This window comes from Miscanthus floridulus, chromosome 8 (assembly GCF_019320115.1).
Source record: "Miscanthus floridulus cultivar M001 chromosome 8, ASM1932011v1, whole genome shotgun sequence".
In the NCBI taxonomy this organism is placed as follows: domain Eukaryota; kingdom Viridiplantae; phylum Streptophyta; class Magnoliopsida; order Poales; family Poaceae; genus Miscanthus; species Miscanthus floridulus.
The window spans coordinates 195,905,843-195,977,931 of NC_089587.1; the positions used below are offsets into that span (position 1 = coordinate 195,905,843).

The 72,089-nt window shown below is 44.1% G+C and overlaps 3 protein-coding genes across 4 annotated transcripts in view; all 3 read right to left on the reverse strand.

The window, feature by feature from the left end:
- The window catches only part of LOC136474465 (salt tolerance receptor-like cytoplasmic kinase 1), a 1,677-nt gene extending 1,560 nt beyond the window's left edge, over nt 1-117 (reverse strand). Inside the window, exon 1 of the mRNA XM_066472033.1 lies at nt 1-117. This exon is cut by the window's left edge and continues 458 nt beyond it. The gene's annotated coding sequence lies outside the window, so the exon portion shown is untranslated.
- Nucleotides 118-4,376: 4,259 nt separating this feature from the next.
- LOC136470457 (uncharacterized) lies at nt 4,377-4,910 on the reverse strand (the record flags this gene model as incomplete). Its single annotated transcript, XM_066468299.1, has 1 exon — nt 4,377-4,910. A coding segment is annotated over exon 1 (534 nt), but the record flags the coding sequence as incomplete, so codon positions are not given.
- Nucleotides 4,911-9,795: 4,885 nt separating this feature from the next.
- LOC136474466 (trihelix transcription factor GTL1-like) lies at nt 9,796-13,956 on the reverse strand. 2 transcript variants are annotated; one of them, XM_066472035.1, is made up of 4 exons: nt 13,815-13,956; nt 13,084-13,524; nt 10,566-11,922; nt 9,796-10,475 (listed from the first exon to the last, which is right to left on the reverse strand). In XM_066472035.1, exons 2-4 carry the CDS (start codon nt 13,491-13,493, stop codon nt 10,149-10,151), a joined length of 2,094 nt encoding a protein of 697 aa, XP_066328132.1. In that variant the 5' UTR covers nt 13,494-13,524; nt 13,815-13,956; the 3' UTR covers nt 9,796-10,148. The 2 variants fall into 2 exon arrangements, with proteins under 2 accessions (XP_066328132.1, XP_066328131.1); XM_066472034.1 differs by having other exon boundaries at nt 13,811-13,951.
- Between the last annotated feature and the right edge of the window lie 58,133 nt (nt 13,957-72,089).

Genomic DNA, 72,089 nt, shown 5'->3' on the forward strand with positions numbered 1-72,089 from the left:
CTGTTCTTCCAGGCGCGAAGCGGGAGGTAGGTCGCGCTGAGCTAAGCTGTGCTGTGGTGCTCGATCTGCCTGCCGCTTGGTGCGCGCCTTTTTGGCCGTGCTCGGGTGGCCAGATCACCGAACGGCTACTGGCGCTCGTCGTTATATACGACGCTCGCTCGACGCGGGGCCGGGGACTGGATCGCCCGCCGAGTGCCCGAGTGGACCTCAACGAACCAGTGGCGCGCACATAAAGAAAAGGCGCCGGGCTGAGCACCTCCCGTTGAGATGCGTGATACTTCTCCGTGCTGCCGTCACGCACGCACGCCCACAATTTTATTCTGCCGGAGCGTCGCACCTCGGTTCGGCATGTGTTTTCTTCTTCTTCTTCTTCACCGGTAAAACTATCAGCAATAATGCGTTCTGCAATCGTCTGAGGCCGGAATGTTGATTTGGCTAGTAGTATTTTCTCCGCGTCAGCAGTGGGGGCGCACCGGATCGACCGTGGAGGTGGAGTGCGACGTGCTACCGGCACCAGTTCGAGGGCTTCTTTTCCGCTGCTGTCAGAGCGTCCTTTCCTGCAATTCATGGCCATGTTCATAGCTAAACGTCTCCAGTCAGTGGATGACTGCATGGAATCCGATGGCGAGTAACGTCCCAAATGGAAATGTCCAGCGACAGGTGTCCCACTTTTTCAACGGGCCGGCGTGCTCTGCTCTGCCCAGTGCTCACTTACCGCGCGGCACAGGAGGTGAAAAAACACCGTGGACCGTGGTGATTGTGAGCGTGGCTGGCGGCTGGCCACATGCCCCCACTGAGATTCCTGTAGCAAGATCACGTAGCTCGTCTCCCCATTGGAGGAGCGCGGCGCCCATTACTAGCTGGGAGCATGGCGGTTAGTGGTTTCTTATTCTTAGTGTACGGTGTGGCACATGTTTTGCAGGGTAAATGCAGAAGTGGAGATCACATTCACACACGGATTTCGCCACGGCAAGCTGTACCTGTCCTGCTGGTGAGGAATATGGGCGGCGGAGGATTCACAAACAGCAGGACGACGCCACGCCCAGCATCTGCAGACGCGCTTCAGATGTTGACTGCCCGAACAACTCCCTGAGACTCAAACTGCAGGCGCTGGAGGAGTAATTGACTAATGACTACCCGCGCCCCACGGTACTTGAACATGCTTTGGACTTTCTTCAAAAAAAAAAAAAACTTTGGACGAATTAAACGCGTCTGGCCTTTGCAGGCTACTACCAATTTTCAAGGTTTACCGGACGGCCGGAAGCTGAGTACAGGGAGCCCAGGCCGAGAGCTCGGGGGACGATGTCAACTACTCTGATTGGGACATGTAGCTTGAGCTAGGTTACGTCCATCATTTGGAGTTGTTTAGTACTTTACCTGATGATGAAGAACAGATCAAGAGGGGAACCAGCCACGGCATAGACGATCCCATCACGAAGGAACCAGCTACGGCATAGGCGATCGCGTAAAAATCGTTTGGTTTCGTCGTGTAACGATATTTGTTACTGCTACCATGTTGAGCCGGACAGCGACCACGGGCCCGTTGGCTTGATATTAAAGCCGACTAAAGTTGTTTTTGTTGCGATAGAAAAATATTTTAGATCCTAGCTGATAAGTTCGAACAAGCCGGGACATCCGCGCTCCCTGCAGCGGCAAAACCAGCGCACGAATCAACCGCGACCGAACACCTTGTCTGTTGCCACCTTCAGCACTGTCACTCATGTGACGCCGCAGACTCGCCCGAGATGCCGCCAACGGTGGTGTGGCGCCATTGGAGAGCCTGTGACGCCGCGGACACGCCGTGGGGTGCGCGTGGTCCCATGGAGCCATAGTGAGCCGGGATGCCACCGATGGTGGTGGCACCACTGAAGACTGAAGAGAGTGACACCGTAGTGGCGAAGTTCTCCCATGCGCAATGTCCATCTCGAGGATACCAACGACCGGTGACCAATGGCGACCGCACCGTAGTGGCGAAGTTCTCCCATGCGCAATGTCCATCTCGAGGATACCAACGACCGGTGACCAATGGCGACCGCACCGCCACCGCCGTCGAGCTCGGAGCCAGAAGCGTATGGACTCGCACAAAAACGATGGAAGGTGGTGGAGCAGCAGCGTCATTGTCGCCACTGCTGGAAGCCCAGTCCTAAAGCGAGGGGGATCGGGATTGCCAATAGTTTGGATGCCCATGTTTTCAGCTCAAACCCCGTGTGTTAGAGTGGTTTGGTGTAGAATGTAAACTAAATTTCATGCCAAACCTCTTCAACTCATATGGATTGAGGTGGACAAGGACTAAAAGTGAAAACACCGAAACAGACTACAGTTAACGGGATGTCATTGCAGTGTGATCGGATTACGTCGTAACAGGATTACGTCGTCTCAGAAACTTAAGGGAAAAGCGACTTCCATTTCATTGGCGCATGAGATAGGTTCGTTCGTGTAAGTTGGGACCCCGGTAATTATTTTTTCTTTATATAATAAACCCAGGTAACATTTGATTCTCTTATATATATTATTGAGTTAAATGCAACAGTAGTCCATCAACTTGTACCGAAGTTTCACTTAGGTCCATCAACTCTGAAAGTGGATTTTTGGGTCCATTATCTTTGTCAGTGGCGCATTCCTGGGCCATACCGCTTTGTTCCAGTTTTTTAACTGACGTGGCTGTCCATGTGGCGTCCAGGTTGGATTTGGCGGGAGTTTTGGCGCCAGAATGGTTGGTGGAAGAATGCATTTAAGTCCTTACCTGAGTTATTAAATGGCAACCCATCCTCCTGTCTCTCTTCCTCACTCTCCACCGGCTGACCAAATCGTTCCCCTTCTCTCTGTGTGCCTACCGCCGGCGCCATTCACCATTTCATCCACGAGTATGGAGGTTGGATCCAGTGCAGCAGCTTCAAATCCGCTGACATCAGTTGGTATACCACTGATTATTTGCACCGATTGCAATCGGAGGCGAGTGGTACGCCGGGTTTCAACGAAACCATGGAGCAAAGGAGAGGTGTTCTTCTGTTGTCCAACCCACAAGGTCAGTGTGGATTGTGTTCCTTGTGATTTCCTTCATTTTTGCTGTTTTGGCGCACTGATTTTGGATTACCACTTCGCATTGGTGATGGATCTGGTTTCCTGCAGCCCAATGGAATCGGGTGCCCTTTTTTCTACTGGAAGGATGAGTACATTGCATATCTGGAGCAACTGAGAAGAGAAGGCAAGTTGGTTGATGATTCGGTCAATGTTAAGGACACTGGTGCAGATTCGAACATAAATAAAGCAGCAATGCTTGACATTGGTGGTGACTCAAATATTAAGGACTCAATAGCTGGTGCTTTGACTGAGATAAAGAAGCTGGTTGGCTTGTGCAAAGTGCTGGTTGGCCTGTGCAAAGTTGCTTGCCTTCTCCAATTATGTATCTTGTTTGTGCTTTTGTTGCTGTTGTGTGCCATTCTTATAAAGAACTGAATGAATGTTGTTTGTAACTGAAGGAAGGTCATTGTAACTGAAATCATTTGTGAATGAAACCATATGTTTTAGCATACTACCATAACCAGCAAGCAAATTAGTCTGACAATGCACATTACTGCTGCAAATTAGTCTGACAATGCAAATTACTACTATCCCCAACCATTCTATCTAGGTAGCACTTAGAGTTGCTGCTATCCAAAAGCTATCAGGTAAGCTGTTGAACAAAAGTTAGCAGTGTACTGGCTGATATACAAAAGCTGCTAGCAGTTAAGTTACTGCTGCACAAAAGAAGGAAGCAACAGACAGTGTTTTGCTGCTTTACAAAAGGATTACATATCATACATGCATGAATTTAGTTTTCAGCTTCAGTTGGAGCCTTCTTCCTCCCACCAGTAGCCTTCTTCTGCAGGTGTAGTTCTTATGCCTTCATGGTTGCAATCCTTTTTCTCCCAGATTTAGAAATTGTGGTTAGAGGCACAGGTCTTGCTGCTGGAACGTTAGAGCTAATGAAAGCTGAGTCAGGGAGAGGTTGGTTCACTTGTATCCTGCTCTGGGTTGACTACAACATAAAATTATTTCAGTTAGAAATATAGCTATTGAAAGGCTAAGATGGGCTGGTGACTGACCTCTTGTTCCATATGTGATACCATGGTGGCACTGAGTTGGCTCATCAAAGGAATAGTGGAGTCTGACCACATAACCACCTATACAATAGTGTGCACAAAAATGTCAGTACACAAAGTACCCTTTCACATAGAGCATGGCAAAAAAATTTAATAGACCTGGCTCTGTATTGGCCCATCATCATCCATCTCTTCTGGTTGGCGTCCTCCTGGATGGGCTTGTTCTTCTGGTTGGGCATTGCTTGTCTGCCTTGGTGGCAGGACACCAGCCTTTCTCAGGGTACATCCCTTTTTATTATGGCCTGCATCTCCACAATATCTGCAGTGCATGGTGACACCATGTTTTGACAATCTTGGACCTTGGGGGCCTTGAAACTCATGTGGCTGCTTTTTTCTGGACTTGGGAGGCCTGCCCACCTTCTTGTCATAAATAGGAGGAAGTATTTCTGTTGCTGCCACCTTGTCCCATGTACTTTTGTCCCTGCATGGTCTTATATGTTGTCCATAAGCAAGTAGGTAGGAAGTAGTGGAGTAGCATTCTGGTAGCATAGATTCAGGTGCAACTCTTTCATGCCTCAGACAAGAAATGGCATGTGCACATGGAATTCCAGTTAGGTCCCATCTTCTGCATTCACACTTTTTCTCCTTGATATCCATAATGAATTGGTAGTCTCTGTCCTGAACCTGGAAAATACCTTCTCCAGAAGGCATAGCATAGCATGTGGATGCCCACTCTGTGTTCTTGTTTAGTTTCTTCCTAATCTTGGGACAGGTGTGTCCTAGCCACTCTTCTCCCACCTCCTTCTGCTTTGTATAGTGCCTTGTCATCAGCTGACCCTTGATCTGCTCAAGCATGCTTAGGATGGGCATTTCCCTTGCCTCCAGAATGTATTTATTAAAAAACTCACACATGTTGTTTAGAAGAACATCACACTTTGGAAAGGTACTAAAAAATGCTCTAGTCCAAGTTTGTGGTGGCATCTTCTCTAGCCATTCATAAGCCTTTTTATCTAGTGTCCTCATCTTATCCATGTTTCTGTTCCACTGAGGAACTGAACTAGATCTAGCACAAGACCAGAGTTGGTTTTTTAGATTCTCACCTTTGAAGTGTTGTTGGAAATTTGAGTATAAGTGCCTCACACAGAATCTGTGCTCTAATTCTGGAAACACCTTTTGCACTGCTGGAATGAGGCCCTACATAGCAATAAGATGGTTAGAATTGCAGTGCAATTGATTGTGGCACTTGAAATAAATAGATGCAACTAGTGTCGTCATCACCTTTTGTTTGTCTGTCATTATGGTCCAGGGAAAGGTGTTCGCAATACCAAGATCTGTCTTCAATGTCTCTAGAAACCATGTCCAAGATGAAAGTGATTCAACCTCAACAATTCCAAGTGCGATGGGATACATGCAGTCATTGGGGTCTATGCCTACTGCAGTAAGAATCTGTCCCCCATACTTAGTTTTTATGTGACAGCCATCCAGAAATATCAAAGGCCTACAAGCAAACAGGAATCCCCTTTTGCAAGCATCTAAGGACAAGTATAGTGTACTGAAGATGTTACCATCAAGTGTCAGAAAGAAAGAGGTACCAGGGTTTGATTTTCTAAGCTCATTGCCATAATCCCATAACAACTTGTACTGCTCCACCTCATCACCCATAACTGTTTGCATGGCCAGCCTTCTAGCTCTTTGCAACTTAGACCGTGATGGAGTTAGGTTCCACTCCTTTTGAACAACCCTTCCAAAGTTTGCTATGCTCATCTTCTTGTCAGCCCTGAATGATTCTAGGTACTTCTCTGCTAGCCACCTGGAGGTGCACCTCTTGACAACCCACTTCCTCTGGCAGTTGTGGGTACCTTGGTAGGTTTTTATGACCATTCCATTTGACCTGTTGTCCACTGATCCATACAGCAACCAAGGGCATCCATCTGCACACTGTGCCTTCAACCTCTTCTGCTCATTCCTTGAGAACCAGATGTCCACTCTTTGCTTCACACTATACTCAGTGACAGCCTTCCTAAGTACCTCAACCGATTCAAAGAGCATACCCACCTTGAATATTGGATTGCCCACATCCTGGTCTCTAAAATTAATGAACCTCAAGCCTCCTTCACCTTCTCCATCTGAGTCTAGCAGCTGCAAATCTTCATCATCAGTTGACATATCATCAACAATATTGTGAATTTGTTTGCCCTTCTGTGCCTTCTTCCCTTTCTGTACCTTCTTGCCTATGGCAACTCCCTCATCTGGCACTTGGTCATCCACACAATCTTCTGACAAATCATCATCATCCTGATCAATTTCATAGTCTGAGTCATGGAAGTCAGAGTCATCATCAGTCTCACTGGGAGATCTCAGATCGCAATAGAACTCTGGAAGTTTTTCACCTTGTTTACTGGGAACTCTATCAACATTGCGAGGGCTCAGACCCTTGGGCAAGGATGCAATTGGGTTTACAACTAGGTCATCCCAATCTAGCCCACTGATAGTGTCATCATGGTCTAGATACAGAACAAAATTCTTAACCTTGTGCACTAGTGAAGCCATCACAATTGTGTCTGTATCTGTACTAATTTCTCTAAGTCCTTGTTCAAAAGTCAGTCCTGGTAGCAACCAATAGACCTTCATTACTGGATTCCTTGGGTAATGCAACTTAAAGGCTAACTCATCAAACCACCAGGGAGACCATGTAGCTACTTCACAGTGATCAAACCAATTGACCCTTTCATGAGCATAAGCTTTATCAGAACCTTGACCAACAAAGTACCCACCATGGTGAACCTCAACCGTGAATTCTTCATCATCATCACCTATATTATGAACGTACTAACACATCAGAAAAAACCCACTACAAAACCCCAACCCGTCACCTCAAAAAAATCACAAACCCTAACATCAACAAAATCATGATTTTTCGTATCTAAGCTCAAGCACAGCCAGAGAACAACAATCTACAACCACTGAATCCAAGGATTTGGGCATCGATACAGTACTTACCGTATTGGGGCGGTGCATCCCCTTTTCTACGGAACGTAGCCACCATCTTCTGGATTCTGCGAGATCAGCGTAGGAAGGCGCAAGCGGGAGGCGGATCGGATCCGAACTCGATGGCGAATCGGCGCCGCTCGCCGACGGCCACCGCTCGCCACGCCCGCGGTCTCTCCTACCCCTTCGAGCTGCAACTCCTTGACGACAAGACGAGTGGGGAACGCAAGCGGGAGACGGATCGGATCCGAACTCGGTGGCGAATCGGCGCCGCTCGCCGACGACCACCGCTCGCCACGCTCGCGGTCTCTCCTACCCCTTCTTTCTGCGCCCACGGTCTCTTCTACCCCTTCGAGCTGCACCTCCTCGACGACAAGACGAGTGGGGAAAGAACTGGAAGCAGAAAAGTCTAGAGGGGCTGCCTACAATTTTACCCAATGCCCTCCACCCTCACGTGACGAGCAGATGCTTATTGATCCACCCTGGACGCCACATGGACAGCCACGTCGGTTAAAAAACTGGAACAAAGCGGTATGGCCCAGGAATGCGCCACTAACAAAGATGATGGACCCAAAAACCCACTTTCAGAGTTGATGGACCTAAGTGAAACTTCGGTACAAGTTGATGGACTACTGTTGCATTTAACTCTATATTATTATATTTTTTTAATTATATTTGAGTGATTGCTCACCGCACCTGCCGCACGGTAACATTTGATTCTCTGCAAAATATACTGAACAAAATGAAGCTCAGATTTGTAGCTCGTGATGCCGATCAGTACGAAATCTAACAATGACCAGAAGTAGACGCTTAGTTATATGTTCTTGACTCTGAAATTTAGGATCAACAAATCACAAGCATCTCAAACAATATGATTATGTAATTGGCACACAGCTATGTTTATGTTGCATATAATAAACTCTTAACTATGTTTATTTTGACTCTAAAAAAGCTATGTTTATTTTGCATATAATAAACTTAAGCATACTCTTCCTCTCACTCTTACCATGCAACTTGTTGCCACCTGCAACTGCAACTTGTACTCCCTCCGTCCTATATAGAAGTCATTTTAATTTTAGCCTTTTTACACTTAGAGCGAGTATAATAAGAGGTTGTTAGTAGGTTTTATGACGATGTGGAGGAAAGAGAAGGAGCGAGATGATAGGTAGATTGTAAAGTTTACATTGAGCCAATGCACAAGAACCAAGAAACTTTATGAGAGAGAATAATAATCACAGATAGGCCAACTACCATATGATGAGTGGACTGTAAGTGTACGTACCTTTTTTTTTACAGAGGTATACCTAGCTTTTATAGAAAAGCCCAAAAGAGTCACCGCTGTCCGAGAAGACTTCCTGGTATATCCCTCTTTCTATCTTTCCTTGTTGTTTTCTATGCACCATATCTTTCCTTTTTTTTACTTCTTAAATTTTGTGTTCAAAGGTCACACCACCATAATATGGGACAACTGCTCGCAGCGGCTCGAGCTTGAAATCAGCACTGGAATCATCCGGTCCGACAGGTCAGACCCGAGTATCCTGCTAACCATCTCTTTCTACTATTTCCTTGTTGTTGGACTGCTGCGAGGTAGCGCGTGGTCGCTGCGTGCGAAGGCCCACGCATTCCAGGCGTCGAGAGCAGCGGCCGCACGTCCACAACAGTGTTCACCGATGCCTAGATAGTTTTTTTTTTCTTTCCTTTGTTCCATTTCTTTTTCCTTTGTTCTTTTATTATTTGTTTTCTATGTTTTTATTCTTGTTTTTCCCTACCTTTTTTATTTTCGTTTTATTTCTTTATCTTTTATCATTCTTTATCTTTTTTGTTCCTTCCTTTTTTATATTTTCTTATTTTTATTTCCTTTTATATTTTTACATTTTATTTTACTCTAATTAATTGTTTTTGTTTTTCATGTTTTACTTTTTTATTTTCTGTATGTATTCTATAAGGTATGTAGATGTTTACGCAGAACACTATGTTTTTACTTTTTGTTTATTCACACTATGTTCATGAGATGTTTTAAGGTGTATTCTGTAATGTCTACATAGTATAAACATGATGTTCCATGGTATATCTTTGATTATCTACATAGTCCCATAGGACATTTATTCTATATTTTACATCAATCATCGCATTCGACTGTAGAGTTGTGCCGCCAACTCATTCATACACTGTTTGTCGTGGTGGAAATAAGATTTCCCATGGCATTTGCCAATGCCAAGAAATTGTCATAAGAAAAGGTCAAAAAAGGATTGCATGTTACTCCCTCTATTCTAAACTATAAAATGTTTTGATGTTTCTGGATACACTGTTTTTGTTGTGCACCATTGCAACTAGATATACACTACGTTTAGATGTATAGTAAAATAATGTATATAAGAAAAAAAATCAAAGTGTCTTATAATTTGAAACGAAAGGAGTAATAAACACTCTAGCATATAATGGAACTTGAATCCGGTTCATAGATTCCATGTCTAATCAATGCGATCATCCTAAGTTATTGTTTGGATGCACTCGTATCTACTTCGATCCATATGTATTGTAATACATTGAGATGAAAAGTTAAGTAATTTTTAACTCAATCTATTCCAATATATAGATAGATTTGAATACGAGTCGATACAAACAAGCCTAGCGGGAATACCAGGAATCGGCAAAACGTTATCTGAACAATCGAAAAAAAAAAGAAAAGATAAGGCCATTTGTGGCTGAAACAAATGTCGATTCGCCGCTCCAAATTCCTGATCAATTTCTATCGGAGAAGATTACAGGAAGTTGAGACTGACACATGAATGTACAATTGTTGGCATTAGGCTAAAGTATAACATGACCTATGGTAAGAAAAAAGAAAAGAACTTTCTGTTTAGGCGCCTCTGCTACCTCCTCTGTTCTTCAGTCTTACTACTACTTGTTTTTTTTTTAACCTTTCATGATCTGGTACTTATTACAGAACAAATCAATAAATGCTATACGGATGGTTCAAAGGTAGGGCAAGTATACTGGGTGATTATGGGCCGGAAAAGGTGGTGATGCAGTGGTGCTGATCAGCTGGCACCGGTCCTGCTCCTGCAGCATTGCCCTCTACTGAACGGCAAGGAAGGTGCTGCTCGTTGGGGCAGCTGAACTCGTCGGTGCCGCAGCCGTCGCTGCTGCTGCTGTCGGTGGGGGTGGTGGTGCTGCTGCTGCTGCTGCTGGTGCAGGTACGTTGCCGCTGCTCCCGATCACATAAGTCTTCTGGACGCCCATCTTGTACTTCATTTTGTCTTCGTCGTTGCCTTCTTCAGTGTAGACTGTGTGGTCTCTTGCCATGTTGATGTCGTCGTCGCTGTCCGTCTCGTCCGCACTGAACTCCTGCTGCTGCTGGTGCTGATGCTGCACATTTGTTTCATTCACACTGTCCTCTGCCGTCTGCACAAGGTCAATTCTAAATTTTGGTTAGCTTGCGCAATTAATTGGTTTCCAAATATGGAAAGTTTCACGGTGAATGTGCGATCTTACCTTGTTTTTGGCGCCGTCACCAGGCGGGGTGGTCGTCGGTGCTGTATCGCCGTTGCCGGGAGAAGCCTGCACGTTTCCCTGGTAATCATTCTTCCGGTTGTCGACATCGTTGCTGCTCTTTCCCTCGAGCTCGCGCTGGCTCGGGTTGTCCTGCACGGTAGCAGCGACGGCGACGGCGGTGGCCATGTTCGCTCCAGGTGCAGTTCTGCTGCCTCTGCCGCCGCCACGGTGTTTCTTGAGGTACATGGCGTCGAGCTGGTGGAAGTAAGGGCAGGTCTTGGAGTCCTCGAGGCGCCTCTTGTTGCTCTCCTTCACCTTCTTGTAGTACTTGTTGATGTTCTCCCACTTCTCCTTGCACCGCTTGGCGCTCCGGTTGTACCCGATCCTGCGCATCCCGGCGGCGATGTCCTCCCAAAGCGGCCCCTTGGTCCCCGCGTCCTGGTACTGCTCGTCCTTCTCGTTCCGCATCTGGATCAGCGCCTCCACTTCCTCCTTGGGCCACCGCGACGACGACGAGGACCCGCTGCCCTCGCCTCCCGCCCACGCCAAGGCCTCCACCGCCTTGAGCGGCCCGGGAACCAGCTGCTGAAGCGAGGTGGCCGCCGCGTCGTGCCGAGGCGACGGAGGGGTGCGGTCCAGCATTGGCGGCGCGGGCACGATGCCGGCGCTGTGAGGAGGGAGCCGCACGGGCTGCCCCTGCCCCCCGCCGACGCGCTGGAGGAACGCGATCAGCGCGGCGTCGCGGGAGGCCGCGGCGGCGCGCTCCCTGGCGAGCTGCTCGCGCTCACGGTTCATGCGGGCGACCTCCTGCCGCCGCCACGCCTCCTCGCGCGCCGTGCGCTCCGCCTCCCACCGCTGCAGCGTCTCCAGGAACACGCGCTGCATGGCGTCTTGCTTGTCCGTGACCTGCTTCATCATCCCCTCGAAGATCGCCACCATCTCCCTGTCGCACTCGCCCCTGCCGAGGTCCTGCTCACCGGCATCAGAGTCGTCGTAGTCATCCGAGTAGGAGTCGGAGTCGGACTCTGACCCTGACATCGACGAGAAGCTGAGGTCCAGCAGGCCGGCGCCGGTGGGTGGGCCCAGCGCCGTAGGGCCCGCCGTCCATGCCATTGCCGCCGGCTGATGAGGGCCAGCTTGCACCGTGGTCACGCTCATGCCCGAGGGGGGCGGCAGCAGCTGCGGCGGCGGCGGCGCCGCGGCGTGCAGAGCCTCGAGCTGCGAGAAGAAGCGATAGCTCTTGCCGTCCTGGCGCCCGGCGCGGGCGTCCTTGGTTCGCTTGTAGTACTTGTCCACGTTCTCGAACTTCTCCTTGCACTTCTTGGCGCTCCGTTGGTAGCCCAGCCCTGCAAGCTTCCTGCCAAAAAAATGCGCCCCAGCACGGACGCACTGTTAGCTCTTTCTCGCGTTCACGCCTCAACCAGCATGAGTCATGAAGAGGTGATGACTTGGGTTGTGTGTGTGTGCAGAGGAGTATCTTTCATCTAAGCGAGTGGTCAAAGCTTGCCATCATTCTTCCTCTTTCTCTGAAAAGGACTGGACGGACGCGGAAGGAATTGGGATTTGGAAGCGGATCGGAGACAGACATGTAAAGCGACGACGGTGGAAGCATCAGCCATCAGCTATCAGCCATCAGCAGTGCTAGGAATCAATCAGCACAGAAAGAGATGTGGTGATGATGTCAAGTTGATGGCATCGTGTCCGAGGAACCAACAAACATACTCCCTCTCGCAAAATAGAAGTCATTTTTGTTTCTCGACAAATCGTTTCTTTTAAACTTTGACCGATTATATATAAAAAATATTAATATTGATAATACATAATTAATATCATTAGATAGATCGTTGAATGTACTTCCATAATAGATTTATTTAGAGATAAAAATGTTACACGTATTTTTTATAAATCTTATTAAAATTAAGAAAATTTGACTTACACGTATCTCATAATATCTTTTTTTGGACGGAGGGAGTAAGCTAATCGATGAAGTGGTGATGACAGCGGCAGCCCGCCGGTGCAGCCAGCGAAATGCTTTTCCTTCCTCCCCCCACCCCACCCCCCAACCCCCCCCCCCGGAAAACTTGGTGCATCCATCCAAGTCCAAGTGTGTTTTAAAAGGAAGAAGAGTGGGAATAGAAAAACAGTGCAGTGATAGCCAGCTGCTGCCATGTCTGTGCGGCCTGCGCCTGCACACACAATCACGCCGCGGCATACGGCTGCCCGGGCGCCGACTCAGATCCTTATCGTCCTGCCTGCGCCTGCGCTGGCGGCACCTACCACTTCACTACACTCCAATCTCACAGAAACCGGGGAGCATTACGCCAAAAGCGCTGGGAAAAAAGCAGTGGCCGGGTAAAGATAGACGACAGGATAGCTCGCCATCATTTCACCGTCGACGCAACGCCGGACACGGAGAAGAGGTGAAATTCCGTGAAACCGTTAGCCGCATTCCGCAGCAGCAGCTCGCCAGCAGGCAAAGGAGAGGAAAAGATTACGGCTTGAGAATGTTTTTTCTCACCTGGCGACGTCCTCCCAGAGCGGCGCTTTGAGGGGGGCGTTCCGGAAGTCGGCGTCCATCTCCGTCCGGATCCTGATGAGCGCCAGCGTCTCCTCGCGCGGCCACCGGTGGTGGCCGCCCGAGCCGGACGCTCCCGCGCCGCTGGCGCCGAAGTCGGCCTGCATGTCGTCGTCTTGGATGCTGGCCGCGGCACCGGCGCCGGAGCCGGAGCCGCCCGCTGGCAATTCCTCGAAAATAGCACTCGGCTCCGCCAGCTGCAGCTGCATCGTCGGCGAGGCGGCTGGGATGTCGGTGACAGACACGATGGCGGGCCCCGTCGGCGTCGGCGAGAACGGGGCCGTGCCCGTGCCAGCCGTCGTCGTCGTCGGGGCCATGTACGGGGACCCGGCGCCACCGTGGTGGTGCAGCATGGCCACCACCACCACCACCACCTTTGCTTCCCTGCCCAAAACACGAAATTCCGTTGATCTACCACCTCACAAGACCTAGGGAATAGAAAATTGCAGCATCGCTTAACCAGTACTGCGACTAGCACACAGTCCCTCACTTGGCTCCGGTCTACAACTACGTACTACCAACTACAATTAGACTAAGAAAGCAATTCAGGCACAGAATTGGGGAGAATTCTGGCTTCTACACCCATCTCTCTGGGTCCCCGTTTCCCTCCCGTCTCTCTCTAGGAACAGAGCGAGTGAGTGAGTGCCACAAGCAAGATTTAGAGACTTACGGACCCTCTGGACGACGGGTTACGAGGGAAATTGGCAGCGAGGGGCTGTGCAGCTAGGGGAGGAGGAAGAGGGGGCGGTGGTGAAAGGGATGGGATGGGGTCATGGACAACTGGAAAGGGGCAAAAGAGTGTGGAGGGCTGTGAGGGCAGGCAGAGAAAGCCAAGACCTCTACAAAGGGGGAGGCTGGGGCTGGGGTATGTTACATGTGCAAACTCCACTAGATATATACTAGTGCTATGGGATTTATTGTGAGTATATCTCTCTCACAAGATTTATGAACTTTGGAAAAATATACGCATTTTAGTTTTTTATGCATATTATTAAATATTATAGATACGAGATGCGCTCTTATTACTTCTCCACGAGTAAATGTGTGCGTATCGAGATATTTTCATTTTCGTCCAATAGATTCCTTTCGTAAATGATAGAGATATATGGGTACGTGTATGCCTCCACAGGGGAAATTATATATGTCTCCACATAAGATGCGCGATTTATAAGATAGTCTCATTTTAGTCCATCATTTACTTCTCCACGAGTAGATGTGTGTGTATCGAGATATTTTCATTTTCGTCCAAATGATTCCTTTCGTAAATGTTAGAGAGTGCGTATCTAGATATTTTCATTTTCGTCCAATGGATTCCTTTCGTAAATGTTAGACATATATGCGTACGTGTATGCCTCCGCAAGAGAAATTATATATGTCTCCACATAAGATACGCGACCTGTAAGATATTCTCATTTTAGTCCACCATTTATTAAATAAATGTTGCGGATAGAAATGGGCCATTCAATCCCCAAGAGTAAATATAGGCACCTCCTAGGGAAGTATCCAAATTCCAAGAGAAAATGTCCTCTAGATTTTTTTAATCCCTCTAGTTCATTTCAAATATGATAGAGATAGATAATGTGTGCTATATACCTATATAAATCTATCTTGCGTACCCGCAAAAAAATATCTATATCTTGCATAACTACAACTTTGATGATAAAGAATGATCATTATGATTTAGCCCCTGGATATTGTTTCATCTAATTCTTCAATCTTCACAAGATAAATTCACAATAAAAAAGAACTAATCTATGTGTTCCAATAGGATCCATTTCAAGAATGACATATATTGATGAACTTTACATATCTCTCAATGAAAATATGCTTACAATCAGTCAAAGTGTAGAATATATGCAAATGTTCACAACTTGGATTCTTTCCATTAATATATTGTGATAGTGATTGCACAAGTATTTGTATATCATGCAAGGAAGTAGGTGAATATATTTGGTGATATATTAATAAAAGTGAAGCGTTTTTTGTGCGAAGAAAATCTTTGTCAACATATTTAAAAAAGCTATAGGAACATACTAGTCATGACCAACTTTGAAGTAGCAAGCCTGTATGTGTATGGTTGACAAAATAGCTTTGCTTATATATGCACCTTATATGATGCTTGAAAATGTTAATATATACTCACTCCATTCCAAATTATAAGACGTTTTAACTTTTTTGATGCAATGTTTTTAGTATGTATCTAGACATAGTGTATATCTAAGTGTATAGCAAAAGCTATGAATCTAGAAAAATCGAAATATCTTATAATTTAGGACAAAGGGAGTACTTTTTCTATAAACTTGGTTAAAACTAGACATGTTTGACTTAGGATAAAAAAATAAAACTACTTACTACAATTTGAAATGAAAGAGTAATCTAAGGCTAGTGTTTATGACATATGTAGCGTCCCAGCGTGTCATTGACACCTGGACGGTGGACCCATATCTAATCCTGACATTGGATGCTAATTCCAATGTTTTCGCGCTCCTTTGAAGATACCATGCTAATTTTCACTCCATCTACTTTCTTTTTTTTTTCTCAAATACGCAAGATAATTGCGTACCATTTTCATTAAGTAGAAGAGAGTTTAGGGTGCACAAGGCCGCACTAGTGCATTACGGCCGGAGGATACAGGTATTAGCGATTACGTGGTCTCCATCTACTTTCAGAAAAGCGAGAGTATGTATGCTAAAGTTTTCGGAAGATGGTAGTACTAGTAATTAATTGGATGCTGCACGGTTGCGCTGCACAAGCGCACAATCCACTTGTTTAATGAGCCAAACTTCAATCATAGAGCAGCGAGGGGATGGATAGATGGTCGGATGTGCAGCCTGGTCGACATGCCGCAAATGATCGTATACGGTCGTAGATTATAAGCTAGAATAGTATTTTTCTTTTACACCAAATTAGTAAAGCTAGTTAGCAGTAAATAATTCACGATTCAGCCCAGTTAGCCGAAACAAAACCGTGATCTGTCAGCGGCGCGTGATCCAAGGAAACGCCCCGCTGCAGATGCAGGCGGAGCGTACTACGCGCGCAGCAGGGCAGGGGACACACGTACAGAAGTCAGAAATGCGTGGCACCCTGACCCGTCCAGCGCTAGCGACACCGTGGGGCGTGGGGGGCAACGCAACAGGGGAGGCCCGGCGCACGGCAGCCGCAGGCGCAGGGTGCAATCAATGAACGGGCACCCGCCGCACCGGCGCCGGGCTCGCTGCTAAGGCCGAGGCCAGCGATCGCTTCTCCCTCCGAGCTGGGACTCCCTGTCCCTGGCGACTGGCGTGGCCTTGCCGAGCCGGGCCGCCGTTCCGGGACCCGGCCAGTCGGCCAGCCGGGCCAGGGCCTGCTCTTCTCTGTGCTGGGGCTATAGGAATTTGGACGTACGTCAATCAGGCTCTGGTTCACTGCAAAGTTGGTGACTCGGCGCTGTTTACGTCCTGGTGGTGACTCGCGTCAGTGCTACGTAGTACTCCCTTCGTCCCTAAAAATATATAAGTGTGACCAATTATATATAAAAAATATAAATATTTATAATATAAAATAAATATTATTAAATTAATTACGAAATATATTTTTATAATAATAATTTAGAGTCATAAATATGAATACTATTTATTAGAAACTTGATTAAACATGAAGTATTTTAACCGACATGTAACCTATAGTTACATTTTTTTAGGAACAGAGATAATATAGTTGAATATATTTAAACACTGATGGGACTATACGTGCAGAGTTGGTTTTGCAGATTTTGGGAACCATAAGGTGCCAATGAAAGAGCAACGAGCCGTAATCATGTACGGAGTAGTGCTGCAACGTCTACTATGACCCGACCATGTTTGGATGCATTTGCCTTGCCAAAGTTTAGCTGCTAACCTTTAATCCTGAGTGAGGTGTTTGGATCAATGATAAAAGTTTAGTCTCCCATCCTACAATGTCTGATTTGTCCTCATTTAATTAAGCCATGGGAGAGAAAAGGCGCAGGTGGGTGGGTGGGGGCTATCTGTTGTTCAGTTTTAGCCCAGTTTTACATCACTTGATGTATAAATGGGCAAAACTTTAATCCACCACATTTGCTCACTTTTAGCCCACTTGAATCTCCATGGCAAAAAAAAAAGCTAAAAACGCATGACTAAAATTTTGCCATGGAAAACAGTGCCTATGTCAGCATCCTTGAATGTGTCGCCCCTGCAGTATACGGGACCATTGCCTCAAATCTTTCTCCCAATGCTTTGGATACTACCACTACCGTCCAAGATGTACTCTAAAATTTATTTTCATTCCATTTCTTTCCAGCAATGGTAGGCTAGCAGCCTGTTCGCTTGCTCATAAACGATCGTAAATTTCCAGCCAGAAACAGTGTTTTTCTCTCACACCAAAGCAGCCAGCAGTAAATAATCCACGATCGTTTACGGCCTCCCGAACAGGCTACAGACTCGAGGCCGGATATATACATTTATATAAGCAAGTCCGGCCTCTAAAGTTTCAGGAAAGAGACCATTATCCAATGCTTAAACAACTTTGGATTACCAGGCCTGGATTAAAGCAAATCCGCACAGACGACATGCCTGTGCGTGTAATACTGCAAGGAGCATGAGTTGCTTGTCGTCTTCCAGTTGGGCTATTTTGGTTTATACTCCACCTTGCTACCTCTGACGGTCGAGCGATGCAGATCTGCATTTTAACCCTCAGAGGTAGCAAGATAAAATATAAAGCACTCAATCTTTGAAGAACAAGAGCACCTCACAAACTTGAACCATCTTAAACCTCTCACGTTCCGTGAGAGATTTGAGAGAAGATAAAGCACCTCTAGTCGCTGAAAGATGATTGGCCCACAAGCTTTGTCTGTATCTATTCTAAAGGATTCAAGGAGGAAGAGTGTGTGGAATGAGTCCAAGAGGTGCATCTAGGCCCGGCTTAAATAAGCCAACCTTGAAGATGGAGAAGCAGAACTACGTAAGTCGTTGGGACATTCAACACTCACGTCTGTGTAGCCAAGACAACACTTGAAAAAACAGAGGGAGTAACAAGCATCACAACACAACCATTCAGTTATTAATTGTTTTCTAAAGGCAAAAACTATATGTAAACGACACAGCAACAAAGATCTGTTGAGTACAGGTACAACCCATACTCGATTGATAACCTGTCTAGTATGCATCATACAGAAGATCTACAATCATCAAAGTGCTCTCCTTTTTAGCACGTTGATGACCCCATGAGTACTAGGCTGTAGACAGGGGAGAGCAAGAGCGAAGCAACACCTCACAAAACTTTCACTAGCATCTCTCAGTGAGGTGCTTTACCTTCCTTGCAAATCTCACGGTCGAGAGGCAAGCAGAGGAGGCGTGAGAGAGAAGCGCCGCCATTGGGCTGCTGCTCCAGAGGAAGGAGGATCATCAGGGTGTCGGAACCGATGAACCGGCAACAGCAGGCTACGTAGTGCACAAAGGTGACAACTGTCATATATGATGACATCACCTTCCTAACGGCTGTTGACGGTCACTAACACCAATTATAAACTATCAACATAACCTGCATTTATATTTAATTCCATCACCAAATATAGGTATAGGGGTTTAAACTAATGAATTCCATGAGCTTTGGTGATTTCATGACCGCAGGAGGATTTATCCAGAAAACAGCTTACAGGACCACTGTCATACACTCCAAACAAGCAAACCGGTGACAACAAGTGATTCAACCCGCGAAAACTATGAAAGACAACTCTAGAAGGTTCCAGAAGACACCATGTCGAAGCTTGGGCCAAACGGCCATGAAAGTGGGCCAATCGGCCTAGCCCATAGGCTAGCTGGCCTACCACAGAGCCCACGTGCCCTCCGCTGCCTCGTACTCGTTCCTAAGATCTACATCATTGATTTTAAGGCAGTTTTAGGCCGGTTTATCCAACGATGATCGAGGGAGTTGACACGGATCGATGACGTGGCGATTCCTTGCCCCCTACTCCACCTCAATTCCATGCCCCTACTCCATGTCGACCAATATAGCAGCCCCTCCCTCCCTCCCTAGAGCCATCCTGAAACCCTAATTCATATTCTCCTCGTCAGGATCAGAGCAAGCTATCAAGAGAAGATTCGTCCTCCATATGATCTAGTCCTGTAAATAATAGTGAGATAGAGTGTGAGGGAAGAGTTTAGAGGAAGTGTCGGCCTGTTAGTGCTCTCTCTATAGCTTGTACCCTGGCGGAATCAAGTTCTACTTGAGCTTGCTTCTGAGGATTCTCTGTTAATCGACTTCTAATTCAAGTAAGCATCGTGTTTATATTGTTCATTAGGTTCATAACTCTTTGAGTGCTTTAATCTATAGGACGCTCTAGGTTAAAGTAGTAATTGTAGGTGTAAGCATGGTGCTTAGACCAAGTTACTTATGGATGTACCATATGTTTCGGATCGGTGGTAGCTCACGAGGGTGACTCTTATAGCCTCGTTGAATCCTTTGTAGTCCACCTCCCGTTTATAGGCCTAGCAGGATTTAGTTACTACAGAAAACATATGTGGCAGAACCGCCCGAAATACCATGCTTACGGAGGTGCTCGTCTTCCACCAGACACTAAGCACCCCGAAAGCAAGCTACAGTGGGCGGTATCCGTCGGGCACACACCAAGGGAGAACCCGAAAGATCCACATTTTCCCCAAGGATCCAATAATGAGAATGAGTTACAATACTTATCCATTTCATACATCAGAGTTTCTTAAAATACATTATTACAATACCAAATGTCAGAGTGTGGAATGATAAACAACGGAATTTAAAATAAACATCTAACGATAAGAACGAGGATCCGTCTGAGCCCACCAGAAGAATCCTCCACACAACGGTACTTCTCAAGCATCACCTGCAACATGGGTAAATGAACCTTGAGTACACAATGTACTCGCAAGAATTATCTGACTAGTGGGAATAATTTTCTGACTCCAAGGAGTATGAGAAGTTTTATGGTTTGCTGGTTTTTTTTAAGCAGAAAGCAATACTAATAGTGAGTCCTTATTTATGTTATTATTATCAGCCGTATTAAGTTATTATCTATCCAGTCTATATAAGCACATGTTCTACCTTCAAGCAAGAGTTGAGCAATCAGTTCCATTTCTTCTTCTTTCAACTTTCAGTTCTTACTACGATGCTTGAGGTAAGACAAGCCATACCAACTTGGTGGCGATTCGTGAATCAATATCCCTAGCTAGGTGCCCCAAAAACACATGCCCCATTTGCACCCTAGGCATAAGCAGGACTAACCCATCACCCTCCTGTCCTGGGTGTCCAGGTCCTCGTCCAAACTTGGACTCCAAGCCCCCACTTTTGAGTCCCGGACTCAGTGCGGTGCAAGGACCTCTACCATCCCCGCCTCTAATCAGTCGGTCCAAAAAGAGCCGGATCCACAACAAGAGAGCAACAAATCTTCCCTGCGCCCATACCCAAGTATGTGCTCGGGAAAATAGATCTATAACTTACCTAGCGTCCGTTGCAACGACCGGTCCTTAATTGACACAGACAGGGAAAAAGTGTAACCGAGCTATGCCCTGTTGGCCACAGGACACAACCCTTTACACCCACTAGTACCCAAACCATATCCTTGCCCGATCACTATTTTCTTTTCCACCATTTTATCATGAGTGATCATATTTATCACCTATTTACGAGTAACGGCAGGTTACTCACGCTACCGATATCCTGAGCATGGCAACTACTCGACCTATACTAGTAGGACTTATGGGTAGATATATTTATGCATGTAGTTTCCATAAAATGCCTATAACTTAAATGCACCTCATATAAATATATTCAGTGATCATAAAATAGGGGTTATGTAGTGGGGCTTACCTTGGGCAGGCGACGGGTCAGTGAGGTCAGCACCAAAAGGCTCCGAGGCTCCCTCCTGCATGAGGATCTCCTCATACTCCTCGATGACCTTCTCGTACTCCTGTTCGTCCATCGGCACGAACTCTACCAACACGTGATCTATATGCATGAAATGATAATGCAACACTTAATATTACGGCAACAACAATTCTTAAAATAAGAATACATCTATCAAACTACTAAGTGAGTTGTACCCACTAAAGTGCTAAGCTATGTACTGTTACCACTAACAAGTATGAAGCATGGCATAGATTATTATAGCAACTACAGATATTCTCACTCCCAATGCTGATTTACTCTATATACGATAAAACAAGAATAATAGCTACTTTATTTAGCAACCTACTATAAGGCTAAAAAATTTACAGCAAGTACATAATAATCTAATGAGCCTACTGTAAAATTTTCATAACTATAGCTAACACCAATTTATCACAAAAATTCCTACAATTATTAAGCTACATAATACTAAGCTATCTAGTTTGAATTTATGAACCTACCATTGTCATAGCTAACTGTAATCTAACTACACTAATAGGTGGATGGTATTTTTGTGAATCTAACAAACTTGGTTTCACTATTTTTGAACATCTACACGATTTACTATGATTTATTAAAGTTCAGCTCAAACTAATATTGAATAAACATTCACGAGTTTACTAGAAAATGAAAACCGATTCCTATCCCGCGGCCCAACTTGAGCGGCTCGGCCCAACCGATGCAATGCACGCACGCGCATGGCGTGGCCCACACGAACGACGGCCCACGGTGAGGAGGACCCATGCACGTCGATCAATATGCAAAAACACCCTCGGACTCCTCTGTAGTCCCGTGTGAGCTAAACATACTATTCCGCTAGTCTACCATCTTACAGCTACGCCCTCGGAACTTCCTACCTTCATGACAGCGACACCCCTTGGGCACCCGCGCGTGCCTCGACACGACGGTGCTGGCACCAGGCGGCTACATCGACGAGTACAACCCATCCCCGCCCTAACTATGGGACCTATGCTTACCTAGGAGCGAACACAAGGTGCCGGGCGAAGGAAGCGTGAGCTAGAATGTAGCAGCAAGGTCGGACCATGGTGACGGGGACCCTACAGTCATGGTGGTGGCGTTCTAGTGAATGTCAGCAACGCTAGGGAAAAGGGGGTATATAGTGAGCTCAAGTGACTCGTCCAGAGATGGCTCGAGCTGAGCTGGCCGCTTGCATACGGGCGATGCGGCGGCGCACGGCGATGGCACATCCATGTTAGGGAAGGCTAGGCTACGGTAGCACTTTGGCTGAGGTGTGCAGGGTGCTTAGCAGGTGGAGACGAGGCTAGAAGCGTAAGGAATTGGCGCATGCCCGTCCGGTCTTAAGGACTCGACAGAGCGGCAGCTCCAAATTAGGGCTTAGCAAGGCAAGGTTCGCTACAAGGTGGCTGACTACATAGTGGATCCGAGGGTGGAGTTAATTGCACTGCAGTGGCTCTACTACGGTGAAAATGGAGGAGCGATCCCGGCGACATCGAAACAGGGAAAGTAGGTGGAGTTTGGCTCGGCGCTGTCGTGGCGGAATTGGGCGTCAACTCCAAGTACAAGCGCACACGGTGATGGGGAACAGCGAGGCGTGCACAAGACGCTTGGCCGCACCATCACAACCCACAAGCCGACGATAGCACGGCACTGCGCCACAGTGGACAACGCTGACCCAGGGAAGCAACAGTGCAGCGTTGACGCTGGAGTGAGGGCAGAGCAAGCGACCCTACCACGCGTAGCAAGACAATGTGCGACAGAGCCAAGCGTGGCTACGCAGCAGCGACATGGCACCATCGGTGAGCATAGGATGGTAGAGTGGCCAGCGCATGGTATGGCGGTGTGGGTCCATGCAGCTGTGCGTGAGCATGTGCGTGCATGGCGTGCTAGGGTAGTAACGACGGCGTGGCCTATAGCGTAGGACCAACAGCATGGCTGGCCATAGCGGTGCGGTGACGGTGGCCAGAGGCAGGCCTAATAGCGGTGCGTGAGTGGTTAGTGTGCCAGACGCGGGCTCAGGTGGACATGATGGATGAGGTAGGGCAGCCAAGCTTGCTAGGCCCAACAGGTGCGTGCACGAGCGGTTAGTGTGCCTGACGCGACAGCGGCAGCGTGGCCGACGCGACGGTGCTCGTGGGTGCGCCCAGGGTGAGCAGTGACACCAGCTGGGTCACGGTGACCAAGCCCAGACCCGAAACTGACCGGGGTGCAGTGCCTTGCACGCATTTTAAAGTTGCTACAAAAACCAACTCGATGATCTCGTAACTACACCACTATTTTACGCTGTATCTGGTATATCAGGCTACTAGAGGAAACCCCAAAACCATGCCACTACCTAATCCGATCATTCTACAAAAATTGCCAAACTTTGCTTCGTCGATCCGTTTCTCGACTTAGGAATTTCCACCAAAACACAATCGGATTCACGTCGAATTTGATTTCCAAGCCATTCAATGCACTAGCTAGCGAATCCCGTTCTCGACCGCACGTATTTCATCGCCGCCTACAAAGTTCATACTACAAACTTTATTAAAGTTTTGTCTATGCGTTCTATAGCATTTTCTTCCACTAAAAATTCATCTAGAACTCTAAGCGATAAAACACGACATGAAATATAAGATTCGTTTCTCGTTTTCGATAAACGTTTCAAGTCACAGGAATTTATTTACACATTATATTTCATACACTATCATATAAACATGATGCATATGCAATGTTTTATCAAAAATTGTACAATGTAACACCGATGGTGTTATAAATCTATCCCCCTAAAAACAAAGTCTCGCCCCGAGATTTCATGTGCCTAGTGTGAGATGGAGATAGGAAATACATTTCGATGTAGTAACTAACTATCAAAACCAGAGAGGAGGTGGGGATAATGCTTCAATAGGTAACTCTCTTGTTCCCACGTGGCCTCATCCTCTGAATGGTTTTTCCATTGCACTTTGTAGAACTTTACCACACTGTTCCTCATCACTCTTTCTTTCTCATCTAGGATTTTTATAGGGTGCTCAACATAAGTCAAATCTGGCCGGAGGGGAAGCCCTTCAATTTCCATAGCTTCCTCCAGTACCTACAAACATCTCTTTAATTGCGATACATGAAACACCTTATGTACCATAGATAAAATCTTAGGAAGCTACAGCCGATAAGCAACGGGGCCACATTGCCTCAAAATTTTGTAAGGACCCACGTATTGGGGAGCTAGCTTGCCATGGATACCAAACCCATGTACTCCTCTCATATGAGATACCTTGAGGTACACATAATCCCCAACTTCAAACTCTAAGGGCCTTCTTCGCTTGTCTACATAGGCTTTCTGTCGGCTCTGAGCTGCCGTCAAATGACGCTGGATAAGGACAACTTGCTCTCGAGCCTCCTTGATGAATTCTAGCCCAAAGTATCCATGGTCTCCCACTTCAACCCAATTAAGTGGCGTCCAACATTTCTTCCCATACAGAGCTTCAAATGGTGCCATGCGAATGCTCTCCTGGTAGCTATTATTGTAAGAAAATTAAGCTAACTTTAGGCACACATCCCACTTCTCAGGAAAAGAAATGGCACAAGCTCTCAACATGTCTTTGAGCACTTGGTTCACCCTTTTGGTTTGGCCATCAGTCTAGGGGTGATAAGCTGAACTGTGGAGGAGACTAGTTCCAAGACACTTCTGGAGTTGCTCCCGGAAGCGAGAGACAAAAACTGATCCCCTATCGGAGATGATAGTGAGGGGAACTCCATGTAGTGTCACAATCCGGTCCAAGTACATCTCAGCATACTATCTGGCAGAATATTTAAAATTCACTAGGAGGAAATGAGCTGACTTGGTGAGGCGATCCACAATGACCCAAATAGAGTCATAGCTCTTGGATGTGTGGGGTAAACCCACAATGAAATCCATTAAAATATCCTCCCATTTCCAAACAGGAATGGGCAAGGGCTATAGATATCCTGGAGTACGCATATGATCTGCCTTAACTCTACCACAAGTGTCGCACTCCATGACGTGCCGGGTGATGTCCTACTTCATGTTGGACCACCAGTACAAGTGACATAGATCATGATACATCTTGTTGCTGCCAGGATGAATAGACAACTTTGAATGATGGGCTTCACTCAGAATCTTCCTTCTCAACTCCTCACTAAATGGAACCACCCACCTATCCTTGTATCTCACTACACCTTGCTCATCAACACTAAAGTGAGGGCCACATCCTTCAGCAATCAATTTTCTGATATGGGGAATTTCTTTGGGGTCTTCCCTTTGTTCCTGAATAATCTGCTCTAGCAATTCTGAGGTCAATGCAATGTTAGCCAACACCTCTGCATGGTTGAGAGACAAAGGTGTTTCCTCAACCTAATGTGACTTTCAGCTCAAAGCATCAGCTACCACATTAGCCATTCCTAGATGATAATGGACTTCTAAGTTGTAATCCTTTATCAATTCTAACCATCTCCTTTGCCTCATATTCAGCTCTGACTAAGTGAAAATATACTTGAGACTCTTGTGATCTATAAAAATGTGCACTTTGTTGCCCAACATATAGTGCCTCCAAATCTTTAGAGCATGGACCACGACAGCCAGCTCTAAGTCATGGGTAGGGTAATTCACCTTGTGCTTTTTAGTTGGTGCGAAGCATTAGCTATCAGACACCCATCTTGCATAAGCACACATCCCAACCCCGTCTTTGAGGCATCACAATATACATCAAAAGGTCGGTCGATATTTGGTTGGGCCAACACAGGAGCAGTGGTCAGAAAAGTCTTCAGAGCTTGGAAGGCTTCTTCACAGGCTGGTCTCCAATCAAACTTAGCTTCTTTTTGGAGCAGCTTGGTCATTGGCTAGGCTATTTTGGAGAAATCCAGGATGAAACACCGATAGTACCCAGCAAGACCAAGGAACTGACAAATCTGGTGCATGGACTTGGGAGACTTCCAATCCAACACATCTCGCACCTTGCTAGGATCTACTAAAATGCCTTCAGGTATCAACAGATGCCCCAAAAACTACACTCGATCTAACCAAAATTTACACTTGCTGAATTTAGCATACAGCTTGTGCTCCCTAAGTTGAGCCAGTACTATCCGAAGGTGTTGGGCATGCCCTTCATCATTCTTGGAATATATTAGGATATCATCAATGAATACCACAACAAACTTATCCAACTCTGGCATAAAGAGTGAATTCATCAAGTACATGAAGAAGGGAGGAGCCTTGGTGAGACCAAAAGACATCACTAGGTACTCATATAGCCCATACCTAGTAGAAAAAGCCATCTTTGGTATATCATGTGGTCTGATCTTGATCTGATGATAGCCTGATCGAAGGTCAATCTTTGAGAACACCTTGGCACTAGCTAGCTGATCGAACAAAGTATCTATGCGGGGCAAAGGGTACTTGTTCTTAATTGTTACCACATTAAGAGGGCAATAATCCACACACATCCATAGAGTATCATCCTTCTTCACCAAAATGGCTAGACAACCCCATGGTGAAGAACTAGGATGAATGAAACCTTTTTCCATCAACTCTTCTAGCTGCTTCTTCATCTCAGCCAATTCCCTTAGAGCCATGTGGTACGGGCGTCAGGAGATAGGAGCAGTACCCGACTCTAGCTCAATGGATAATTCTACCTCTCTGTCCGGTAGAAATCTAGGAAGATCTTCAGGAAAAAACATCCAGAAACTCACATACCATAGGGATTGGGGTAAGGTCAGGAGAGGCTTTAGCATGGGCAGCAACAGATAAGACTGGATCTGAGGGTACAAGCAGAGACATCCTATCCTCAAAAGAAGGAAGCCATAACTCCACACTTCTTCGCTTCAAATCCAAGACTACCCCATACACCTACAACCTGTTCATTCCATGAATAGCATCAATACCTTACCCAGGCATTATCATGAACTATAGGTGGTAAGTGTGGGTGGCTAATACCAAGCTTACTATGTCCGTTCAGGTATTGATAAACATTTATGAACCTGCAGTACGGATTCTATAGGCATACGGTATAGCCATAAGTGGTAAGTTGTGCCGATCTACAAATCCCATGCTCATAACGGAATGTGATGCACCAGAATCGAACAACACATAGGCTGGATGGGAATCGATGGTAAACATACCAGCCATCATCGGTTCCTACTACAATATCTGCTCAACATCTGTGAAATGTACCTGTCCGGATCTGCTAGGCACTTTCTTCTTAACCACAATTGTCCTGACTAGCTTGGAGTTTGCTGATAGTTGAGCGGACTGAGCTGGCTGGTTCTAGGGACATGCTCGGGCATAGTGGCCATCTTTGCCACATTTGAATCATGCGCCATGCTTGTTTTTGAACCCTTGGTGAGGTGGGACCTACTATCCCTGAGGCTATTGGGGCTGCACCTACTGAGTGGGTGCACAATACTATGTCGAAGAAGTCTAAGAAGTCTACTGGGGCTACCGAAATGAAGGCCCGCCTGATGATTGATAGGGCCCCCGTCAGACAACCTGTACTTTCTGAGTATGAGGGTGACTGGAAGACCCCGTAGCCACCCACTTCCTCTTCCACTCTGCCTAGGAATCTCGCTGCAAGCCCTCCATGGCGATGGTAGCATTCATTAGTGCCCCGAAGGTCTCATAGTTCGCCATGTACAACTTCTCCTGAAGGATATAAGAGAGGCCACGAAAGAAGCTATCCTTCTTCTTCTTGTCAGTGTCCACATGAATACCAGCATACTAGGACAAGTGATTGAACTTATTAACATGTCCATCACTGTCATACTCCCCTATCAGAGCTCTAGGAACTTAGTCAACTTCCGGTTGATGACACCAGCATGAATATAGAACTCTCTGAATGCTATGGTGAACTCCTGCCAGGTTGCTGGATGATCTGGCTACTGCATGGCATGGAAGGTATCCCTGTGCTACAAAGCGCACTTTCTGCTTGTCGGCCACATTGAGCAATAGGAACTTCTATTCCAAAACGCGAAGCCAGTTCTTTGCATCCAGGGGCTGATCAATCGGTGTGAAAGTTGGCGGGTGGGTCTTGAGGAAATCCTGGTAAGAGGAGGGTCCCTCAGGACGGCGGGCACCACCCCTGTTCCCACCATTTCCCCCATGGCCTCCATGGGCGAAGCCAGCGATAGCTTGTGCCATGATTTCCATGGCATGGGCTGACTCTCGGTGAGCAGCCAACAGTTCCGCCATCATCTTAGCGTGGGTCATCGAAGACGGCGGTGGCGGAGGAGGAGGAGCCAGAAGTGGAGCCCCATGGCTCTCCCTATTGTGCTCATTGGCTTGGCCACTCTCGCCTTAGCCCTCGCCAAGACCATGAGCCGCCCTAGCACTGGTGCTCCCGCATCTGGACCTTAGATTCATCTATAAGAGATAGGAACCGTCCATTTAGAACAACCTTCCCGATCAGAAGTAAGAGATTAGAGAGGTGACATCTTATTTAATTAAAGCATTCTTTTAATTAATCCTATCACTTTACTAATCCAATTATACGCTTAGGGGGATTTTAGTTTAAGCAAGATGCTATTATCATGATGCATGCTTCAGCCTATACGTTCACTCAAGCCAGAATATAGCGGCATTCGTAAATTTTTCGAAACATCGCACACTCACTATCCGTATACTATGCGATTCTTACGCAACGTAAGTCAGTGTACCTACAGAAAACTGATTAGATAAAACTAGTGCCGCTATCCTAGATAGACCATATTGCTAGGGCTTATACTTATTTAACTAACTTAATCGCATCCTACTTTTCGCAAAAACTTTTTGTTGGTCAAATTTTTAAGTTTTGAAAAAGAGTGATGAAACTCATAACCATTATTGGCTCTAGTACCAACTATGGCAGAACTGCCCAAAATACCACGCTTACCGAGGTGCTCGTCTTCCACCAGACACTAAGCACCCTGAAAGCAAGCTACAACAGGCGGTATCCATCGGGCACACCCCAAGGGAGAACTCAAAAGATCCACATTTTCCCCAAGGATCCAGTAATGAGAACAAGTTACAATACTTGTCCATTTCATACATCAGAGTTTCTTAAAATACATTATTACAATACCAAATGTCAGAGTGCAGAATGATAAACAGTGGAATTTAAAATAAACATCTAACGATAAGAACGAGGATCCATCTGAGTCCACCAGAAGAATCCTCCACACAATGGTACTTCTCAAGCATCGCCTACAACAGCGGTAAATGAACCTTGAGTACACAATGTACTCGCAAGACTTATCCGACTGGTGGAAATAATTTCCTAACTCCAAGGAGTATGAGAAGCTTTATGGTTTGCTAGTTTTTATTTAGCAGAAAGCAATACTAATAGTGAGTCCTTATTTATGTTATTATTATCAACCGTATTAAGTTATTATCTATCCAGTCTATATAAACACCTATTCTACCTTTAAGCAAGAGTTGAGCAACCAGTTCCATTTCTTTTTCTTTTAACTTTCAGTTCTTACTACGATGCTAGAGGTAAGACAAGCCGTATCGACTCGGTGGTGATTCATGAATCAATGTCCCTAGTTGGGTGCCCTGAAAACACACACCCCGCTTGCACTACAGGCACAAGCAGGACTAACCCATCACCCTCCTGTACTGGGTGTCCAGGTTCCCATCCAAACTTAGACTCCAAGCCCCCGCTTCTGAGTCCCAGACTCAGTGCGGTGCAAGGACCTCCACCATCCCTGCCTCCAATCAGTCGGTCCGAAAAGAGTCAGATCCACGACAAGAGAGCAACAAGTCTTCCCTATGCCCATACCCAAGTATGTGTTTGGGACAATAGATCTATGACTTGCCTAGCGTTTGTTGCAATGGCCGATAATTAATTGACACAAACAGGAAAAAAAGTGTAACCGAGCTATGCCCTGTTGGCCGCAGGACACAACCCTTTACACCCACCAGTACCCAAACCATATCCCTACCCGGTCACCATTATCTTTTCCACCTTTTTTATCATGAGTGATCATATTTATCACCTATTTGTGAGTAATGGCAGGTTACTCACGCTACCGATACCTAAGCATGGCTATGGCAGAACCTCCTAAATTATAGGACCCACATGCACTTGTCACTATCCAACAACCTTTGACAACTATGCATATGTTCCTGGTAACTTAAGAAGTCTATTGGGTGTCCTCGGGGAACCCCGAATCATCCATGATTTCCGAGCAGAATCACATTACAGAGTCATTGCAGTATCACAACATTTATTCAAATATATACATCAAAGTAAAATAGTGAAAGTCTTATGATAACATAGTTTACAAACTAGTTGTTTCAAACCTTACAAACTAAGTTCGATCATTATTACAAACCATAGTAGTAGTGAAGTGGCATAATTAATATAAACATAACACACAAAATAGAGACAATTCCTTATTTGACACTGGAAAAATAAGTCGTTCCTTTCTTGGCCTTAAAATTTTCTTCGTTCCCTATTTGACACTCACTTCAACTTTTATCCCTAATTTGACACTACCATCAAATCCGTTAGCTAACGGTGTTAACTGGCTGTTAAAAAGACGTTTTTGCCCCTAGAAAAAAAAGCGGCGAAGCAAATTTGAGAGGAAACAAAAACCTGCGCCTTTTTTTTGTAGCTGGGCGCATGCATCAAAGGCGGGCGCAGGTTTTTTTTTTCTCTCAAATTTGCTTCGCCGCTTTTTTTCTAGGGGCAAAAACGTCTTTTTAACAGCCACTTAACACCGTTAGCTAACGGATTTGACAGTAGTGTCAAATTAGGGATGAAAGTTGAAGTGAGTGTCAAATAGGGAACGAAAAAAATTTCAAGGCCAAGAAAGGAACGACTCATTTTTCTAGTGTCAAATAAGGAATTCTCTCCACAAAATAAGCATCCTGCCCAAGGATCACACATTCACTTATCGTCATCGATAGGAACAACAGTCATGCAACAAGGTCCAAAACAGATCTGCTCATGAGGCTCACCTGCAACAAGGGTCAATGAACCCTGAGTACAAAAGTACTCAACAAGACTTAACCAAAATAAGAACTGATAAACTCAGGAATGCAGGCTCAGGGATTCAAGGTATGGCTTTAACAATAACCAAAGTTCTTTTGCGTAAAAGCTCTTCAACAAAATTCTTTATTTGGACATGTAAAACTTCATAAAATCATATACAAAGATGACACAATCCGTATTGAGATCATGAAACTTTGTACACAACACTTTCTCAAACCAGCCTCAAGTTTCAGTTATTGTCTACGATGATGAACAGAGAAATGAGTCTCTATAACCGAGGAGCAACGATGATTCGAACCGATTAAAACCTAGCTAGGAATTCTAGACCACACGACATATGCAGGTCCCCGACCTACATACATCAACCTACCCCCAGATCCTCTAAAACAAGAACGGGTCCGCGCCACCTAAGAATACAGTACTCCATCAATCCAGCCCATTGCCACGTGGGTACATGCTATTCATGCCATCTCTCCACTCCCAGTGCGTGAGTAGCCATTCTCATAATAGAATAGCTAAGTTAAGGCTTACCGGAGTATGTGGTTAGTACTACAAAGTCTGATCTCATGCGGTTCAACAACGGTACGGGCCTTAATCGACACAGGCGGAGAGAACCCGCTCACAAGACCTCCATGTCTTGTGGCTCACACACACCGAGTCCACCCGGTCTAAATTTCTTACTCCCCATGCTCATATCACATGATAACATAAGTAACCAAAGTTCCATTTAAAACTTGCAGATGATAGGTAATCACCCGACTTTCATCGTTCTAAGCATAGCTAAGCAAAACTAGGCATATACGAATGAAAATTGGTAACAAGGTAGATATGGAAAACAAGATTGGTAATGCATCAATTAGGTTCTCACTTAACTCCTAATCACTTAATGCAGTAAAGAAAAGCAAAAGCGAAATCAATTTGTAAAACACAAGATAGGTTTAAATGCATCCGGGGCTTGCCTTCGTTGACGGAAAAGTCTAGTTCTGGAGTCGCAACACAATTATCCAACCCGACCTCAACAGACGGATTAACCTCCTCAACCACTTGATTAACTACCATGTGCTCACCTTCGTTCACTACACGTAGCAACAATGCCATGTTTAACATGATACGAGATAAAAAATATGATGCTCGATGATGGATGCAAAATTAACAACTTGAATAAAACTTTCCTTCGCGGTACAGTTGCAAGTCAAACTAACTAAATCTTTTCATAACACCTAATTCAATTGCCAAGGATCATTATCAACTAATGACCCAAGGACATCACTCAATCAAAAATTCAAACAAAACCTAAATCACTAAAGGTTACTATTTGCTTTTACGAATTAATTAATTAATTAAGAATTATGAAATAAATCAACTTATTCCAATTGGCCTCAAAATTTTTGTAAATGTTCATCTCATGATAACTAAGTGGCAAAACAATTTTTCATAAGTTTTGGATAAAGAATTAAGCCTAGAAAAATCATGAAAACTCATTTATTAATTAATTGAGCAATTTTTATCACATTCAAACTGTACTTAAAAACAACATTTCATATTTTTCTTAAATAATATACATCACAAAGAGGTCACACAAAAATTTTCATAATTTTTGGAGCTCTAAATAAATCTACACAAAAATAACAAAAACATACACTATTCATTTATTTCTGAAAATAGAAAACTCCATTTTGAACGCTGATGACCCCACATGTCATCTTCAACCTCCGGCTTTGACTCCGGTGACATGCGCGCTGACTGGCGATAACTCGCCGATGGCAAAGACAAAGGCACCACGGTGATCACCACAATAAGGCGCAACGATTTGGGGCACCAATTCGACTAATTATGGCAAGGTTCAAGCTTCACGCCGGCCATGGCGGCCACGACTGCATGGCTGCGCTACGCCGGCGATAGGAGACCAGTAGCGTTTAAATAAATAGCACAGGAAGGATCAGTAGCTCACCCCGAACGTGATGGAGCAAAGAACGAGGTCGGAGAAGCTACGGATATGTTGGTCGACGTTTACAGTGATCCCGGTGGCGCAAGCGACGGTGACGACGATTTTCTAGTGACTGTGATGGACAAAATGAGCAATCAACCGGTCATAGAGCATCACGGGAACAAGGCGGAGCTGGAGCTACGCTGAGAAGAAGCAAAAGCTCACCGGAGAGATCTGGCCACGATGACACGCCCGCGACGGTGAGGTGGCCGGTCGCGAGGAAGAAAGGCGTGGACAGTGGGTTCTCGGTGGAGGCAAGCGTCAAGGATGGTTCAGCTGAGTGCACAAGGAACCAGCAGAGCTGTGGCAAGTGTTACCGAGGATTGAAAGGTGCTACGGCGATGTCAAAAGCTCAACGGAGTATGGCGGTGGCGGCGGGAGAAAACAGAGGAGGAAGAAAAACGACGACGACAACGTCTCGAAAGGACGGCCAGGAAGCTAGAGCAAGCCACGATGGAGCCTTTTCCCGCACTAGCGTGACGCCACAGACGGCCACGACCGCGCCTGGAAGCAAGCCGAAGGTCGTCGGTGGTGTAGCAAGAGCGGTGAGCACTGTTCAACATAATTACAGAATTGCCACTCATTTTCAAAGCCAAATTACTCCCAAATTTGTATAACAACTCAAAAATCTCTAAAAATAAAAGTTGCTCAAAATTCAAAGTTCTACAACTTTGCTTTTATACCCACCCCCTAATTCAGTCTACTTTTTGAAATGCAAATTTGAATTCAAAATGGGACATTTAAAGAATTTTGCCTTTTCAAATTACTTCAATTTTTACTAAACAACTTTGAAAACTCCAAAAATAAACTTTGTACAACTCAACAAGCTCTACATTTTTTCTTTAAGGCTCAACCCCAAAATATACTTAGATTTTGAAATGAGTTTTCAGGGTAGGATTTAAATACTGAAAATTAGGGTTTTCTTGAAAATTCAAATCCAAACCAAATTTTTAACTCAATTCAAACCATACAAGGCAACACTCATAACATAAATGTAAACTTGTTTTAGTGAATGCATTTCAAAGTTTGCAATATGACCAAATGCCTTGCAATGGATATGATGACATGTCTTGTTTTTAGTATTTAAACACCCGGGGTGTTACAATGGCAACTACTCGACCTATAATAGTAGGACTCATGGCTAGATATATTTATGCATGTAGTTTCCATAAAATGCCTGTAACTTAAATGCACCTCATATAAATATATTCAGTGATCATAAAATAGGGGTTATGCACCGGGGCTTGCCTTGGGCAGGCGTCGGGTCAGTGAGGTCAGCACCAAAAGGATAGGATATTCGGAATAAGTCAAATCTGGTTCAAGTTCCACTCCTTCAACCTCAACATTCTGCTCAGGCACTCGAAGATATTTCTTCAATTGAGAAACATGGAACACATCATGTACAGTTGATAGATGTTCTAGTAATTTCAAGTGATATGCCACTTTTCCATACCTCTCTAAAATTTGAAATGGTCTAATATATCGAGGTGCCAAATTGCCTTTAACACCAAAATGGGTAACTCCCTTCTTTGGTGATACTTTTAGATATACAAAATCTCCTTTGTTAAACACCAATGGTCTACGTCATTTATCCACGTAACTCTTTTAGCGGCACTGAGCTATCTTCAAATTACTCTGTATTTGCCTAACCTTATCTTCTATTTCTTTCACAAGGTCAACTCCAAAGAACCTTCTTTCTCTAGGCTCAGACCAACTCAGCGATGTTCTACATCTACGACCATAGAGTGCTTCAAATAGAGCCATTCTAATGCTTTCCTGATAACTATTATTGTATGAGAACTCAGCCAAAGGTAAGCATTTGTCCCACTTATTGGAATAGTTAAGGACACAACACCTTAACATATCTTCAAGTACTTGATTGACTCTTTCAGTCTGTCCATCAGTCTGTGGATGATAAGCTGTACTATACAGTAGTTTGGTACCCAATGAAGAATGCAACTGTTTCCAAAAGCTGGAGACAAACTGTGTACCCCTATCTGACATAATGGTCTTTGGTACTCCATGGAGGCTCATGATTCTTGCTAAATATATCCTGGCATATTGGATAGTGGAATATGTATTCCAGACGGGAAGAAAATGTGCTGACTTGGTTAGTCGATCTACAATAACCCATATTGAATCAAAGCCCTTCGATGTCTTGGGTAGACCCACAATAAAGTCCATACTAATGTTCTCCCACTTCCAAGCTGGAATAGGTAATGGTTGTAACTCTCCAGCGGACCTCAAATATATAGCTTTCACCTTTTGACAAGTATCACACTTGGCTATATACCTAGCAATCTCTATCTTCATTTTAGTCCACCAAAATCTTTGTTTCAAGTCATGGTACATCTTGTTACTTCCTAGATGGATAGATAACCTAGTAGCATGTGCCTCTTCTAGAATTGACTGCCGCAACTCAAGAACCTTTGGTACAACTAAGCGATTCTTGAACCATAACACACCTTCATCATCTACTTTGAAGCATTCCGCTTTCCCATTCTTGATTCTTTCTTTGATATGGGCTATACCCTTGTTTTCTTTCTGAGCAGCAATAATCAAATCTCAAATAATGGCTTCAACAGTTATATTGGCCAAACTACCTTGTTGAATTACCTCTATACTCAACTTTTCCATCTCTTAGCATAAAGTCAAACCCATTGTTCTTACTGTCAGATAATTGTAATGACTCTTTCGACTGAGAGCATTTGCAACTACATTTGCTTTACCAGGATGGTAATGTACTTCCAAGTCATAATCCTTAATCAATTCTAACCATCTTCTCTGTCACATGTTCAAATCCGATTGAGTAAAGATATACTTTAAACTCTTGTGGTCTCTATAAATATGGCATGTATTACCAAGCAGGTAATGCCGCCAAATCTTCAGAGCATGGACAACTGCTGCTAACTCTAGATCATGAGTGGGATAGTGCTCTTCATGTGGCTTAAGTTGTCTGGAAGCATAGGAAATAACTCGGCCTTCTTGCATCAATACACATCCAATGCCAATACTCGAAGCATCACAATAAACGTCAAATGACTTCTCAATATTAGGTTGGGCTAATACTGGTGTAGTGGTTAACAGTCTCTTCAAAGTCTAGAAAGCTTCTTCACATTCAGATGACCAGACAAACTTGGCTTGGTTCTTCAACAACCTAGTGATGGACTTGGATACTCTAGAGAAATCTGGAATAAAACGACGGTAATACCCCGCCATTCCAAGAAAACTCTGAACTTGATGAACTGTGGTTGGTGGTTTCCAATCAAGCACATCCTTCACTTTGCTTGGATCAACAGCAACGCCTTCAGTTGACAAGACATGTCCAGGAAATTGTACTTCCTTAAGCCAAAAATCACACTTGCTGAACTTGATATATAGTTGATGTTCTCTCAAGCGGGTCAGAACAATTCTGAGATATTCCGCATGTTCTTCCTTATTCTTAGAATATACTAGAATGTCATCAATAAACATCACTACAAACTTGTCTAGCTTAGGCATGAATACCGAATTCATCAGATATATGAAATGAGCTAGAGCATTTGTCAAACCAAAAGACATTACAAAGTATTCATATAATCCATATCTTGTGGTAAATGCTATTTTGGGAATATCTTTATACTTTATCTTGATTTGGTGATATCCTGACCTCAAATCTATCTTGGAGAAAACTTTGGCACTGGCTAGTTGATCAAAAAGCAAATCTATTCAAGGTAAGGGATACTTATTCTTGATGGTCACTTTATTCAACGGACGATAGTCGACACATAACCTCAGGGTCTCATCTTTCTTTTTCACAAAAATTGCTGGACACCACCAAGGTGATGAACTAGGTTGGATAAATCCCTTCTCAATCAATTCTTATAACTGAGTCTTCAACTCGGCCAATTCCTTAGGTAGCATCCTATAAGCTCTCTAAGAAATCAGAGCTATTCTAGGTTTCAACTCTATGTTAAACTGGACATCCCTATTAGGTGGTAGACCGGGTAAATCTTTAGGAAACACATCAGGAAATTCACACACTACCGGGATATCTCGAATTTCTTTGACGGTCGTTGCACAAACCTTGCCCACTGATCTTCTTAAGATTGGAAGTTGGATGAGAAGTTGAGAATTACTATCTGGCAAACTCACCCTTATAGTTCTATTCAAAGCATCTATAACAGCCTTATGCTGATACATCTAATTCATTCCTAAGATCATATCTATATCTTGATCCTTAAGAATAATCATGGTAGTGGGAAAAATATGCCCACCCAGGTTTATGAGTACCTGGTATACCATTTCCTTAGTACATAGACGTTCCCCGGGCAACTGTATAAAGAAATTTTCCTATGTTGCCCCAATTGAAATTTTATGCTTTACCACAAATGTTCTATTGATGAATGAATGAGATGCACCCGAATCAAAAAGTATAACTGCAGGGTGATTGGCAATAGGAAACATACCCATCATCACTAGCTCTCCTTCCAGAATTTCCCCAGCTTGAATATAGAACACCCGTCCTGTCTTCCTTTCATCTTTGCCTTTCTGAGTATTCTGATTGTTATTCTTGTTCTATGACTGACCCTGTTGTTGATTGACAGGGGCCTTCTGATAATTTGGATTAGACTACCTTGGATATGAACATTCCCTCGAGAAATGACTAGGCTTGCCATAATTGAAATAGGGATACTTATGACCCTAGGGTGTTGAAGTAGAAACCCCAGAAGCATTTGTCGGTTGTGGATTCTGATAAGTTGTAGCAGGGCAGACATTTGATTGCTGACTGGCTTGAAACTACAGCAGACGATAAGGAGGACGATTATGATTTACTGGATGATAAATCACCCTCTGCCTCTTTTGATTTCCCCCAAAAGATCTAGACGGCATACTCTTTTTCTTCTCGAGCTCGTTATGCTGCCGATACTTTCCCTCTGAAGCAATTGCAATATTCACTGCCTTATGATAAGTGACATTGGTACAAGTTGTCATCATAGTCTACAATTTGGTATTCAGACCTCTCATGAACCATTTCTTTTTCTTGACATCGGTGTTGACATGTTCAGATGCATACTGCGACAGATGATTGAATCTTCCCACATACTGCATAACCATCTGATCCCCTTACTTCAAAGCAAGGAATTCATCCAGCTTCATAGCCATAACTCCCTCTAGGATATAATGGGCTCTGAAAGTAGTATGGAACTCTGTCCAAGTTAACGGAACACCTACGGGTTGCATGGCCATAAGATTTGCATACCAAGCACCGGCTACACCTCTAAGTTGCTGGGTAGCAAAGACTAGTTTCTAAAACTCCATGCATGGAATGAGATCAAATTTTTGCTCTATGGTTCGATGCCAATCGTCAGCCTCTAATGGTTCATCTGCCTTGGTGAACACCGGTGGCCTTATGTCTATAAAATCAACATATGTAGCCTCCTGCCTGTTATGATGGCGACCACAGTTTCCTTGCATCTGATTCTGATTACTTTGAGCTATCTCATGAAGCAAACAAGAATTTTCAATCGTCACATTGACAAGTGCGGCTATAGCATCAGCCAGATTTGTTGGAACTGGTGGCAGATCTAGAATACCGTTCTCATCTTGTGAAGTACCAGGAATATACGAACCCTGCATACGACACATCTACTCATAACAAACCAAACTTTACTCACAAGTCTTTATTGAATTGCAACAAAAGCTTACTCTAGACACATTACATAGGGTTTACTAATATAAACACAAACCAACATGTACCTAAACAAGACAACTTAACTTAACTAGAACTAACTATTATACAATTCTACTCCTTTCCTTGATTACTTCAAACTTTAGGCTTGGTATCCATTCCGAAAATATTACTGCCTTCATTATCACTTTCATCGATCATTACTAATTCTTTAGGATCTTCTTCTTCTTCCTCTTCTGATTCACTACCATCGACAAGGATGACACCAGGGTCCATTGCATCAGCTTGGGCTTCATGATTTGGATCTAAGAGATTGCTTAGCCTATGAACTTCCTCATGCAGATAAGTATTATGTTCTTCTAAATCTTCTACATAGAATTCTAGCTCATGAGTTCTAGCTCTAGCTACATTTTCCCTATGCCAAGCTTCATTCCTTCCTTCCACCGTACGAACTAACATATGTTCATAGTTTCTATGAGCAGTGGTGAGACGCCTCAATTGATCCTGTAGTTCTCCTACCTAGATAGCATCCAAAGTTTTGTCTTTTGTAGCCTGCGCTAACTCAGCCAAAAGCCTCTATATCTCTGCCTGGGGATCAGGCCTAGAGCTGCTACTACTAGCACCATCATTCCTAGGGGCAAGTTGGTGACGAGAAACTCCTTTGGGTCTAGTGGACTTATAGGGTGTCATCTTGGTACGAGCCATACTGTAGGAAGCCAATTTAATCCAAGTAAAACCATTTGATCAAAGTCTAAAGAGCAGCTAGGATGGATTACATTACTCAAACCAGACTCACTACTCAACTCTAGACTCAGAGGTGAAGGAAGTAACGAGTGAATTAATCATAATGCATGAATCATTCTTATGAACAAAAACATCAAAGCTTATAATGCACATAAACAACATTTGTTTTTATATAGGGCATAGTAATATTACCACTCCACCACACAAAACCTTTTTTTAATCAAATAAGGAATGGTAAGAAAGAAATTAGATAAGTCAGAAGCAATTTGGACCAAATTAACAAGTTAAATTTAGTCATCCCAAATCATTTTGAAGTTTTTGTAAAACAATACAACAAAAACTTTGTAACGATCGCTCTGATACCATTCTATGGCAGAACCTCCTAAATTATAGGACCCACATGCACTTGTCACTGTCCAACGACCTTTGACAACTATGCATATGTTCCTGGTAACTTAAGAAGTATGTCGGGTGTCCTTGGGGAACCCCGAATCATCCACGATTTCCAAGCAGGATCACATTACAGAGTCATTGCAGTATCATAATATTTATTCAAAAATATACATTAGAGTAAAATTGCAGAAGTCTTACGATAACATAGTTTACAAACCAGTTGTTTCAAATCTTACAAACTAAGTTCAATCATTATTACAAACCATAGTAGTAGTGGAGTGGCATAATTAACATAAACATAACACACAAAATAAGCATCCTGCCCAAGGATCACACATTCACTTATCGTCATCGATAGGAACAACAGTCATGCAACAGGTCCAAAACAGATCTGCTCATGAGGCTCACCTACAACAAGGGTCAATGAACCCTGAGTACAAAAGTACTCAATAAGACTTAACCGAAATAAGAACTGATAAACTCAGGAATGCAGGCTCAGGGATTCAAGGTATGGCTTTAACAATAACCAAAGTTCTTTTGCGTAAAAGCTCTTCAACAAAATTCTTTATTTCAACATGTAAACCTTCATAAAATCATATACAAAGATGACACGATCCATATTGAGCTCATGAAACTTTGTACACAACACTTTCTCAAACTAGCCTCAAGTTTTAGTTATTATCTACGATGATGAACAGAGAAATGAGTCTCTATAACCGAGGAGCAATGACGATTCGAACCGATTAAAACCCAGCTGGGAATTCTAGACAACCTACCCTTAGATCCTCTAAAACAAGAATGGGTCCGTGCCACCCAAGAATATAGTACTCCACCAATCCAGCCCATTGCCACGTGGGTATACGCTATTCCCGCCATCTCTCTACTCCCAGTGCGCGAGTAGCCATTCTCGTAATAGAATAGCCAAGTTAAGGCTTATCAAAGTATGTGGTTAGTACTACAAAGTCTCACCTCATGCGGTTCAACAACGGTATGGGCCTTAATCGACATAGGTGGAGAGAACCCACTCACAAGACCTCTATGTCTTGTGGCTCACACACACCGAGTCCGCCTGGTCTAAATTTCTTACTCCCCATGCTCACATCACATGATAACATAAGTAACCAAAGTTCCATTTAAAACTTACAGATGATAGGTAATCACCTGACTTTTATCATTCTAAGCATAGCTAAGCAAAACTAGGCATATACGAATTAAAACTGGTAACAAGGTAGATATGGAAAACAAGATTGGTAATGCATCAATTAGGTTCTCACTTAAATCCTAATCACTTAATGCAGTAAAGAAAAGCAAAAGCGAAATCAATTTGTAAAACACAAGATAGGTTTCAATGCATCTGGGGCTTGCCTTTGTTGATGGAAAAGTCTGGTTCCGGAGTCGCAACACAATTATCCAACTCAACCTCAACAGACGGATTAACCTCCTCAACCACTTGATTAACTACCACATGCTCACCTTCGTTCACTACACATAGTTACAATGCCATGTTTAATATGATATGAGATATAAAATATGATGCTCGATGATGGATGCAAAATTAACAACTTGAATGAAACTTTCCTTCACGGTACAGTTACAAGTCAAACTAACTAAATCTTTTTGTAACACCTAATTCAATTGACAAGGATCATTATCAACTAATGACCCAAGGAAATCACTCAATCAAAAATTTAAACAAAACCTAAATCACTAAAGGTTACTATTTGCTTTTATGAATTAATTAATTAATTAAGAATTATGAAATAAATCAACTTGTTCCAATTGACCTCAAAATTTTTGTAAAAGTTCATCTCATGATAACTAAGTGGAAAAACAATTTTGCATAATTTTTGGATAAAGAATTAAGCCTAGAAAAATCATGAAAACTCATTTATTAATTAATAGAGCAATTTTTATCACATTCAAAAAGTACTGAAAAACAACATTTCATATTTTTCTTAAATAATATACATCACACAGAGGGCACAAAAAAATTCATAATTTTTGGAGCTCTAAATAAATCTACACAAAAATAACAAAAACATACACTATTCATTTATTTCTGAAAATAGAAAAACTCCATTTTGAACGCTGAGTCACTGACAGGGTGACCCCACATGTCATCTTCAACCTCCGGCTTTGACTCTGGCGACACGCGCGCTGACTGGCGATAACTCGCCGATGACGAAGACAAAGGCACCACGGTGATCACCACAACAAGGCGCAACGATTTGGGGCACCAGTTCGACTAATTACGGCAAGGTTCAAGCTTCACGCTGGCCATGGCGGCCACGACTGCACGGCTACGCTACGCCAGTGATAGGAGACCGGTAGCGTTTAAATAAATGGTACAGGAAGGATCAGTAGCTCACCCCAAACGTGATGGAGCAAAGAACGAGGTTAGAGAAGCTACGGATACGTTGATCGACGTTCACAGTGATCCCAGCGACGCAAGCGACGGTGACGGCGATTTTCTAGTGACTGTGATGGACAAAATGAGGAATCAACTGGTCATAGAGCATCACGGGAACAAGGTGGAGCTAGAGCTATGCTGAGAAGAAGCAAAAGCTCACCGGAGAGATCTAGCCACGATGACACGCCCACGACGGTGAGGTTGCCGGCCGTGAGGAAGAAAGGCGTGGACAGTGGGTTCTCGGTGGAGGCAAGCATCAAGGATGGTTCAGCTGAGTGCGCAAGGAACCAGTGGAGCTGTGGCAAGCATTACCAAGGATTGGAAGGTGCCATGGTGATGGCAAAAGCTCAACGGAGTATGGTGGTGGCGGCGGGAGAAAATAGAGGAGGAAGAAAAACGACGACGACAGCGTCTCGGCTTTTAAAGGATGACCAGGAAGCCACGATGGAGCCTTTTCCCGCACCAGCGTGATGCCACAGACGACCACGACTGCGCCTAGAAGCAAGTCGAAGGTCGCCGGTGGTGTAGCAAGAGCGGTGAGCACTGTTCAACATAATTACAGAATTGCCACTTGTTTTCAAAGCCAAATTACTCCCAAATTTGTATAACAACTCAAAAATCTCCAAATATAAAAGTTGCTCAAAATTCAAAGTTCTACAACTTTGCTTTTATACCCACCCCCTAATTCAGTCTACTTTTTGAAATGCAAATTTGAATTCAAAATGGGACATTTAAAGAATTTCGCCTTTTCAAATTACTTCAATTTTTACTAAACAACTTTGAAAACTCCAAAAACAAACTTTGTACAACTCAACAAGCTCTACATTTTTGCTTTAAGGCTCAACCCCAAAATATGCTTAGATTTTGAAATGAGTTTTCAGGGTAGGATTTAAATACTGAAAATCAGGGTTTTCTTGAAAATTCAAATCCAAACCAAATTTTTAACTCAATTCAAACCATATAAGGCAACACTCATAACATAAATGTAAACTTGTTTTAGTGAATGCATTTCAAAGTTTACAATATGACCAAATGCCTTGCAATGCATATGATGACATGTCCTGTTTTTAGTATTTAAACACCCGGGGTGTTACAATGGCAACTACTCGACCTATAATAGTAGGACTCATGGCTAGATATATTTATGCATGTAGTTTCCATAAAATGCCTGTAACTTAAATGCACCTCATATAAATATATTCAGTGATCATAAAATAGGGGTTATGCACCGGGGCTTGCCTTGGGCAGGCGTCAGATCAGTGAGGTCAGCACCAAAAGGCTCTAGGGCTCCCTCCTGCTCGAGGATCTCCTCGTACTCCTTAGTGACCTCCTTGTACTCCTATTCATCCACCGGCATGAACTCTACCAACTCGTGATCTATATGCAGAAATGATAATGCAGCACTTAATATTACGACAACATCAATTCTTAAAATAAGAATACATCTATCAAACTACTAAGCAAGTTATACCCACTAAAGTGCTAAGCTACCTATTGTTACCACTAACAAGTATGAAGCATGGCATAGATTATTATAGCAACTACAGGCATTCTCACTCCTAATGCTGATTTACTCTATATACGATAAAGCAAGGATAATAGCTACTTTATTTAGCAACCTACTATAAGGCTAAAAAATTTACAGCAAGTACATAATAATCTAGTGAGTCTACTATAAAATTTTCATAACTACAGCTAACACCAATTTACCATAAAAATTCCTACAATTATTAAGCTACATAATACTAAGCTATCTAGTTTGAATTTATGAACCTACCATTGTCATAGCTAACTATAATATAACTACACTAACAGGTGGATGGTATTTTTGTGAATCTAACAAACATTGTTTCACTATTTTTGGAGATCTACACGATTTACTATGATTTATTAAAGTTTAGCTCAAACTAATATTGAATAAACATTCACGAGTTTACTGGAAAATGAAAACTGATTCTATCCCGTGGCCCAACTCGAGCGGCTCGGCCCAACTGACGCAACACATGTGCGCGCATGACACGGCCCATGCGAACGACGGCCCACGGCGGGGAGGACCGACGCGCGTCGGTCAATATGCAAAAACACCATCAGACTCCTCTATAATCCTGCATGAGCTAAACGCACTATTCCACTAGTCTACCATCTTACAGCTACGCCCTCAGAACTTCCTACCTTCACGATAGCGACACACCTCGGGCACCTGCATGCGCCTCGGCGCGGTGGTGCTGGCACCAGGCGGCTACACCGATGAGTACAGCCCCTCCCCGCCCCAACTATGGGACCGATGCTTACCTAGGAGCGAACACGAAGCGCCGAGCAAAGGAAGCGTGAGCCAGAACATAGCAGCGAGGTTGGACCATGGTGACGGGGAACCTACAGTCACGGCGCCGACGTTTCGGTGAATGTCAGCAAAGCTAGGGAAAAAGGGGGTTTCTAGTGAGCTCAAGTGACTCACCACGGCACCCCTCGAGGTGGTAGTTCATCTAGAGATGGCCCGAGCCGAGCTAGCTACATGCGTATGGGCGGGGCGGCGGCGCACGACGATGGCACATCCGCGTCAGGGAAGGCTGGGCTATGGTAGCACTTCGGCCGAGGTGCGTAGGGTGCTTAGCAGGTGGAGACGAGGCTAGAAGCGTAAGGAATTTCCATGAGCTGCCTTAGATACGTGGCTTGCCGATGGTGCATGCCCATCCGGTCTTAAGGACCCTAGCAGAGCGGTAGCTCCAAATTGGGCCTTAGCATGGCAAGGTTCGCTGCAAGGTGGCTGACTACACAGCGAAGCCAAGGGCAGAGTTAATTGCACTATGGTGGCTCTACTATGGCAAAAACAGAGGACCAATCCTAGTGACATCAAAATGGGGAAAGTAGGCAGAGTTTGGCTCGGCGCTATCGTGGCAGAATCGGCCGTCAACTCTAAGTACAAGGACACACGGTGATGGGGAATAGTGAGGCATGCACAAGACGCTTGGCCACACCATCACAGCCCACAAGCCAATGGCGGCATGGCACTACACCGCAGTGGACGCACTGGCCCAGGGAAGCAACAGCGCATCATTGACACCAGAGTGAGGGTAGAGTAGGTGGCCCTACCACGCACGGCATAGCCAAGCGTGGCTACGCAGCAGCGACACAACACCATCAGCGAGCGCAGGGCGGCAGAGCGGCCAACGCATGGTATGGCGGTCTGGGTCCGCACGACTGTGCGCGAGCATGTGTGTGCATGGCATGCCAGGGCAGCAACACCGGCGTGGCCTACAGCATGGGACCAGCAGCATGGCCAGCCACAATGGTGCAATGATGGTGGCCAGAGGCAGGTCCAACAATGGTGCGTGTGGCATGACGGTGAGCCATGGGCTCAGGCAGACACGATGGATGAGGTGGGGTAGCCAAGCTTGTTGGCCCCAATAGGTGCCTGCACGAGCGGTTAGTGTGTCAGACGTGGCAGCGGTTGTGCGGCCGGCGTGACGGTGCGCATGGGCGCGCTCGGGGTGAGCGGCGACATCGGCCGGGTCACGGTGACCATGCCTAGACCCACAACCGACTGGGGTGCAATGCCTTGCACACATTTTTAAGTTGCTACAAAAACCAACTCGATGATCCCGTAACTACATCACCTATTTTACGTTGTATATGGTATATCAAGCTACTAGAGGAAACCCCAAAACCATGCCACTACCTAATCCGATCATTCTACAAAAATTGTTGAACTTTGCTTCGTCGATCTGTTTCTCGACTTAGGAATTTCCACCAAAACATGATTGGATTCACGTTGAATTTGATTTCCAAGCCATTCGATGCACTAGCTAGTGAATCCCATTCTTGACCACACGTATTTCATCTCCGCCTATGAAGTTCATACTACAAACTTCATTAAAGTTTTGTCTATGCGTTCTATAGCATTTTCTTCCACTAAAAATTCATCTAGAACTCTAAGCGATAAAACGCAACATGAAATATAAGATTCGTTTCACGTTTTCGATAAACGTTTTAAGTCATAGGAATTTATTTACACATTATATTTCATACACTATCATATAAACATGATGCATATGCAATGTTTTAACAAAAATTATATAGTGTAACACCGAGGGTGTTACAACATACTCTGCTTGTGTTTCCCTTAGTAATATCCCCAGTTGAACAATAGAAGACATAGCTTACCGAAGTTAGAACTAAAAGACCTTTGTGATCTCCTCTATACTCCTATTATCTTAAGTCTTGTTGCTACTCTAAGTTAAGTTAGACATAGTTACTCTCACATGTTTCCTTGTGGATACGATACTTGGAATACTTTCGAGTGAAATCTACAGCGATATCCATGTGCTTATAGATTTATCTGTGTGCGCTAAATATACCAACAAGCTTTCTGGTGCCATTGCCAGGGAAACAATTGCTGAGTTAACTTTGAACATCTTTTACTTTCTTTTATTATTTTTTCTTTTATCATGAATTCCACTCCTATCCACCTATATGCTGCATCTACGAGCACACACTTAAAGCCACCAGAATCTTCAAAGCTCATCCTAACACCTGGCTATGAGCTGCACCCGTGTTTTATAAAATTGATTTGGGATAAATCCTCCTTGGGAGAAAGCGATGAAAACCCATACTCACACCTATGGGAGTTTGCACAAACCTGTGCATGCTTGTGTATCGCTGGCATGTGTGACGAGACCTTAAAATAGAAGTTGTTTTTGTTCTATTTGACGAGAAGAGCTAAATAGTGGTACAGTCAAACCATAGGAAGTATGCAAGGAGATTAGGAAATGTTATGCTTTAAATTTTATTTATGTTTCTTTCCCATCTCTAAGGCGGTTAGCCTTTGGAAAGAGGTTCTAAATGTTAGACAACTAGAAGAAGAATCTCTTGCCATATCATGGGATTATTTTATTGACCTCATCATCACTAGCCCTGACCTTGCCATTCAAGACCCGGTGCTTCTTCAACATTTTTACATAGGTCTTAGGAAGGATTCCATGGAATCCCTTGATGTAGCCTCTAGAGGAGCTTTCCTTCATCTGTTTGCTAGTGAAGCAAGGTCTATGCTTGATAAGATTAGTGGAAAAACTCCCTACACTAGTATTCATAATGAACTCCCCGAGGAAGAGAAGGAATCATCTCCCGATCAAGAAGAGGAAGTTTTGATAGCCAAATCACAACCACTCCAATTTCAAGATTTAGCTATCAATCCCATACCATCAACACCCCAAAATCCTCCAAAGGAAGAAGAAATTCAACCTTTGGAAATCCCTTATAAGGATGATCATTTTTATGCTTAATTTTGGAAAAGCTTATTGCTACATAAGAGGCCTTCGAGCGAATATAATTTAAATCCTCTCAAGAAGATATCTCTTAGGAAGCGTCCTTATTCCCATGTAGGACATTAGGAAGAACTCAAGGGTGACTTGTCAAGTGATGCTATAGAAGGAGAGCTACGTCATTTAGCCAATCCTATCTTCTCCCCTTCTATGTCCACATTAGATGTCTGATCTAAACCTATCTTTAAACCCATCCTTGACCCTGATGAGGTCCCTTATGATCTTTCTCCAAAGTCTCATGATGATCATAGAAATCCATTAAGACAACTAAAGCATAGGAGTCATGAAGACTACAAGGATGATCAAGAAGAGCAATGACAATGTCTGCAATATATTAAGAACTCATATGCCATTGCCAAAGAATGGATGGACAAGGATCAACCCAAGAATCACCTTAGACAAGATCAAACCGGGAGTCACCAATCCATGGGAAATCTTGGACAATAAAACATCCAATCAATGTCATAGGCATGGAATGATGGAGATAATGTTTTTGCCTATGGACATTCATGGAGAATCACCCTTGGAGTTTAAAAAGAAAGATTACATCATCGAGCATGGAAGCCATTTCATTAACACCTCATCGAATCAATGCTTGCACAAGAAATCTCCTAAATCATTTGGTGTCTCTAACATTGCCACACACAAGATTTTCAATCCCCTCATACTCCCTGTTCATAAAGACTTTAAAAGGGTGGTTGTAGATGCATATGTTTATCATAAATATTACCAATCTTGTTGGCATAAATCTTGAGATAGGCACCCAAAGATTGGTGTTGGAGGGGAAACCACTTCACTAATTAGAAACAATTCGAAGGTTTCCCAAGGACAAGCTTCTGTCCTACAACAAACACTTTCGGGAGATAACATGAGCCTTCACCTTTCACTATAATGCCCTTATGAAATGAGCATAGAAATATAATTTTGAAAATATTCCTTCGGGTATTTTTGTAACTAACATTCTAGGTTTGAAGCAAAAAGAATGAAGGAAGACGATGCAAGGTTTGTCCAACTAATTATCATGCAACATTAAATCACATTCACAGATGAGAGTTCTATCATCCAAACTTGATTTTGCTATAAAATTCAAGTGTGGGGGATGAACTGAAAAATCTTATGCCATGTTGCTAATTTTTGGTTGTCTCTGCCTTTAAGCCATGCTCAATTTGCTAAATAACAATCATGCTCTTTCATCTCCAATTGCATAAATCTCTATAATGCTTTCATGCTACCTTTATTTACTATAGTATGTTCAAGGTTTGGAGTTTGTTCATGCATCTCATAAATTAAGCATGGTGCTTTGTTTAGGAGTGTTGATCTTACTTTCAAAGGCTTTTTAAATTAAGCGTGGTGATTAGGTTAAAATGCTTTCCTAGATTAAATTAGACATGGTGTCTAGTTTGATTTTGAACCAAGAATATGCTATAGTAGATACTGGTCATTTTGTTAGACTAACCCCATGTAGGAAACTCTTAATTCAATATTGATAAGTCATGAGATGAATTCAAATCATAGATGATGTCAGGCACATAACGAACTCTAATAACATTGCACAAATAAGACACAACTCATTCATCATGATGGAAGAACTATAAGTATCAAAGTTCATTCACTTTGTCTTCTACTGCAAGTTACCTTTGCCTTGAGCCATGCTTGTATAAAACATGATAAACAAAATCTATGCTAAAGAAATCCTAAAACTATCTATTCATTAGCATAGATGTAATTCATAAAATTTATGGACAACAATCCATAGTTCAAATTTGTTGTATTCCCTCAGGTATGTCTCCTCTAACATTTTGTAGGGATGAATGAGTACAAGCTATGCTTGTCCATGGTTTGGCATGAATCTGCAAACCCAGCCACCACTACAGCTATAAAGCAAAGAGGATGAGTGCCATAAAACACGATCTGTAATCAAAGCACTCACTCATAGGATGTGGATGAGCAAATCAATAGATCTGAGGCATACAACAGTGAATGAGTGGAGCGAAAGGTCCAACAAGATGTCAAGATCAAAGAGCAAAAAGATGGCATAACAAAAGGATGAGAAAGAAAGGGTGCAATTTAGGAAACAAAAAGCTCATGAACACTCAAACTGCAAGGCTAGCCGAACAAGGAAAACTTCAAAAAAGGGAAAGACCATCACAAGTCACTTACTCTTTATCACATGGTGTCATCATGCTCCAATGACAAAGGTAACATCCTAAGGTAAATGGTCATTACTTGAAAGGCTTTTTCTTGATTTTGGTATGCACATAAATAAAAAACAAAATATGTTTGGGTTACAACTCCATCACTTAATCCAACCTGACTAACTCAACATGTTCTTTAAGCTTGTTCCTAGCACCACTTTCTTGATCTCATAGTTTTAACCAAATGAGCTAAAACATTGCACATCCTATCTCTAGAAGATGATAGTCATAATCAAGTAAAGATTTATACATTATGCATAGATAGACGATCCTTCAATGAGTTAAGCATTTCAACCCTTTTAGCCAAATGTACTTAAATGCTACATTCATACTCAATCTTCTGATTTTATCACCCATGTTGTAATTGAACAAAGCACATAAACATCTACTTCATCATATTCAATGTGCCTAAGGTTGGAGAAGAAGAATAAAAATTTGATTCTGTTGGTGTTTTCTCACCAACAAAGTCCATGCACTTGATATCTACCTTGTCTCATGAGCAGGACACACTTCAAGCAAAGTATGGGAGAGTCAGTTGATTCTCCAAATTTTTATAAGTGCTCTAAACCTATCAAACCAAAGTCCAAACTCAAAACCAAGACGGATTTAGCGGAAGGAGGTGACATCACCATTAAAGGTGTCATTACAAGAATCCCCCTTTTCAGAGCAAACTGAGGTATTTGGTCAATAAACTTCACAAGGAGAAGTTCGGTTCGAAGAACTTACAACACCGAACCCTCACCAAAAGAGCTAGCTTGGGGGAAATGCACTCCCGTGTATCCAGGTAAGTATTCTTTACCCTTTTGTTTTAGTTTTGGTTTCTTTTAATAGTTAAAAGAATCATGAACGAAAAACAAAATAAAAATTTATCTTTGCATTAGTCATTTATAGTAATAATGTGTGATCTAGTTAAATTAAAAACAAAATAAAAAGAGTGTGTATCTAGGTTGCTTTAATTTGAGAGCTGAATAAAATAAAGAGGACTTAGAATAATCTCTTAAATGGAAATGATGAATAGTTGCTCTGTTGTAGTTCCTTTCAAGTACCTAGTTTTTAGCCTTAAATTCTTCAGAGTTTTTGAATATGACTGTTTTGATATAAGGATTTACTCTGAACTTGAAACTCATGGGTAACATATGCTTGATCTAAGTCTAGGTAATTGACGGATATGATATGAGAAGGTCTGAGCTACTATTTATCTTGTTCCAAGTGATACTAAAGTTCTAGAGATTTACTTTCTGAAAAACACAAAAATGTTATATGATGAGTTCCTGTATGATAAAGCTTGAATTCTTACCAAAACCATACATGTTATTTAGGCTTGGAAAACTTTCACATATATGCTGCTTGCTTTTTCATTGAGTTTTGTCAAGCTTTGTTGACCCTTATGAGAGATTTGTCATGCTCTTAAAATCAAGATCATGTACACACCACCTAGATATGCATTACTCCTACACTAGGGGTAGCTGCAAAAACATGCCTTCCATCTAGATCCACCCCAAAATGTTTTTCTCCTACACTAGGAGTGAATATAAAAACATGTTTGATAGATTTTCTATCCACTTAAAATAAATGCTCCAAAGTTCTTGTTGATATCTCTCTCAAAGTTTTGTTGCAGAAAAGAGACATGGGCTATGCAAAAGTTATTTATAAAAAAGAGAAAAAAAGAGAGTTGAGAAAAAATGAACAAGTGTCCAAGATATCTAAAACAATGGACACTTAGATTCCCACCTGAAAAAAAGAAAGAGATGAATAAGATAGCCCTGTTCTCTTACAAAATTATTTCCAAGTTTCAAAAGAGAGATAAGTTTTTAGGGAGCAAAGTAGAATTAGGTTAGCCACTATATATATTCACCCTTTATCCACACATCTTGATTTGATTGTATGACTCAATTCGCTTTGGATCTGTTGTTTGACTTTACAATATATGCATTGCAAGTATGCTCTAGCATTCTCCTTACCTACGAACTTCACATAAGCCTTAGTGGTAGGAAGAGAAAAAGGTATAACATCTTTATTGTCTTGGTGAGGATCCACAAATACCACATATATTGAGAGACTTAAGAGTGTCATACATTGGAATCTCTGAGTTTTATTTTAAAAACTTATAAAAACTCTGGAACAAAGGTGGAATAAAGAACTTGAGACATAGTGCTTGACTTGATCGTTCTGTCTTTCAATTGCTCAAGACCCAAGTGAAGGCTAAGAAGCCTCATGGTTGAAGGTAATATGGGTAAGTTTGAAAGTTAGATCAATTTATTCTAATTCAAAGGAGAATTTTTGATTGAACGCATGTGTAATTTTGAGGCGTGAAAGCATTGTAGCAACTCCTGATCCATTGCTGAGTTTAGCTTTGCTCAGGGACTAGCAAAGGTTAAGCTTGGGAGTGCTTGTTGATGGTCACTAGCACCAATTATAAACCATCAATATAACTTGCATTTATATCTAATTCTGTCACCAAATAAAGGTATAGGGGTTTAAACTAATGAATTCCACAAGCTTTGGTGATTTTATGACTGCAAGAGGATTTATCCAGAAAACAGCTCCTGAGACCACTGTCATACACTCCAAACAAGCAAACCAATGAAAACAAGTGATTCAACCCGTGAAAACTACGAAAGCCAACTCTAGAATGTTCCAGAAGACACCACGTCGAAGCTTGGGCCAAACGGCCATGAAAGTGGGCTAGTCGGCCCAACCCATAGGCCGATCAGCCTGCCATGGAGTCTACGCGCCCTCCGCTACCTCGTACTTGTTCCTAAGATCTATAGCATTGATTTTGAGGTGGTTTTAGGTCGGTTTATCTAATGGTGATCAGGGAGTTGACACGGATCGATGACGTGGAGATTCTTTGCCCCCTACTCCACCTCAATTCCTTGCCCCATACTCCACCTTGGCCAATATATAGCAACCCCTACCCCCTCACTAGAGGCATCCTGAAACCCTAATTCATATTCTCCTCATCAGGATCTGTGCTAGCTATCAAGAGAAGATTAGTCCTCCATAGGATCTAGTCCTGTAAATAATAGTGAGATAGAGTGTAAGGGAAGAGTTTGGAGGAAGTGCTGGCCTATCGGTGCTCTCTCTACGGCTTATACCTTGGCGGAATCAAGTTCTTCTTGAGCTTGCTTTTGAGGATTCTTTGTTAATCGACTTCTAATTCAAGTAAGCATCGTGTTTATATTATTCATTAGGTTCATAACTCTTTGAGTGCTTTAATCTATAGGACGCTCTAGGTTAAAGTAGTAATTGTAGGTATAAGTGTGGTGCTTAGACCGGTTACTTGTGGATGTACCCTATATTCTGGATCAGCGGTAGCTCACGAGGGTGACTCTTATAGCCTCGTTGAATCCTTTATAGTCCACCTCTCATTTGTAGGCCTAGTGGGATTTAGTTACTACAGGAAACATACTCTGCTTGTGTTTCCCTTAGTAATTTCCATAGTTGAAAAATAGAAGACATAACTTACCGAATTTAGAACTAGAAGACCTTTGTGATCTCCTCTATACTCCTATTATCTTAAGTCGTGTTGCTACTTCGGGTTAAGTTAAACATAGTTACTCTCACATGTTTCCCTATGGATACGATACTTGGAATACTTCCGGGTGAAAGCTACATCGGTATCCGTGCACTTGTGGATTTATCTGTGTTTGTTAAATATACCAATAGTAGCCCTACGCTCAATAGAGCCACCATATGAGCCAAGATCAGCATCCCAGCTATGGCAGCTACGCCTAATCTAATTCCACCCAGGCATACTTGTCTTCTATTAGACACTAAGTACTCAAGGAAGGACACCAAATTACGTAGTTCTGTCGGGCACATCCCAAGGGAGAACCCAAAAATCCATATTTTTCACCAGGATCACAAATGAGAGAATAAAACTTACATCATTATTTACCATTTCTTACTTCGCTTTTAATAAAACATCAAAGTATAATGTTTATTGTTATAACAGCAGAATATAATCATATTATCAGAGTTATGAACAATTTAATTGAACAACAGAATATAAACATGTGAACAGAGTTACAGCGAAAATAAACATCTATTCATGGCGTGATGAAGCATTAATAAATAAACTAGAACAACATATTATAAAAATTTCATTTATAAAACATTTAGTAAGAGTTATAAATAAAAACTATGATCATAGCATAATGGAAATCCTCTCTGAGCCCACCAGGAGGAATTCACACATAAAGGTTAGCTCTAGCCTCCACCTGTCACCTGCAACAGGGGGAAATAAAACCCTAAGTACTCAATTATACTCAGCAAGACTTACCCGATAGGAGGAAAGAAAAGACTCCAAGGATATGCAAGGTTGTCTGGCTTGTGGGTTTATTGTATCTGCAAGAGCATTACTAAAAGTGCATCCTTATATTTGATTTTTATTAGCAGTGCATTAGTTCATTTACTAACTATTCTATGTAAGCACCTGTGCTACTTTCAAGCAGGTGATAAGCAATCAGATTTCTTTTTTCCATCTTTCATCTTCTAGTTCTTACTATGGTGCTAGACCCAAAACAAGCCATACCGGATTGCCTGGTGATTCGTGAATCAATGCCCCTAGCTAGGTACCCCAAAAACACACGCCCCACTTATACCCCAGGCACAAGCATGACCAACCCATCACCCTCCTATCATGGGGTCTAGGTCCCCATCCAAACTTGGACTCCAAGCCCCTGCTCCTAAGTCCCGGACTTAGTGCGGTGCAAGGACCTCCACCATCCCCACCTCCAATTAGTTGGTCCGAAAAGAGCCAGAACCCATGACAGGAGAGCAACAAGTCTTCCCTACGCCCATACCGAAGTATGTGCTCGTGATAATAAATCTGTGACTTGCCTCGAGACTTATGCAACGGCCGGTCCTTAACCGGTACGGACAGGGAAAGCAGTGTAACCAAGCTATGCCCTGTGGCCACAGGACACAACCTCTTACACCCACCAATACCCAAACCATTTCCCTACCCGGTCACCATTTTCCTTTCCACCATTTTATATATTCCAAGTGATAATAATACAGTAATATATTTCCTATCTTTCGTGAGTGACAGGCAATCACTCGACTTCTACCAGAGTCCTGTAGCATAGCAATCTACATGATCCTATCATACTAGTAAGACTCATGGGATAAAGGTTTATATATGCAAGTGGGTTTCATTCAACTCCTTAAAACTTAATGCACAAATATAATTTAAAGTGCAGAAAAGTAGGGGTTATGCACCGGGGCTTGCCTAGGTAAAATTTAATCAGAAGTTAGTTTTCCATCATAGCGACATGATCTCTAGTAGTACCCTTTCTCCAGTAACTCCCGATGGCTCCGTGATCCATCGACATCCCTATTATGATATGCAATGCGATGCAATGCAAAGATGTAATTAATCAACTACAATCGTGACTCATAATATACAATTTACTACTCTCAAGTTAATGAGCTAGTCCTAACGATGACCATACTTAAGCTACATATCCATGTTGTCGAATAAGGCGTTATTTCCCAACAATTATTTTAGTTATATAAACCCAAGTGGTTTCTTTATTTCATTATGTTAATTTAATCATTATTCAAAATTGGACATCATTATCTATCTAGCAATCTAATTATTCTGGAGCTACAAAAATTACAGTGACTACCTAATATTGCTAAGAACCTACTATAAAAATTTTAGATCCAACACTATTACCAATTTACCATAACAATTTCTACAAGTTCACATTTTACAATATTAAACCTTTTAAAATAATTAGAGCAACCCTAAAAACAGCACCAACTAGATGAACTAATTACCCTAATAGATAGATCATGATTTTAGAAACTTAACAAAATTAGTTTCCTAATTTTTGGACAACTACACAAATTTATATTGATTTAACAATTTTATTTCCTAAACTAAATTAGCAATCGCTTTAGAAAGTAAAAAGGCCAGTGGCCACCAAAATGGCCCACGCGGATGCACGGCCCAGGCGTAGGCAGCGGCCCAGCTAGGCGGCACGAGTACGACCCAGACGGCGAGCATGGCCCAAGCGGGGCATGGAGCAGGCCGCGGCCGCGGAGGCGCAGGGCGAGTGGCCCAATAGGCCGGCCCAAGAGAGGAGGCCCAGCGTGGGACATCTATTTTGCAAAAGAGACCTCGTTGTCTTTCAAATTTGCATTATGACTATTGACACTATTCATTGCAGTCACAAGTTTTGCATTTAGGACGTCAAAGTTTCTCATCTTCGCATTTCCAAGGTACCCGACCTCTCCTAGAATAGAGCACAGCACCAGGCTGGCCAACCGGTGGCCAAACCCAGTTGGGAGATGCTCGATGGTGGTGGGACACAAGCCGCGAGTGGTGCTGGGCCAGTATAGGGTCTGCGCGGCCACGCAGGACCGCAACGTCCCATGGTAAGGGCAGCGATGTGTAGGAGCATGTCTGCCCATGTGCAGACATGGATGGCTGCAATGGCGCGCACACTCCGGCGGACCTACACACTCATGGAAAGATGGAGGTGGCAGGATAGCATCGGGGGCTCACCGCGGATCCCACTATAGAGACGGTTGGAGCGAAGGGCGGTTGAGCCAACCTGGCCACACGCAAGCGGCTAGGGCAACGACGCTCCAAGGCGGACATGGCCACATCACCGCATCACCAGCGAGGAACCTGGCCGAAGAAAGGTGAGCACCCAATAGAGGGGATCAAATCAAGACTACTAGTGCCATCAATCGAATCATTATCGACGATTAGGGCCTTACCCCCGATCCCGCCCTGCTCCGGTGGTGGGCTGACCGGCGGCGACGAAAATGCCAAACTAGCCAGTAATAGTGCACCTCTGATTCTCGATGCAGGTTGGGCATCTAGTTAGCTTCCCTAGCAAGCCATAGTTGCAAGGAATTAGGTTGGGATTGCCCGAGCTATGCGAAGTTGGAAGACGGAGGTGGAGCGGCGTGGAAAGGCAGTGCGGGGAGCGAGGTGGAGACGCTGCGGGCATGGGCGCACGACGGACGGGCAAGAGGCACAGCGATGGTGGGGCACCATAGGCTCGAGCGCAGGAGCATCCGCAGGTGCAAGTAGTGGCCGGCCATGTGCACGGAGTGCAGAGGCCGTGACCGTGGCGGCGGATAGGGCACGCGGCCACGGTGTAGACCGAGGCGGAGGAGGTGCCTGGAAGGGGTAGCACCATGGAGCAGAGCTGTGGGTCTAGCACAGGGCTGAGGGAGGGTGCACACGCGCTCACGAGGGAAGGCTGGCACCGGCAGGCACGAGGCGCGGCGCGGAGGCATGGCCCTAGGCAGGTGGTGGCGGCCGTGGCCCAACGCTGCGGGACTACAGCAATGACGCAGGACCATGGGGTTCGCGCTCGCCTGCAAGGGACTAGGCGATGGATGGTGTGGCCACGGTGGTGCTGCAGGGCACGTAAGAGAAAGAGAGGGCACAAACACATGAGGCAGCAGTGGTGGCAGCGGGCCACAGCGACATCGGCACCGGCGGTTGGCTGAAGGAGTGAAAGAGAGCGGATGGAGGTGGTGCTGAGCAAGCGTGAGGCTTGGCTCAAAGGAGCGAGCAGAACAGAGGCAGAGATGGCAGAGAAGAGCAGCGCAGAGAAAAAGGGCGAGGAGACCTGAACAAGCTCGCTAGGTAAAGGCAGAGCAGTCCGATTGACAGCGACCACGAGCATGTGGTCCGTTCAGCGAATCAAAAAAGGACAATGGCGTGATGCATTGAATCAAAGCGATGAGAAAGCATGCGCACATGGCCTACTACATTTGTCTAGTATGGCTACAGTACCCAGCAGAGAAAAGACAAGCAGAGGCAGGCAAGCAGAGAAAAAGAAAGAGCAACCGATCGGCTCAATAGCGTGGCGCGACGTGAGTAAATTGGGTGATTGATTCCGTGCGGGGACGCACCACCGTCGTCTAGCGGTTAGGACGGCAGTGAGGTGTCTCGTCGTCCTAGGAGCTGGAACCGACGGTCACTACGAGATGACTGCTAAGCGGCACGAATGCACGATGGGGTAGATGGATCAAAAGGCGATGAACGCGCCACGATCACCAGTGACAATGTCACGGTAGCCATGCGTATTGTACCATTTTATTTCTTTTTATTTTACCAAAATATATAAATTATTATGTAATTACAAATATGTCATTCTTTCTTTATCACTAACTTCCATACACACATGCATATAGTTATCGTATGTTTAAACGTATACTTATCTATAGAGATACACTCGGAAAGGAGTAAGTTTATACACTACTTTAATTAATATAGCAACATGCTTATCAAAACGAAAAAGGTGAGTGCATATATACCTATATATATATATATATATATATATATATATATCGGTTTACTAATTTAGAAAATTTGCAACGTCTAGGCGCAAGAAAAAATTCAACAAAGCTCGAATTTAATTTTGATTCAAAAGCTATATATATATATATATGTTGTTCTATTTAATAAGGTACTTTATTTCTTTCTATTTTTGAGTTCTCGTCTGCTCTAATCTCGCTCTAATTTATTATTAATAAGTTAATAATTAGCTGTTTAGCGCTAAAAGGGCTCGTGTAACACTGAGGTGTTACACCAGCAGCCCCAATGAAGCCAAGCAATGCCAAACAACAGATGTTTCAGATACCAAATTGTATTCACTACCCCTGGCTTGCCTAAAAAAGTGACCCCCTTAGTCGTAAAACTTTCACTAGCACCAAGATTGAGCAGCCCCCACGGCGTCGAGATGCCGATGAAAGGATCTAAACAATACCTAAAGGAGGATGAATAGGTGTATCTAAAAATTTCTACATAATTTCAAAGTCAAATATCAGTAACAGTCAGAAGTCCTGATAGTTTGGGCCGGAACTTCCAGCAGCTGAAAGTTTCGATGCAAACAGCCAGGAGTTTCGGCACCTATGAGAATTTCACTACAAGTGCTAAAATGAACTTTGAGTGTGAGATATCTTACAACCCCACTTCCAAGTGGTCAAATAGACACGTAGGATCACTCCCTTGATGCCAAAACACTCCCACTCCATAGATCGAGTCCAAACCCTAAGAGAGTTGGGGAGGAAGAGAAGCCAACAAGAATAAATATGATAGCACAAATCTCAACAACAACAAGCATGTGGGACACAAGGATTTATCTTGAGGTTTGGCAACCCCACAAAGGAGCTCCTACATCCTCGTTGTTGAGGTGACCATAAAGGTCAAAGTCTCTTCCACCTCCTTGCCTCTCTCAAAGCAATCACAAAGGTCACTCGAGCTTTCCACTAAGAAATCGAGGGTAATACAAACTTCCCAAGGCTCTTTCACAAGATGGAAGCTCTTGGGCGATGCCTAGCTGGCTAGGAGCAAAGCTCCAAGAGTAATAGATGCAAATCCAACTGGCTTGACGAAGAAATCAAGTGCTCAAGCTTACCAAAGTGATTCTCTCACTCAGTCCACTCTCCTTTCACTCAAAACCCTAGGGGAATCAAAGATTGGAGCAAAGGGGAGAGGAGAGTGGTGCCTTGAATGCTTGGGAGCTGTTTTGGATGAAGGTTGGTGAGCAATGAATGAGTGGGTAATGGTTAGAAGAGAGGAGAGAGCTATTTATACTCATAGGCAAATCCAGCTATTTAGATCTAAACACTGTTCATGGCGCAGTCAATAGGGCTAGCTCGGTCATCGTCGGAACTACTGGTGACTTCTAGGACTTTCGATAGTTGGGACTTTCGACAGACAAGTGAGCCAGGCAGCTAATCCAAAGGTGCCGAGACTTTTGATGAAAGTCGGGACTTCTGACTGCCGGGACTTTCGCTTCGCATCGGGACTTCTAGTAGACAGCCGAGCCTAGCGGCTAAGTCTAAGAGCGTTGGGACTTCTGGCGGGAGTCGAGACTTTTGACTACCGGGACTTTTGGCTCGCGCCGGGACTTCCAGCAACCAAAAGTCCACAAACTATATCTAGATGTTCATGAGGTGATTAAGTGTCACTCTTTTGATTTTAACTTTATGCTTGAGCACTCTAACTTCCTCAGACCACCTAAACTTGCATCCCTCTTTATAGTACGGTGAAACCTAAACTCAAAATAAGGATAAAACTTTGGAGAGCGCTTTGAGTTCATCCGCCTTTTTAACTTCAAGAATTGAGGGATACCATTTCATCTTAGATCAACTCTTTAAAGCTTTTATGGGACTAAAGCTGCAATATATCTCATTATGACCTCATTAGTCCCTAATTTTGATGTCATCAATACACCAAAACCCACATAGGGGGCAAATGCACTTTCAGCCGAAAGTACCCAATCTTGAAGGCCTTCTCGCAACGCTACTGCTGCTGCTGGAGGAGCTAGAGAAGGAGCGCCATGGTGATGAAGAAATAAAGATGGTTGGCTCAAGAGCTTTATTTGTATCTATTCGAAAGGGCTCAAGGAGGAACAGTTGTGGATTGCCCAAGAGGTGCATCCCGACCCAACTTAAATAGGCCCACCTTGAAGGTGGAGAAGCAAAAAGGAGCAGTAAAGATCCGTTATCTACTCATCATATCATGCGCGTAGCCGATGCAACAGGGAAGACGAGGTATGTTGGTTCTCGACGAAAGTGGTGATGGAACAGTGTTAGTTGGGAAAGTACTCAACAGTTGCATTTAATGTTGACTGCTGGTAGACCAAATGGTCGTTTAGGGCCAGCAGCCATAACGCACATCATAGTCATCTCGTTGTTTGATACGATGGAGAAATGCAACCCCAATAGCACCGCCTCATCTAGTTCAACCGTCGGTGCTAGAAGTTTCATCCACCGGTTCGATTCCTTTCCTAGGCCCACTATGGATCCAACCGATGGTGGAACTACATCTCCATCACTTATACGGTGGTGATAATGGCGATGGTGATCACTCGATCTGTAATAGGTAGTTCTAGCTAAAGATACAGGAACACTTGAGCAGGGCCCAGCAACATGCCTAAAGCTACATGGTTTTTTAAAGTTAACACTAGCAATGTTTATATATTACAAGATTGTTGGCAAATGGTTTCCCTCTCGTAGGCAGTTTGTGGGTGGTATGCTTTTTGAGTTTGTGGGTGCCGGCTAGCCATATGCTCCTCTAGTTCTAGAAGATGATTATGGTCTTCACTCTATATTATTGATTGGGCTTAGGACTGAGCCAAGCGATGGTCGGACGAAAACTTTCTTTGTGGCTAGAAATTACCATGGAATCCGTGCATATGCTAAATACTATACAAAGAATTATGATGGGGATTTCCTTGTCTAGGTGTTTGACCTTCTGATCGCTTGGGTTTGTACCTCCGATGAAGCAAGTTTGTTAGATCCTTATAATTGTTAGTGAGTAGCATCAGTAATTTGTGGCCGGCTAATATGGAAACATTGTATCCGTGGTACTTAGTTTTAAAAACCTAGACATTCTATTTAGCTGTCGAACCATGTATTAATTAATATGTTATTTTGTAGTTGTAGCACTTTGGATCTGAGACTGGTGTATGTCTAATCAAATTAGCTTTAATCCTTGAGATCATTTGTACTGGCACTCTTGTATTAAGTTGTTGACTGTATTTCAGTGTAATGATCTGTTTGTCCAAGAAAAAGGATCTATTACCCTATTTTGTTGACTATATTTCTAAATTTGGGGCTTGTTAGAATACTATTATTTTTTAACCAAGCTAAGGAGGGGCATTTACATCTAATGTGTTGGTTTGGCACCAAACATGAGAGGACAAAGGGCGACAGAGTGAATGATAGAGGAAGGAAAGAAGCCTAGTGATCAGCCCCCTCCCCCTCTACTCCTTTTATAGGGTAGGTAGGAGGGGACGATGTTCTCTTTATTTTCCATGGTGGGGCTGATATTTACAACAATGTCACTAGGGGCTTCAAATGAACTCGGTGGAGTTTGTATTTACAAAAAATGCCACCAAAGGCTACAAATGGACCCTAAATATTATATTACAAACCCCTAGGCTATGTAATTGGGCCTCAAACACAATAATGGGGGTCCCCAACATATAATGCATCCCCAACAATAGCCCCTTAGATATTCACTACTACAACAGGCCTATCACAGTCGACTCATAACCCCCCATCACAGCCGATTTTTGGTGTCAGTAGTAAATGGTCGACGGTGGTAGTCGAAGTCATCACGATTGGCTAACTGACTATGAAGGACCTCAACACCGTCGCATTGGTTAATTATCTGCCTGTGTTGAGGCTAACATCACCGTCGTTTGGGCATATGAACCACCTATGTAGTGGTCACTATCACAGTTGCCTTGCACTATGACCCGACTACCTTTAGTGTGAGCTCAACATCGCTCTGACAACCGACACGTTTGTGTCAAGGTAAACATCACCATCGCTTGAGCGTATGAACAATCTATTCAAAGGCAATGGTCACCGTGCATCATGGTCCACCTTTGATGACCCTTTAGTCGGTGTTGGGTTACTAAATGATTTGGTGGTGATACACTTTTGATCCCTGCTACATCATACGTATAGCGGTGGTGTTCGTTGTTTGCTTCACCAACGGTGACGGTGATGACAATACAATCAATAGTCTTCTTAACTTCTGGTCATTTGGTCCATCATACATTGAATTTCATTGTCTAATTCCACCCAAGGTTAAGATGCTCAATTTTCTTGCCATAAAAGATGGCAAAACTAATCTCTATAGCTTTAGAAAATATTGTCAGTATTTAGCATAATGTCTTGCGAAACATGGCTAAGGTAGTTGTCATGGGTTCATTGCTGTGGTAAGCATTGTTGTTCGTCAGGTGTCACTGAGTGTAGGTCTCTGGTGGCTCAGGTGGACTCAAGAACACAAGAGAAGACACTATGATGTATCCTAGTTTAGGCTATCAGAGCCCTACGTCCAGCAGTGGTTGTTCTTTGTATTTGAGAGCACCCAAATCGGGGGGCTACTATGAAAGAGAAAGAGATTTGGTAGGGGATCGCTCAGTGCTATCCTTTGGCTCATCGGTGGTTGAAAGGTCCTAAATGACTAGAGGTCAGTGAATATCCTATAAAAAATTTCTACAAATACACTAGAGCAACTTTGTTAGTCAACTAAATGGTAAAATGTGCTTTGCTCTACCTCTACTCAAAAGACAAGACACCTAACAACAATTCTAGTCAATTATGATCACTAAACACATAATGGCTAAGTCTCTACATCAACTAACAAGTGAGCTAGCAAGAGAGCTAAATACACCTAATTAAGCTATGCTACACAACTAGCAAGGCTACCACAAGCTCTACACAAGGTAAATAAGAATGTAATACAAGGTGATTATACTGTCGTGGCAAGGGACAATAGATGATCAATCAACCAAGAATACCAAAAGATGACACCAAGATTTTTACCAAGGTTCACTTGCTTGCCTATGTCCTTGTTGTAGCAATTCACTCACTTAGAGGTTCATGCACTAATAGGCATCACACGCCTAATCCACAATCGGGTGCTACACAACCAACACAAGATGATGATTCACAAGCTATGAGCAATCCACTAGAGTACCTTTTGGCTCTCCATCGGGGAAAGGTCAAGAACCCCTCACAAATCACCATGAGATGACCACGAACAATCACAAACTCATGCTAATCACCACAAGCTGCTCCAAGCTGTCTAGATGGCGGCAACCACCAAGAGAAACAAGCAATCCCACAGCTCACACGATCACTAGTGCCACTAGATGCTCAAACTCTAAGCAAATGCACTAGAATCACTCCCAATCTTACTGAGATGATGAATCAATGATGGAGATGAGTGGGAGGTGTTTGGCTTAGCTTATAAGGATGTATCAGTGATGAAAATGTCGAAGAGAGTGATCTAGGGCCGGCCAACACCTATTTATAGAGCCCCAACAATTCACATACCCGTTGGGCTCTATATTTAGCCTCTACGCACTGACCGGACATGCTGCTGGTAGCACTAGATGCGTCTGGTTAGCAGTGTCTGGTCGACTATGCCACACCATGTGTCCCAATCGTTTAAAAGTATCTATTGGCGCCCAACGGCTACACGCGCACGCTCCTCATCAAATGACCAGATGTGATGGTCCAATGACCAGACTCATGCGAGCCCCACATCCGATCACCATCTAGAGAGGTCTACAATAGGAAAATAATGATCAGACATGTCCGGTCATCATTGACCAGACTTCCCCAGCATCTGGTCCTCCTCTGCTCATGAATCCTAGATGGTGAATAGTGTTATAGCCACGTCCGATTGAGCCCAAGGGCCAGCGTCCGGTCGCCTCTACCAGTCAGGCCGAGCCTAGGGTTGCTAACCAGACTCTCCTAGCGCATCCGGTTATAGAGTCCGATCACCCCAGCGACCTCCATTCACTTCACTTATCCCTTGTGCAAATGTGTTAACTCCACCAAGTTTCATCATTTGTGCACATGAGTTAGCATTTCACAAACATGTTTTCTAAGGGATGTGTTAGCACTCATTAGGTCCTAATGCAAATTCATGGAGTCAAATCAAATAGTGGCACTTAGATAACTGCATTAACCATGAGATCACCCCTCTTAATAGTAAGACTATCTATCCTAACCCCACTCACACCCTCTATGGTGTCTTGAGTGGCAAAACAAAATGTCCCTATCAAATATACCTTTGTCTTGAGCCCATTTTGTTTTTCTCTTTCTTCTTTTCCAAATTGGAGCACTTGATCTTTATTGTGGTCATCACCAACATCATGACGATCATCACCTTGCTCTTTCACTTGGGTTGGACCAACCTATCTCAATCACTCACTTAGAGCATAGGGTTAATCCAACTAGGTTTCATCAATTGTCCAAAACCAAACTAGGGCTTTTAGTGGTGAGGTTTCTTTCCCGGCAAGGAAGAAGAACGCTCCTCTCTCTCTCTCTCTCTTGCCGTGTTGCCGAGGGAGAAACGTTCAGTCGTTCCTCTTGGCTTGCTCTGCTTTGGACTGAGCTTGGAATGCTCTGGTTTGGCTGTCAACTTTGTTACAGTAGTCATCGCTGGTGTAGATTGCGCTGATGTATTCGACTTGCAGTATGGTGTAGGTGACATTGGCATAGTTGATGCCAGGGTATATGTTGTCAATGCTAGTGTTGTTCTGTTGATCGATGCACGACCATTGTTGAAGATATGGTATAACTTGTTCCCATCTGAAGACACCCTAGATGTAATTGTAGAAAATTTAATTTGGGTGTAGAATGCACCAGTTGTTGAAGTCGTCATCGTCGATGCTCCTTTTCTAGGTACGAACGAAGATAGGCACATCTAGTGCTTTGTTCTTAGATATGTTTAGATCTGCTATGGCGGAGAACTTTGGTGCCATGCCAAAATCTTGTCCAACTCCTTCGTCCATCGACCGTAGATGTTGTGGAAGTTCTTCATAGCTGTGGATCGAGACATGGCTCTTGATACCAGCTGTAACAGATCTATTATACTTAGGCACTTGGGAGAGGGAAAGGGGAGTAGAATTGAGAAATTAGAAGTGGGTTAGAGGAGAGGGACGACTGCCTTTTGGCTGGCCGCACCTTAGAGAGAGGGGTAGCAACAACATGATATGGTCATCCTGGCATATGGTGGGTGGCATGGCCGCTAGGACATGAGAGAGCATAGGGTAGAGAACTTTAGGGTTTCCTTAGATTATTCTAGCTTACTCTCAATAGCTACATTTCCCGTTTTTATTTATAGGGGAGGACCCAATATGACTTGAATCGATTTACAAGTAACCCTATCTTCTAGACTCTTCCTAATCCTAGACCTAGATGTGGTTTGCGTGCGCTATAATCCGTGCTACAGTACCTTATAGTACTGTTTGTGCATGGCCCTATTGGGGTGTCTTGTTCCAACACCTTCGAGGGCTATTTAGGCCTATGACAACCTTATAATTTAGGAGAAATTTTAAACTTTCAATACCTTATAGTATTTCAGGATGAAGGGAGCAGTGTTTGCAATCAAATGAGGTGGCGGAGACTTTCAGTATGATAAACGTTTTCTTACACTTGTACGTTCCATTAGCTTATCTTTTGACAGCACTTCAAACTAATTTCACGTGTGTCTGTCCTATATCGGCCAGTTTGGTTTTACATCTTGGAGAAGGTGCCTGATGACCCAGGACGCATCCTCAAAGACGTCTAATTTCCAACAGGTCGGATCTCCTGACCACGGTGGCCTAGGCCAGGCCGCCATCTAAACGTGCCGTAAGGGCAAAGTCGATCTGTATCATGAAAATGTGACACATCTTTGTATTTACATAAAGTCTATCTATATGTTGCTATGAATCCAGAAAAGAAAAACAATACGGAAGGAGCGGATAAAGTGGGTGGCAATATCCATCCATGTCAGGACCGTTTTCTTTCTTTTTTTGCGAGATGTCCGGACCATTTTCAATCGTGGCTCATGTCACTACTACACAAATCCTAACCGCGGTGGGCAAAAAGGGTTAACCAAGGCGGTTTTTGCAACCGCCTCGGACTAAAGGTCAAGGTTAATCGTGGCCTTAATCGAGGCGGTTGCAAAAAATGCCTCGGTTAATGCTATTATTGGAGGTAGTTGAGTTACGTAGCCCACCACAGTTAATAATTTCAGGAAATAAAAAAGCCCACCGTGCCTGGTAGCCCACCGAGCCTGGTACCATGCGCCGCCGTTGTCCATGGTAGGATCCACGACCCCATAGCCTCCGGTGGCCAGCCGTTTAGTGGTGGCTGGATCCGCTCCCCTGCAGCCTCCAATGGCCAGATCAGCCCCTAGCTGGGGCCACGCCTTCGCGAGCTGTTGCCGACGTCGGGCCCCCGCTTGCCTTCTCCTTTGATTTGCCAGGTCCCACATGTCGCGCCGCCGGAGGTGGAGGTCAAGGTGGAGGTGGAGGGGGCCGGAGGTGGTGCTAGAGCTGGAGGGAGCGTGGTGGAGGTGGAGGGGGCCGCCGGAGCCAGGAGTGGAGGGCGTTGCTGGAGCTCGAAGTGGGAGGAGCCGCCGGAGATGGAAGTGGGGGCCCCGCCGGAACCGGAGGTGGAAGGGTAGCTCAGGGTGGGGAAGAGCGCCGCCGGAGCTAGAGGGAGAAGGGCCGGCCCTCAGGCGCGAGGGAGACGAGAGAGGAGCCGCTCGGGCGTTCGAAGATATTTCTCGATTTGCCTGGATGACACGTCTGGTAGGGTTCGCTCGTCATGCTCAATGAGGAAGCACAAAAACATCAACAGCGGACATGTCTCCATGTGGCGTCCTATCCGGCCATCCATAGGTCCATGTCAACAATCCAGGTCTCCTACGCGAGCGCGCACGCATGCAGTACCCAGAATGGACGGGCACGACTTCCCATGGGTGCAGTCGGTGTGGCTAAAATCTATGTGGTCCGGTGTGTGGTAGCAAGTGTATAGCCACTGATATCGCGCCACGTGTTGGTGGTTTCTCGAAACAGGGGGCGCAGCCGACGGTTTTCTGAAACCGCGCACGGGAAACGTGGAGCGTGGGCGGACATCTATCATTTACCGAGGCGGATATTTTTTACCGCCTCCATTAATCGATTTACCGAGGCGGTTATGTTACCATGCCCGCCTCGATTAATACTTATTAACCGAGGCGGTTATTTTACAATGCCCGCCTCGGTTAATGATTTACCGAGACGGTTATGTTACCATGCCCGCCTCGGTTTATACTTATTAACCGAGACGGTTATGTTACCATGCCCGCCTCGGTTAATACTTATTAACCGAGGCGGTTATTTTACAATGCCCGCCTCGGTTAATGATTTACCGAGATGGTTATGTTACCATGCCCGTCTCGGTTTATACTTATTAACCGAGGCAGTTATTTTACAATGTCCGTCTCGGTTAATGTATTAACCGAGGCGGTTGCTAGCCTGGCTGCCTGCCTCGAATAACCGAGGTGGGCAACCGGACCGTCCGTCTCCGAGGCCATTTTGGAAACGCTGCGTAAAAGATTTTGTGTAGTAGTGTGTCAAGTGTATCCATGCACCATTCAATTTTATTTTATTTTTAAAAAAAGGAAGGTGTGACATTCATAACGTTATCGTCTATGATACTCGCACGCATTACTGCTGTCACAAATGGCACAGACGACGTCCAAATGGAAGAGCGAGTTTTGTTACTATACGCTCGCTAGATCTCCTACCCCAATAAGATTTCTGAAACTTAGACTTGGTGGGAAGCATGCAACTATATTTCCCATGGACAACGGTATTCCCCTAGCGTGTCCAGTATTACTGTATTAGATCCTCCTCTCCTGTCTCCAGTCATCAGCAACGTTACAGAAGGCATCGAATGGCGCACGGAATTCCTTCCAGTGCCAGAAATCCACGGCCAGGCATATCCCGTACCGGTGCCTCGCTCTCGTTGTCGGCATTTGCAAGCTCCAAGACCACGTACACGTTCATTTGGAGCAACAACAAAAACCCAATCATTCAGTCCGGACAGTGAGTTAAATACGCGACATAAATCGCTGCACACGCCGGGCGTGAACCATGCATCGACCGTGCCGTAAAACGGTAAACACGAGAGCCGGCGGACCGACCGGTCGAAGTCGAATCCTAGCAAGCCGAGCCTCACGTGGCACTAACGGCCTCGGTCCCCCTGCGGGCACACTGTACACGGACAAGGGGTGCGTACGTCCCTGCCGTCCTGCGCAGCCGCCGTGCCGTCAGAATCCTCTCCGAGAAAGAGCAGCAGCTAGTGATTCCGGCCTACGATCACTAGGCACTAGCCAAGAGAGCCTCCGGACTCCGGAGACCATGCACCGATGCACAATAGCAGAAGCTGCCGACGAGACGCCACCGCATCTGCCGCCGGCAGCTGCCGACGAGACCCTGCGCGCGCGCACGTCTGCGGTTCTGCAGGTGGTTCGATTTGTGTGGTGTGGGAATCGGCCAGCGTCTATGCTGCCGCCTATTCTGCAGCCGCAACGTAAACTTCGACTGTTCTTTTTTTAGTCCTGAGGTGTGAAAACAAACAAACAAAAACGTCCAAATAGAGCGGTAGTGGCACTGTTGATGGACCAAGGTGTTAACAACCTGGTAGCTGGATTGTAGAGAATAGTTGGGAATCAGAGGAACAGCAGTATGGAGACGATGAAGTTCTGATGAACAGCCCCATGTCGGCATGGGCATCGATGCTAGCTGGACGTTACGTGCTTTCAAGTGTTCCCAGAATCGGTGAAGGTGTTTAGGAAATATTTTGTTTGAGCATCGATTACACTGTGGTCGGTCTAATTCAGCCAAAATAGGTACTTGCAGTTTGTCAGAACCAAGAGCCAAAAAGCAAGCGAGCGATGGGTGTATTGTGAGAGAGAAAAGGTGAGGGATAAAAGTGACTGGATGGAGAAGATTAAAAAGAGAGAGAGAGAGAGAGAGAGAGAGAGAGAGAGAGAGAGAGAGAGAGAGAGAGAGAGAGAGAGAGAGAGAGAGAGAGAGGAGTGAGGTCATAATAAATGGAATAAAAAAGAAATATGGTTTGCATTGGATGTCCATTGGTCTCAAAATTCCTCTAGCTTTATATGGAGTCCAACTTTTTTACGAGACTGGTACTGCTGTGTGATTGTTGCGTGGCTCTTGCTCTGAACAAGAACAAACGTTCGCATGCCGAGCCTTTTCTACCAGGCCGAGCGAGCCCTCAGGCCGCAACTTCGGACCGAAGACGCAGCAGTGCACCACGTTGCCGTTCGCTTCATGTGGCGCGTCACCAAGCTATGGGCCGAAGACAACAAGGAATTTGGGCCCCTCCGACTTAGCTTTTGGGCCTTTGGATGGGCCGAGACAATAATGAAGAATACAGAAAGCTTCCAGAAACTGAATGCTATTGTTTCCTCCTCCATTCAGATGGCAATATACAGAAAGCAATGGGTTTGTAGATTATTTATCACAATGATAGAGTTACTAATTTAGATGCACATTTGTTTCTTGAAAATGTTTAGATGTAAATTTATACGGTTAATTTGGATTATTTTTCACAATGACATACGTGGGTAAAGATGTAAATTCAGGGTCTATTTTAGATTGTGCTCCATAATGGCATATGTTAGTAATTTAGATGCAAATTTAGTGGTCACTCTCTATTGTTTTCTTACAATGGGAGAAGTGGGCATTTTTTATGAAACAAACTAGATCTTATGTCTATTATTCATCAGTGGTAATTATAGTCTTCCAAATTGATGGTAAGATCGTCTCCTGATTTTTATTAAAAAAATTATCTTTGCTTGGCACGTCTCTTGAGCATTAAAATGATGGAGCCTTCGATTAGCAATAGTATAGGATCCGACGCCCTAATATATTCCTCATACAAAATGAACTTGTAGATGATTACTTTGAATGAAAGTGATAGTATAAGATCTTACGCCTTATTCCTGGTACAAAATGAACATGTAGATGATTATTTTGCACGAATGCCTTGCTGCTGAAAAATGAAAACCATTCCCTCTGGTCAGAATTGTTTGAACGGGCTTGTAGCGCAGGTGACAAACTCTTAAACATGCCGTAGATCGGTAACTTACAGACAGGACAGATAAAGTATGACAAGAGACAACTCCGTTCCTCCTCCTGAAAAGCATATAATTTTAATACGGTACCGAGTCAAAGTATATTTAGTTTGACCAAGTTTATATAAGAAATTATCAATGTTAAAGATACTAAGTAAGTATGGATTGATTCTTCATTAAATATATATTCTAATTATATATGCTGGTGGATTCTGCATTCAGCATATCACGCAAAAGCGAATCAGAGAGATAATACTGGTTCATGTACAGAGTACATCTAATGGGGATGAGCTTCCTTGCTATGTCAAGTATGCTGGGTTAGGGTGGAAGGGTGCCAATGTTCGTGGGTGAATGGCTGTGACGACCTTACTTCTCAATCTGAGGGACCTATGTCTTCTTTTATGGTCCGGAGGTAACGAAAAACCCTAATCAGATGGGTCAATTTTCAAGTTTGTTATAGGAAAAGTAACTGATACCTCTCAAGTAGCTAGGTAACCCCTTCCGGTGGATCTTCCTTGTCTCTATTGGGCGTTTTCCTTGGGTGAGTAACTGGAGCTCATATCGGCGATAATATATTTATTTTGGTATCATAAATATTTATATTTTTGCCTAGGGAGAGAAAGAATTGCACCTTTTTTTTAACAAGTTCAGGTCTCATTCTCTCACGCAAACGCAGTTCGTCAGTCGGTAACGCCGTGTCGGTCAGTACTCATGGGCCATCCGTGTTTCTCGGCATCAGTGTCCCTTTCAAAGCCTGCTAGTCTGCCAGCATTGACGGATGCTGCATGTTTGCACTGCGCCAGCGCCACTGACCCTTTTCAGCTGCTTCTCTCCTTTCCTTTTGCAAGTGCCACACGCCAAAACTTCACAACTCCTAATGAGAGTACTGGCCCCTGGTTGTCTGTTGTTCGCAGGCAACGGAAAGAGCAAGTCGATGGTAGTAGTATCTCAACAGAAAGAACATCAGAGAAGACGAATTGACGAAAAGGCACTTTGCTCTGATCAGTAGTGGATGCTGGCTAAGCACAAGCTGACATTTTAAGTGGGTTAGTTTGGCTGATGCTACTGCATGCCTTGACGTGTGTTTGCTTCCAATGGGAAGTGGTTGCACGCAGGTGCGGAGCCAGGATTAGAGTACAGGGGGCAATGGACAAACAAGTATAGGGGGGACATTAAACACATCTACTTTTTACTAGATCTGTCGCTTAGGAACATAATCGATCTTCTAACTCTGCTAGTTGTTGATCAATTGCAATATTAAACACATCTACATCTACTCTGTAATGGTGAAATTGGAAAGAGAAATTTAGAATCACTAGTGAGTGTCAATTAGATAAGAGAATATAACCGGATGATTTATGATTATGGATTACCTGCTGCTGGTGGTGGACGGCAGCCGGCGGTGGGTGTCAATTTTGGACAGGCGGCGGCGAGGACGTGGTGGCTGGTGGCGTGGCATGGCGTCTCATGTCGGACTCCAGTCTCCCAGCCCAGCAGTACCAGCGCAGCGGTGTCCGGCGAACTGGCGAAGGAGAAGACAGGCGATGTCCGGCTGAAAAAAAAAACCAAAATATTGTTCCGGCTGATTTGTTGCGAGAGAAAAACACGATTCCGACTGAAAAAATAAGCTGAAAAAGACGGATTATAAGAGAAGCGAACAAGGCCGCCTTGTTCGCTTCTCTTATAATCCGTCTTTTTCAGCTTGTTTTTTTAGCCAGAACAGTATTTTTCTGTCAGCAACAAATCAGCCGGAACACGAACAACAGCGTTTGGGCGAGAAACGAACGAAGCCGGAGCCACAACACCTTGAATGTAATCCAAACAATAATAAAGGGAGCAGCAGCAACTAATAGGCCTAAATGTAACACCCCTGGTGTTACGAGCTTGTTTAGCATCACGATTTAGGCCTAAGTAAAATTTTCGAAACGAGTTT

Coding starts and splice junctions, on each gene's coding strand:
- LOC136474466 (XM_066472035.1), bottom strand. CDS start 13,493: ATGCTGCACCACCACGGTGGCGCCGGGTCCCCGTACATGGCCCCGACG. Junction 11,923..13,083: donor CTCTGGGAGGACGTCGCCAG/GTGAGAAAAAAC, acceptor TTTTTTTGGCAG/GAAGCTTGCAGGGCTGGGCT. Junction 10,476..10,565: donor GTGACGGCGCCAAAAACAAG/GTAAGATCGCAC, acceptor GACCTTGTGCAG/ACGGCAGAGGACAGTGTGAA.